This window comes from Zingiber officinale, chromosome 3A (assembly GCF_018446385.1).
Source record: "Zingiber officinale cultivar Zhangliang chromosome 3A, Zo_v1.1, whole genome shotgun sequence".
Taxonomy (NCBI): domain Eukaryota; kingdom Viridiplantae; phylum Streptophyta; class Magnoliopsida; order Zingiberales; family Zingiberaceae; genus Zingiber; species Zingiber officinale.
Genome location: NC_055990.1, coordinates 146844257 through 146916345, shown reverse-complemented (window position 1 = coordinate 146916345; position 72089 = coordinate 146844257). Strand labels below are relative to the sequence as shown.

The 72089-nt window shown below is 44.1% G+C and overlaps 2 protein-coding genes, 1 non-coding gene and 1 pseudogene across 5 annotated transcripts; 2 read left to right on the top strand and 2 right to left on the bottom strand.

Moving 5' to 3' along the window:
- The first annotated feature begins 25273 nt into the window (after positions 1–25273).
- On the top strand, positions 25274–25345 carry TRNAD-GUC. Its single transcript has one exon. It is a non-coding gene; the product is annotated as a tRNA-Asp (tRNA).
- Positions 25346–25827: 482 nt separating this feature from the next.
- Positions 25828–37269, bottom strand: LOC122050757 (annotated as a pseudogene).
- An 11150-nt stretch (positions 37270–48419) lies between these two features.
- Positions 48420–52747, bottom strand: LOC122052702 (triacylglycerol lipase 1-like). 2 transcript variants are annotated; one of them, XM_042614374.1, is made up of 9 exons: positions 52460–52747; positions 50854–50964; positions 50525–50665; positions 50225–50335; positions 49969–50112; positions 49845–49885; positions 49679–49755; positions 49038–49133; positions 48420–48900 (listed from the first exon to the last, which is right to left on the bottom strand). In XM_042614374.1, exons 1-9 carry the CDS (start codon positions 52631–52633, stop codon positions 48578–48580), a joined length of 1218 nt encoding a protein of 405 aa, XP_042470308.1. In that variant the 5' UTR covers positions 52634–52747; the 3' UTR covers positions 48420–48577. The 2 variants fall into 2 exon arrangements, with proteins under 2 accessions (XP_042470308.1, XP_042470309.1); XM_042614375.1 differs by having other exon boundaries at positions 50854–51074; positions 52460–52595.
- A 128-nt stretch (positions 52748–52875) lies between these two features.
- On the top strand, positions 52876–71176 carry LOC122052701 (cytochrome c1-2, heme protein, mitochondrial-like). 2 transcript variants are annotated; one of them, XM_042614372.1, is made up of 8 exons: positions 52876–52973; positions 53721–53818; positions 55488–55699; positions 69658–69937; positions 70006–70077; positions 70270–70386; positions 70475–70540; positions 70928–71176. In XM_042614372.1, the coding sequence occupies exons 2-8, from the start codon at positions 53759–53761 to the stop codon at positions 71042–71044; spliced, it is 924 nt and encodes a 307-aa protein (XP_042470306.1). In that variant the 5' UTR covers positions 52876–52973; positions 53721–53758; the 3' UTR covers positions 71045–71176. The 2 variants fall into 2 exon arrangements, with proteins under 2 accessions (XP_042470306.1, XP_042470307.1); XM_042614373.1 differs by lacking the exon at positions 53721–53818 and having other exon boundaries at positions 52890–52973.
- Positions 71177–72089: the final 913 nt, after the last annotated feature.

Below are 72089 nucleotides of genomic sequence, written 5' to 3'. Positions count from 1 at the left end.
TCGAAGTAACCTGCTACGGGTGCAATCAGAAGGGGCACATCAAGGCAAATTGCCCGAACCAAAAGGATCCAAAGAAACCAAGGAGGAAGAAGGCCTTGAAAGCAACGTGGGACGAGTCTTCCTCCGAGGAATCCGACGAAGAACTCGAGCAGACGAATTTTCTCGCGTTGACAGCCCGGGACTACACCAACAAATCCGGAAGCGAGGACGAATCGGAAGCCGAGTCCGAAAGAAGCCACGGATCCGCATCCGTTTCCGAAGGGCCAAACCCCTCTGTAAGTACAAACCGCTTATATAGCTTAATTAATTATTTAATGCATAAAGTAGCTAAGTCAAAAATTCTAATCAAGTCGCTTCTAAAGGAAGTAACACTCCTTAAAGAAACGACTAATAACGAATCCTTGACTGATTCAGCTCAGACTGGAACCTCAACTCAAGTTCAAAGACTTGAGGAAGAGAATTCCAACCTGAAAAATCAAGTCAAGGATTTGAAGACAACCCTAGAACGATTTTCCCTGGGATCCAAGAATCTTGACTTGATTCTTGGAACACAAAGGGCAATCTACAATAGAACTGGACTAGGATACAAATCGAAAAAGAAATATAAGTCATACTTATCTCTCATACAAAGAACAAATAGAAAAACGGTCCAAGCATGGGTTGCCAAGTCCAACCTAATCAATCAAGTTGGACTGGGACAGTATTGGATTCCCAAGGATCAAATACATTACCTCGATAGACCATATCGAAGCTATAATCCAGGGGGAGCTAAAACGATTAAAATTAAAAATTAAAACCAAAAATTAAAAATCAAAAATTAAATTAAAAATTCGAAATTAAAATAAAAAATTAAGACCAAAAATTAAATTAAAAATCAAAAAATTAAATTAAAAATCAAAAAATTAAATTAAAAATCAAAAAATTAAATTAAAAATTAAAAATTAAATTAACAATTCGAAATTAAACTAAACATTCTAAATTTAATTGAAAATAGAAGGAGGCTCCAGAATAGCTGGCACCCGCATCTAAACTACTCGACTGGGTAACCAAACTTAATCTACCCGAAATGGGTAAACAAGAATAGTCTACCCGGCAGGGTAATTAAGGTTATATAAAATAGACTAGGTTTAATTTGAGCCACGGTACTGGTGAAGTTTTTGGATGATAGTACGTTAGGGAAGCTTGGGCATCACATGTCTAGGAAGATATGGATTCGACCTGGTGCATTTGGCCAAGCGAAACTGACCGAAGCTACCCTTAAATGGTTAGACCAAGGTTTAGTATTAAGTTCAATGGGTAGGACTATTTGGAAAACCTCGAAGGCATGGTTACTTTAATGAGTTCCTTGTGACTCACCATAGCCCAGAAGTTTATCCAAAGAATGCTTACTTGTTAAACCCAAAACTAAACCTGAATCTAACATAAAGTTAAACATACTCCTAAAATTGAATCTCAATTCATCTCACAAAAATTATAGGAGTCCCTGATTGAAAATTTAGATCGGGTGAGATGACTAAGGAATTAAAAAATAACTTAAATATTTTTCAAATAAAAAATAACTTAAATATTTTACAAATTAAAAATTAACCTAAATATTTTTCAAATTAAAATTAACTATTTTTCAAAATTAAAAAATTAACTTAAAATATTTTTCAAACTTAAACATTTTTCAAAAAAATTCTTCAATAGAATTAACTAATTATTAACTCAGATTGGGTAGGATGCAAAATTAAGGACTTACTTCAATCAAACTGTCTTTTAATCCATCAACTACTTTATGTGTAGGAATTGGATCAATGGGTGTTGGACAGTGGATGCTCCAGACATATGACTGGAGATAGGTTGAAGTTCACTAAGCTAAAACTAAAGAACCTAGGATCAGTTGCATTCGGCAACGATGGAAAACTGAAAGTAATTGGAAAAGGTAATATCGAACTTAACTCCGATTTTATTATTCGAAAAGTGTTATTAATTGAAAATTTTAATTTTAATTTATTAAGTATAAGCCAATTATGCGATACTGGTTACTCAGTTAATTTTACCAAGTCCGAATGTATAGTCAAACATATTGATAATCCAAAAATCATACTTAAGGGCACAAGGAAAGATAATGTCTACACAATTTATCTACCAACACCCTCGATAAAGTGTTTTCTAACACAACAAGAGGAAACTGAGTTGTGGCACAGGAGATTGGGTCACACTCACACAAGACTCATTTCAAAAATGAGTCAAAATAGACTAGTCAGAGGATTGCCCAAATTAAAAGTTATTGAAAATTCAATCTGTAATGTGTGTCAACAAGGAAAACAAACCAAGTCAACCCACAAGTCAATTAATCTAGGTAGAACTACTTGTTTACTTGAGCTCCTTCACCTAGACCTTTTCGATTCACACGGAGCCAAGTCACTAAGCAAGAACCAGTATTGCTTAGTTATAATAGATGATTTCTCCAGGTTCACCTGGGTAAAATTTCTAAAAACAAAAGATGAAACCTTTGAAATATTTAGTAATTTTTGTAAATTAACAGAAATGAAAAAGACACTAAAATTAAAAGAATAAGAAGTGACCATGGAGGAGAATTTGAGAATCACAACTTTACTGAATTTTGTGAAATAAATGGATACAAACATGAATACTCCTGCCCTAGGACCCCTCAACAAAATGGTTTAGTAGAACGTAAAAACAGAACCTTACAAGAAGTTGCTAGAACCATGTTAAACGAATATAAACTATCTAATCAATTCTGGGCTGAAGCAGTTAGTACAGCATGTTACATTCAAAATAGGATTTTAATTAACAAAATTCAAAATAAAACACCCTATGAAATTTATTATAATAAAATTCCCAACTTAAACTATTTAAAAGTATTTGGGTGTAAAGTCTTCATTTTGAACACTAAAGACTACTTAGGGAAATTTACATCAAAAACAACCTCGGGAATATTTTTAGGATATTCAAAAACTAGTAGAGCATATAGAGTGTATAACAAAAATACCTTAAAAGTAGAAGAAACAATAAATATAATATTTGATGAAGAAAATAAGTTACCCAACACAATAAATGAAACTGAAAATACAGAAAATATTAACCCAATAAACAGAGAAGATGACGAAATTCAACCTGAACCTATTGAATCTGAAGAACAAATCACTAACTCAAATGATATACGACCAACTAGAACAAGCACAAATCACCCATCTGACCAAATTTTGGGTGACCCAACTGTAGGAGTCAGAACTAGATCATCTTATAGAAACCAGAGCCAAATAGCCTTGATTTCAAAAATCGAACCCAAAACCATAGAAGAAGCCCTACCAGACCCAGATTGGACTTTAGCAATGCAAGAAGAATTGGCCCAATTTGAAAGAAATCAGGTCTGGGAATTAGTGCCGAAACCCGTTAACAAATCCATAATTGACACTAAATGGGTTTTTAGAAACAAATTAAACGATCAAGGTGAAATAGTTAGAAACAAAGCTAGGTTAGTAGCTAAAGGATTCAGTCAAGTAGAAGGGTTAGATTATGACGAGACCTATGCTCCAGTAGCAAGACTTGAATCCATTAGGATGTTGCTAGCCTATGCAGCACACAAAGGATTCAAGCTATTTCAAATGGACGTAAAATCCGCATTTTTAAACGGACTTATTAAAGAAGAAGTGTATGTAGGGCAACCCCCAGGATTTAAAGATTTAGAACAATCAAATTATGTCTTTAAATTAAAAAAGGCCCTATATAGACTAAAACAAGCACCTAGGGCTTGGTATGAACGTTTGTCCAATTACTTAATATCAAAAGGATTTAAATAAGGTTAAATAGACACAACCCTTTTCGTAAAAACCTTAGAAAATGACATTTTTATAGCCCAAATTTACGTTGACGATATTATTTTCGGTTCCACAAACTCTAAATTTCTAAAAGAATTCACCAAACTTATGGAAAATGAATTCGAAATGAGTCTGGTAGGAGAACTTAATTTCTTCTTAGGTTTACAAATTAAGCAAACTAAAGATGGAATTTACATTTATCAAACTAAATATGCTAAGGAATTAATTAGAAAATTTGGCATGGAAAACTCAAAAATAATCAATACACAAATGGCGACAAATGCTAAAATTGACTCAGACTTAGAAGGTAAATCAGTAGACTTGAAATACTATCGGAGTGCGATAGGAAGTCTACTGTACCTAACTGCAAGTCGACCAGACATTATTTTTGCAGTAGGTATGTGTGCACGATACCAATCTTGTGCAAAAGAGTCTCACTTAACCCTTGTCAAAAGAATCCTTAGGTATGTTAAGGGAACCCTAAATGTAGGATGATCCGGTAGTAAGAACAGGGGACCCCACCCTGTGGAGTCAACGCCACGTAGAAGTCACAGTGGCAGTTGTCCATCCGGAGAGGGCCGGGTCCGACCGGACGGTAGGGCCGGGTCCGACCGGGCGGCAGGCCGGCCGTCCGGTGGAATCAAACGTCCCGAGCGGACGATAGTCGGCTGATGGTTAAAAGGCACCCTGTCGAAATCAGGGTTCCGGCGCTCAGTGGAAAAGGTCGTGGTGCCGAGCGGACCTCACGCTCGGCCAAAGCCATAAGGTAACACTGCTAATAGTCTCCACAAAGTATATGATGGAAAATCTCCCCAAGTAAACCACCACATATGTCCGGCCGGATGTTGAGGTTGCTGTCCGCCCGGACGCCAGATCTGGAGCAATGGGAAAAAGGACAGGGGACGTCTTTTTCTGACAGCAGGTATGTTTCACGTGTAGGCCATGCTCCAAATCCTGTGACAGGGGATTTCGCTGTCCCATCGAGGATATGCCGAGACTGTAGCAGTATGGGTTAGGGAAGCTCACTGACAAGTCCTTACTGGGGTATGGGCCATGGACACGTGTACACCTCGGCAGGTGTACACTCACTTCTTCGCTGCCCTATATAAAGGCCCTCATTCTTCGCCGGAGGTATGCATTCTACGCGTTTTGAAGCCATTATTTATTCCTTGAGCTTCGCCTGACTTGAGCGTCGGAGGGTCGCCGCCGGGAACCCCTTCCCTGCCCGACTTCTGTGCAGGTTCGCCGGAGCTTAGTGCCACCAGTCGAAGATCCACGATAGCAGCCAGGAAGCGCCACGTGTCCAGCGTCCGTTGATTCAGTGTTCGGACAGGATCAATTTGGCGCCGTCTGTGGGAACGTTCCTGTATCCGAGCGGAAACAAGGGACGAGGCTAGACGACAACACCTGGTGACGCTTTCGAACGAGGAACTCGACGCTCTGATCGAGATAAGGGCCGCCAAGCTTGTGGAGCAAAAACAGAAGGCAACAGCCGAGCGGCCAGAACAGCAAGTCACGTCAGCATCGGGTGGCCAAGCGGAAGCACCGACTGCCACAGTCTCATTTCCCTCAAAAGCAGATACTTCATCTCCCGAATTCAACTTATAGCAAGCCCCTCCTTTTGGAACCTCAAGAGCGGGAGTTTGATGTCAGGCGATGGATCGACCGCATACGAGGGGGTTGGGTGGACGAGCTGCCGAGTGGATGAAGATGGATTGACACTTGGATCAACCACGAAGCGCAAATTATCTCCAGCCTATCCGGGGCAGGGTGAAAGGTGTACCAATAGGATATGTGCTGTATATTTTCCGTTTGGTTGTATATTTAAAATGTAGAAGGCAAAATGTTATAATGTGCGCAATTGGCGTTATCGGCCGAGCGGCCTATCTTCATGGTGTATAAGATCCGAGCCAAGCGCTCGACGAAGAAGGCCCCGAGTCGTTCGGCCGGAGGTATAAGATCCGAGCCAAGCGCTCGACGAAGAAGGCCCCGAGCCGCTCGGCCGGAGGTAATAGTATCTGAGCCAATCGCTCGATGTCGAAGGCCCCGAGCCGTTCGGCCGGAGGTATAATATCCGAGCCAAGCGCTCAACGAAGAAGGCCCCGAGCCGCTCGGCCGGAGGTAATAGTATCTGAGCCGATCGCTCGATGTCGAAGGCCTCAAGCCGTTCGGCCGGAGGTATAATATCCGAGCCAAGCGCTCGATGAAGAAGGCCCCGAGCCGCTCGGCCGGAGGTAATAGTATCTGAGCCAATCGCTCGATGTCGAAGGCCTCAAGCCGTTCGGCCGGAGGTATAATATTCGAGCCAGACGCTTGACGAGGAAGACCCTGCGCCGTTCGGCAAGGAGTACAGTATCTGAGCCAAGCGCTCGACGAAGAAGACCTCGAGCCGTTCGGCCGGGAGTATGTTGTGGCCAATGGGTTTGCCGAGCAGCGGTGTTAAAGTTAGCCTTAAATAGGCCGTCGAGCTCCGACGTTAAATATCGAGAGACGAGCCGGCGTCTATAAATCATCCGAGCGGAAGACCGTCGAGCTCCGACGTTAAATATCGAGAGACGAGCCGGCGTCTATAAATCATCCGAGCGGAAGACCGTCGAGCTCCGACGTTAAATAGACGAGCAGGCGTCTATAAATCATCCGGCGGAAGACCGTCGAGCTCAGACGTTAAATACGGGCCGGCGTCTATAAATCATCAAGCGGAAGACCGTCGAGCTCCGGCGTTAAATATCGAGAGACGGCGTCTATAAATCATCCGGCGGAAGACCGCCGAGCTCCGGCGTTAAATATCGAGAGAGCGGCGTCTATAAATCATCCGGCGGAAGACCGCCGAGCTCCGACGTTAAATATCGAGAGGCAGCGGCGTCTATAACATCCTGGCGGAAGACCGTCGAGCTCAGACGTTAAATATCGAGAGACGTCTATAAATCATCAGCGAAGGCCGTCGAGCTCCGGCGTTAAATATCGAGAGACGAGCGTCTATAAATCATCCGAGCGGAAGACCGCCGAGCTCCGGCGTTAAATATCGAGGCGAGCGGCGTCATAAATCATCCGGCGGAAGACCGTCGAGCTCGATGTTAAATATCGAGGCAGGCGTCTATAAATCATCTGCGAAGGCCGTCGAGCTCGGCGTTAAATATCGAGGCGAGTCTATAAATCATCCGGCGGAAGGTCGTCGAGCTCGGCGTTAAATATCGAGAGCGAGGCGTATAAATCATCCGGCGGAAGACCGTCGAGCTCCGGCGTTAAATATCGAGAGGCGAGCTGGCAATCATCCGGGCGGAAGATCGTCGAGCTCCGGCGTTAAATATCGAGAGCCGATCCGGCGTCTATAAATCGTCCGGGCGGAAGACCGCCGAGCTCAGACGTTAGACGCGCCGGCGTCTATAAATCATCCGGCGGAAGACCGTCGAGCTCCGGCGTTAAATATCGAGATGAGCGTCTATAAGCGTCCGGCGGAAGACCGTCCGAGCTCGGCGTTAAATATCGAGGCAGTCGGCGTCTATAAACGTCCGAGCGGAAGACCGTCGAGCTCCGACGTTAAATATCGAGAGACGAGTCGACGTCTATAAATCATCCGAGCGGAAGACCGTCGAGCTCCGACGTTAAATATCGAGAGACGAGCCGGCGTCTATAAATCATCTGAGCAGAAGACCGTCGAGCTCCGACGTTAAATATCGAGAGACGAGTCGGCATCTATAAATCATCCGAGCGGAAGATAGCTGGCATCTATAAACCCACCGAGTGGATTAAAGCATCTAATGTCCCGAGACCCGCGATTTCGATGCCGTTCGATCGTCTATACACGCTTCGAGCGGCCCAGTGTCCAAAACTACTTGGCATTTGGTAAATGAGCTATGCCCGCAAAGAACGCGGTGTATTTTGTCGAGCGAGGAGATCACGGCGATCACTTTGTTATGATCCCTTATGGGGGAGCGCACGAAATAATTATGGGCGAGCGGATAAACACACATCTCGGTTATGAAAGGAGACAGCAAATACAAGGAAAACATTGCATTAAAGTTAGAGTTTTAAGCCGAGCGACCCAATTACACAAAAAAAAAAGAAGAAAAAGAAAAAGATGATATCCTGGCGAGTGGCCGAAACACAGACAGCTACTCAATATAATCGTAAAGGTCCCTGGGAATGTTATTCAGGAGCGCCACCTGATCGCCGGCCGGAATAGCAGCAGACTCCGGAAGAAGACCCTTCGACTTTAGATAAGTGGTGGTGGCGGTCATAGCCAAGTCGAAGGCTGTGTACATCCGCTCGCATATCTTCTCTGAGAATTCGGGCGAGCGGATGTAGCTCTGTCTTAAGGCCGCGACTCGACTCGGCTCGGCATCTTGATATTCTTTGAACGCCGCCTGGGAGCCAGTAAGAGCCTCATTCAGATTCTGAATCTTAGCCGCGTCGGCCGAGCGGCCGGCCTTCTCCCGGTCGAGCTGCTCTGTCAATTCCTTTATCTTCAGCTCCAGGCCCCGAGCCTCAACGTTCTTCTTCTCCAGATCGGAGATAGCAGTATTCTTCCGAGTGGTGGCCAGAGTTATTTTTGTTTCAAGCGACTTGACTTGCCGCTCGGACTCGGCCAGGGCATGGGCCTGGTCGGCTGTCTTCTTCTCCTCGACCGCCAGAAGAGTTTGAGCTTTCTTCAGCTCCTTTTGCAGCTCGGAATAGGAAGGGCCCTGAAGGCCGGACGGACCAACTGCGGCCTTCAGTTGTCGCAGCTCTTCATCCACCAAGGCCAAGCGGTTGGAAACCGCAATTTCCTCCACCCATCTCTGAAACGAAAATTATAATTATTATCGGCCGATCGGAAGGAATGCATACAAAGCTTAGAAGCATAAATTTACCCCAGTGGCCTCCCGCATGTGGCTATTGGCTAAATTTCCGAGGGGTATCAGTGCTGTGCGTGCCCGAGCATCGGCCCACATCTCAGCCAGGGGCCCTTTCAAGGTGATGGTGTTCTCGGGCGCAGATGGACGGTCGGCTTCTGGAAGCAGCTCTTCGGTCGGTAGATGAAGAGTGACCCGAATCGTGCGGCCATGACCGGGGGTCGTCTGGCCGGCAGTCGGAAGGGGATCAGAAGCCGGCGTAGAAAACTGGGAATGAATGGTCGAGCGCTGGGCTGAATGACGAGTGGGCGGAAGGGTGCTGATTGGAATAGCCTCCACTGGAGCAGCTGGCTCGTCCCAATCCGAAGGCGTCCGGTCGGACGAGATAGTTTCGGTCTCTGGCGCCTTGCCCCGAGAAGTTGCAGTGACCCGTCGGAGGGTTGGACAGCTGAGGTAGCCGAGCATAGGGGAGTCTCCACTCGGCGCCTCTTTTGTAAGGGTTGCTCCTCCTCCCGAGCGGAACCTTTCTCGGGGGCAGTTTGTTCTCTTGAGGGGGTGGCGCCGCTAGCCACATTTTGTTGGGAAGCTTGAGCGGCTGACTCAGCTTGAGTTCCGCTCTCTCCTTCATGTGATCCGACCGGCTGGATACCCAGTGCTTCCATCTCCTTGGCGGTCGCGGCCTCTAGCGCCGTCGCCTTTCTCTTCAAAACACCGGCCATGACCGAATCCATGACGATGTCCGCTGTAGGAGAAAGAAAAGAAATCAGTTAGCAATTAAAGCAAATGCCCAAGCAAAGTCCTTACCGAAGCCGGTCGGAAGAGGAGTCCGTATAGGACTCAGCCCGAAGATATACATCACTCCCTTGTGGAGAAGTTTGTTGATGTCAAGTCGCAGACCGGCCAGTATATTTGCAGCGTGGAGATAGTCCGGTCAGGTCTTGAACTTCTTCAACTCGGGAGTGGGGGGTAGGCTGACTTGCCATTGGGTCGGGAAGTTGGCCCGAGCGGGCATGCGGATGTAGAAAAAATAATCCTTCCAATGTTTATTGGAAGTAGGAAGCTTGTTGAAGAAAACCAAGCCGGGTCGAGCTTGGAACATGAAGGTGCCCGGCTCGGCTTGCTTAGGGTAGTAGAAATAAAAAAAGACCTCCGGTCGGAGGGGGATGTTGTGAATCTTAAACAAAACAACTACGCCGCAAAGGAGACGGAAGGTGTTGGGTACTAAACTGCCGAGCGGCACACCAAAATAATTACAAACATCTATGATGTAGAGATGACCCTCCATGCTCAAAATGGAGGAAGACCTGAGAAAGCTCAGGTCTGTGAAGGCTGAATCCTCTTTAACATCACTTATGATAGTACTGAAGTCCTTGCTGTTCGAATCGGGACTGCATAGTGGTGTACCATGGGCCGAGCGACTGATCTTCGGGATTGGAAGAACTAGCCATAGGCCGATCGGAAGGAGTCAAAAGGCAAGAAGGCAGAAGAAAAACACCAGAAAATGAAAGGAAGTTTCAAGGATCGAAACCGAGGAAGAAATGCGGAGGAAACACCGGAAAGGAGGAAGGAAAGATATAAAACCTTGCTGCGAGGAAAGGGATCAAGGGAAAGGCGCCGGAGAGCGTCGGAGAGCAGAAACAGGATCGCCGGAGCTCTAAAGCGCAGGGGGCAGTGGTCGAGATCGCGGAGGCAAGTGAGGGGATAGAAGAGAACGAAGAATTTATAGGGTGAAGGCCGGGCGGCCTCCACCGTTGGATCCAGGTCACGGGAATCCAAGCATGCATCGAGCCGTCTATTTTGAATCGCGTCGATCACATCAAAACACCATGCCACCGCCGTCGTACGCCGATGGCATTGCTCCACGTGGCATTCAATCATTCGGAGCATTTAATGAAAGCATGCTCGACCTTAATGTCGAAGATTGGCGCAGAACACGAGGAGATCCGGTGAACGCCATTGTTGATTCGCTCAAGGCTACCTTTATGGTCGGCCGAGCGGGAGATACAAGCACGGAGGGACCGCTCGGCTAGATTCTTAGTCCAGTCAGTCGGACTGTTCGCCTCCTTCGACTAGACTTGAAGGGAAGGCAAGTGATCCGGTAGTAAGAACAGGGGACCCCACCCTGTGGAGTCAACGCCACGTAGAAGTCACAGTGGCAGTTGTCCATCCGGAGAGGGCCGGGTCCGACCGGACGGTAGGGCCGGGTCCGACCGGGCGGCAGGCCGGCCGTCCGGTGGAATCAAACGTCCCGAGCGGACGATAGTCGGCTGATGGTTAAAAGGCACCCTGTCGAAATCAGGGTTCCGGCGCTCAGTGGAAAAGGTCGTGGTGCCGAGCGGACCTCACGCTCGGCCAAAGCCATAAGGTAACACTGCTAATAGTCTCCACAAAGTATATGATGGAAAATCTCCCCAAGTAAACCACCACATATGTCCGGCCGGATGTTGAGGTTGCTGTCCGCCCGGACGCCAGATCTAGAGCAATGGGAAAAAGGACAGGGGACGTCTTTTTCTGACAGCAGGTATGTTTCACGTGTAGGCCATGCTCCAAATCCTGTGACAGGGGATTTCGCTGTCCCATCGAGGACATGCCGAGACTGTAGCAGTATGGGTTAGGGAAGCTCACTGACAAGTCCTTACTGGGGTATGGGCCATGGACACGTGTACACCTCGGCAGGTGTACACTCACTTCTTCGCTGCCCTATATAAAGGCCCTCATTCTTCGCCGGAGGTATGCATTCTACGCGTTTTGAAGCCATTATTTATTCCTTGAGCTTCGCCTGACTTGAGCGTCGGAGGGTCGCCGCCGGGAACCCCTTCCCGTCCCACTTCTGTGCAGGTTCGCCGGAGCTTAGTGCCACCAGTCGAAGATCCACGATAGCAGCCAGGAAGCGCCACGTGCCCAGCGTCCGTTGATTCAGTGTTCGGACAGGATCATAGGACTATGGTACCCTAGATCTGGCTCCCTTAACCTAAACGGCTACTCTGACTCAGACTATGCCGGATGCAAGCTAGATAGAAAAAGCACAAGTGGTAGCTGTCAATTTATAGGACAATGCCTAGTAAGTTGGTCAAGTAGAAAGCAACACTGTGTTGCTTTATCTACCACTGAAGCTGAATATATAGCCTTAGGTGAATGCACATCTCAGTTGCTGTGGATGATGCATACCCTTAAAGACTATCAACTGGAGTATCATAAAACTAAAATCTCAATTGATAATATAAGCTCAATAAATCTAACAAAAAACTCAATTCATCACTCAAGGACTAAACATATAAAAGTGAAACACCACTTTGTAAGGGATCACGTAGCTAAGGGTGATATTGAACTCAACTATGTTGAGTCAAAATCAAACCTAGCTGACATCTTCACAAAGCCCTTACCTGAACTTGAGTTCAGCTCACTTAGAAGGCAAATAGGAATGTGCTGGGTAGAATAGATATTAATTTTTCAAAACTCACTGTCTTACTTCAAAACTCGTTCTTTTATTCTTTTCAAAATCTAGGAAAAATAATGATTTTAAAATCTCATTTTCTTAGAATTTTCAAAAATATGACTTAGCCTAGGATCTACCCTAGAAATCTTGTTCCCCTAGATTTAAGCCAGAGCATCTCACAAACACCTAGGTATACCTTGCTTGTGTTTGTAAAACATAGAATGGTGTGAGATGCATAGGGTACAGCCTGGACTCAAGAATGCTTATTACTGTGCATCAATATGAGTCTGAGCGTTATATACTTTATTAATAGTAATTAAGTCAAGTCTTCCAGCCTTAGTCAAATCTAACTGGACTAAATGACTTTACTTGACTAACCAAGTGAAAGCTGTTGCCCTCTAGGCAATCAGCAAGTAGCTAACGGTTAGACAGTTGGTGAAGGAAATATTAAGCTTAAGCTTGCTTACACTTTAGGGCTCTGATACCTGATCAAAAAATTTAAATAATTTAACAATTATTTAACGTGACTCATGCTTGGACTATAAGACCCTAAGAATTTATTAAGACATTAATCAAGGGGGAGTGAATTTTTCTTTTCAAGCTAGTTTTCCTTAAAATAAAAATTATCTTTGACTTGGTTTAAAAAAAATATATATTTTTGATTTGACTTAAAATAAAAAATTATGATAGATGTGATATTGAATTAACATTGTTTTTAAAAGCTTGGATTTTCATATAATCATTTTTCAAAACTAAGCACTAAAATTAGCCAAATCCTTTACTAAGTTTTTTTTGCAAGAAACAGTCTCTCAAAGCTAAGTACTTAAGTTAAGCTTTTATGAAAATCCTTTTAAAGTTAAATACTCAAGCAAAGTTTCTTTTATACCTTTAAGTGTTTTGTCAAAATCACTTAAAGATTAAGTCTTTTATATAACTCATTTTTTTTAAAACAACAATTAGTTTCAAAAGATTAAGTTTAGCTAATCTTTGTTGAAAATGAGTTAAGTATTTTCAAAACCATTTCAAATTGAGCTAAGTGTTTTTCAAAAGACTTGTTAAAATTTAGCTAAAACTTCTTTTCAAATTTAGCTAAGTGACTTCTATAGCGTTTTTCAAAATTGACTAAGTTAACTATTTTTTTCACGAAAGGCTTTTCAAATTTAGCTAAGTGTTTACCAAAGTAATGATTTTCAATTGCTAAACACTAAGTATTTTCCAAGGTATTTTCTAATTCGTTTTGAAACACTAAGACATTAAATAAAGGGCTACTCTTCAGGGGGAGCTTAAACTAATTATTCTTTTCTCTTCCTGATATTCTTTTTGATTTATGTCAAAGGGGGAGAGAAAAGTCAAAGTTAAAGAACTTAAGAATTAAGAATTTAAACATAAAGAGGAGCATAAGTTTTACAAATTTTTATACATTCATTCTCAGGTTTAAATTTCTTAATGATTTCATATTTTAATTTTGTCATACTTTTACTTAACTTTGAACTGTGTTGTCATAATAAAAAAGTGGGAGATTGTTGGTGTGGGAAGTATTCGACGATTGAACCGGTGTTTTGATTATGTCAAAGGGTTCAAGTTAAGATGTTTTGTTATCTAATGAGCTTAAACAAGTGTGCAGGGAAGTCCTAACTGCGGTTAGGCAGGTGCAAATCCTAGGGGGTGGTAACCCTAGGTAGAGGAAAACCCTAAGGGGCGGTAACCTTAGGTCCTAGGGGGTGGTAACCCTAGGTGGAGGAAAACCCTAAGGGGCGGTAACCTTAGGTCCTAGGGGGTGGTAACCCTAGGTGGAGAAAAACCCTAGGGGGCGGTAACCCTAAGTCCTAGGGGGTGGTAACCCTAGGTGGAGGAAAACCCTAAGGGGCGGTAACCTTAGGTGGAGAAAAACCCTAGGGGCGGTAACCCTAAGTCCTAGGGGGTGGTAACCCTAGGCGGAAAGTCCAGTCGGTCTGGAGGACCGGACTGACATTAGGTAAATCTCCTGAGTGGAGTAGGTGAGGACGCGTTCCCCGTAGAGGGAACAGTAGGCGTCGAGTCGACCTAGGGTTTCCGGTCGGAAACCCGAAGTCAGACCCGGACAGTCCGAAGGCTGTCAATTCATTTGTTTATTATCTTTTGTGTTCTAACTCTGTTTTGCAGGAAACTAAAACTTTTGTGCAGGGTTAGTACTGACCGGGATCGGTCGACCGAACCTTGGGATCGGTCGACCGAACCTTCAAGCTACCAGATCAGATCTCCAGAAGTTGGACCGGGTTCGACCAGGGATCGGTTGACCGGACCTCGGGATCGGTCGACCGAACCTGGGATAGGTGTCGACTGGATCAAGCCGAGGTGTGCGGGTCAGAGGAGACTGATCGGTCGACCGAACCTTGGGATCGGTCGACCGATCCCAGGGATAAAGTTTGACCAGATCGAAGCGGAGCGACGGATGGACGGATCATATGCGGTGGAGATCATCTGATCGGTCGACCGAACGTGAGGATCGGTCGACCGATCCGCTTCGGGTCAAAACTGATCCCGAGACTTGGGGATCAGGATCAGCGTCTACAGAGCTATAAAAGGGAGCCTTGGGGAGCAGCTTCGACAATCAATCACAGAAGCGAACCTTCTACTTCCTGCTGCTAACAAGGCGATCTCGAAGTGATGTTTCATCATCCCGACGACCCGGAGCTCAGTTCTTCCATCGTTCATTGTCGTTGGTATATTTTATTGTTATTAATTACTGTACTTCAAATTGTAATCATTTAACGAGCCTATAGTTGTTGCCCACCGTAAGCGATCAAGGATCGCGGGCCTTCGAGTAGGAGTCGCCATAGACTCCGAACGAAATAAAACACTTGTGTCTTCTGTGTGTTTGCATTTACTTTCCGCTGCGTTTCTACTGTGTGTTTTAAATCGCGAAAAATAGCCACGAGCACTATTCACCCCCCCCCCCCCCCTCTAGCGCTTTCGATCCATCAGCCTAAAGGTAAGGGTAAGACCCAAGCCAAAGGAAAAGGCAAGACTCATGCATTGAAATCCAAAGGTGGGATTGTTAAGGAATGGAACCTACTTCCATTGTGGTGAGACCGGACACTCGAAGAGGAACTGAAAAGGAAGAGAAGTGAGACTTCTGCCTCAGGTATATATATGTCATAGAAGTCAATCTGTCTATTTCTTCTTCATGAGTATTAGATACCGAGTGTACATCTCACATTTGTACTAATGTGAAGGGGCTGAGAAATAGTAGATCATTGACAAAGGGCAAAATGGATCTACAAGTAGGCAATGACACAAGAGTTGTTGCTATAGCTGTAGGAGAATATTCCTTATCTTTGCCCACTGGGCATGTTTTAGAACTTGAAGAGTGTTGTTCTGTGCCTACCTTAACTAAGAATATTTACTCTGTTTCTTGTTTGAACAAGAAAGGTTTTTCATTTGTAATAAAGGGCAAATGTTGTTTTGTTTATTTCAATGAATGTTCTATTGTAGTGTACGTCTTATGAATGGACTCTATATTCTAGACTATGACAACCCAATGTATAACATAAATACCAAATGGTTTAAGTCTAATGATTTGAATTAAATATATCTTTAGTATTATTGCTTAGTTCACATAAATGAGAGTAGCATATCTCAACTCCATAAGGATGGACTTTTGGACTCATTTGATTTTGAATTATATGAGGTATGTGAATCTTGTCTTCAAGGCAAGATGATTAAGACTTCATTTAGTGAACACAGTGAAAGGGCTAATGATCTGTTAGGACTCATACATATTGATGTATGTAGCCCTTTCAGAATAGCAGCTAGAAGGAGGCTAACATTACTTCATTACTTTTACTGATGATTTTAGTGGATATGACTATGTGTATCTGATGAGACACAAGTCAGAATCCTTTGAAAAGTTCAAAGAATTCAAGAATTAAGTACAAAACTAACTTGGTAAGAGTATTAAGATGCTTCAATCAGATCGAGGTGAGGAATAACTTAACCAAGAGTTTCATGACCATCTTGTTGAGTGTGAGATCATATCTCAACTCACTCCACCTGGAACACCACAATGGAATGTTATATCAGAAAGGAGGAACCGTACTTTATTAGATATGGTACGATCGATGATGAGTCATACAGATCTTCCTACTTCCTTCTGGGGGCATGCTCTACAGACAACCGCTTTCACACTTAACCGAATTCCATCCAAAGCTGTCATAAAGACATCACATATGATATGGATAGGGAAGAGTCCTAAGATATCTTTTATGAAGATTTGGGGTTGTGAGACTTACGTTCGACGATAAATCTCAGATAAACTAGGACCCAAATCAGATAAGTACTACTTTGTTGGATATCTCAAGGAAACAAAGGCATATTACTTCTATAATCCCACCCAAGGCAAGGTGTTTGTTGCTAAAATTGGTGTCTTTCTAGAAAGGGAATTTATTTCTAGAAAAACTAGTGGGAGTGAAGTCGATCTTAAAGAAATTCAAGATACACAAACTAGCACTGACACCATGATGGAAATTGAACATGTACCACAAGATGTTGTGGATTGGGATTTTGTTACACCACAAGAAGTTGTGGAACAACAACCTGTTCAAGTAGCACAAGTTCTATGCAGATCTAATAGGACCCGTCGTCAATCTGAGAGATATTCTTTTCGCTTGTCTGACCACGGTGATGTGGTCTCAATGAGCCCACATCTTATCAGGAAGATGTAGAGGGCCCAGATTCTGAGAAATGGCTAGAGGCCATGAGATCTGAAATGAAATTCATGTACACTAACCAAGTATGGACTTTGGTTGATCTACTTGAAGGGATCAAACCTATTGGGTGTAAGTGGGTCTTCAAGGTGAAGACTGATATGGAAAGGCATATACTTATAAAGGTAGATTGGTAGCTAAAAGATTCAAATAAATTCATAGTATAAACTATGATGAAACCTTTTCACCAGTTATGATGCTCAAGTCTATTCAGATCATGCTTGCAATTGCAGCTTACTATGATTATGAGATATGGCAGATGGATGTCAAAATCGTATTTCTTAATGAAAATCTACTCGAGGATGTGTACATGACACAACCTGAGGGTTTTGTCGATCCAGAGCATGCCTGAAAGGTGTGTAAATTGCAACAATCCATTTATGGATTAAAGCAAGCTTCTAAAAGCTGGAATCTTCGATTCGATGATGCAATCAAAATGTTTGATTTCATTAAGAATGAAGATGAACCTTATGTCTACAAGAAGGTTAGTGGGAGCACAGCCATTTTTTTCATAATGTATGTAGATGACATACTTCTCATTGGAAATGATATCCCTACTCTTCAGTCAGTGAAGATTTGGCTTGGGAATTATTTTTCAATGAAGGATTTAGGTGAAGCAACCTATATTTTAGGCATCAAGATCTATAGAGATAGATCTAGGAGATGGCTTGGTCTAAGCCATAGTACATATATTGACAAGGTTCTTAAATGTTTTGTCATGCAGAATTCCAAGAAGGGATTCCTACCGATGTCACATGGTGTGATTCTTTCGAAGACTTAATGCCCTTCTTCTAAGGTAGAAAGAGACCGCATGTATTAGATTCCTTATACATCTACTATAGGATTTATCATGCACGCCATATTTTGTACTCATCCAGATGCCTCGTATGCACTAAGCATGATGAGAAGATACTAGTCAGATCCAGGTGAAGGTCACTGGACAACAGTCAAGAATATTCTTAAGTACTTGAGAAGAACTCAAGATTATTTATTAATCTTTGGAGGCAATGAAAAGCTTGCTGTAAAAGGTTACAGTGGTGTAAGCTTCTAAATTGACAAGGATAATTCTAGATCGTAGTCAGGGCATGTTTTTACATAAATGGTGGTCTTGGGTATTGGATACTACAATGATTCGAGGGATCATCGATATATGAGCTATGATGATATGCAGAGAACCAAGCAATGCTAACATTACTGATCCTTTGACCAAAGCTTTGGCACCAAGGAAGCATGATGGTCACACTAGGTCAATAGATATTAGATATTTTAGTGATTGACACTAGCGACATAAGGAGATTGTTAGTGTAAGCCCTAATAGGCAATCAAGAGTTGATTGACTTAGGACATTTTGTATCATATTTCGTTATTTCATAATAAGGCAAATGTTATGGTTATTATATTTACTTCAGTTCAGTACCGAATGAATAAGTATAATAATGTCCTAGAGTAGAAGTTTCTAATCTACAATATATCAATTGGTTGAATTAATAGTGAGATATTGTAGAGAACGCTACTTTAAACTATTCCTAGTCGAGCATTAATATACAAGGACAATATTAATGCGTTAAGACTAGCATGTAGGTCAACGGATGACTTAATCTCACAAGTCATGGATATGAGATATCAGGTTGACACATGATATATATTAGAGAATATGTGCTGAATTGACCCGCCATGAGATGTTTCATGGATCGTTATATGAGTGTCATAAACATTCTCATGTGACTATTGGTATGAATAGTCCTTAGACCTGAAGTCACTACGGTTCCCTACATAAGGAGTTGTGTACTTTGGTATCATCAAACGTCACCCGTAACAGGGTGGACTATCAAGTCGATCACTGGGTATGCAATAAATTATGCGGAGGGATATGAGTGATGTAGATAGGATCTATCCCTTCCATATAACGGAAGTGATATCTATGGACCCCCTTGATTAATAGGACACAGGAATGTATGGTCATACTCAGATGAGTCAATATGAGATATTGAGCTTATTTGTATAGTGTGTCTACTTACAGATCAAGAAACACAAAGATTGATAAGAAGATAACACAGTCTATACCCCATTGATCAATTTAGATATCAAGGATAGAGGGACCAAGTCATACAAGATAATAGCCATGGACAGGTTAGGTCAGATCTCGACTTTCTTGTCACTTGGGTAGCAATGATGCATTGCTAGATGTCACTCATTGTTTATGTATCACAAATGTTGATTTGGATACATTGCCGACGTTATGAGAGTCTATAGGGTCACACACAAGGAACATATTAGTTTGGAGATGGATATTTTAATTTGACTAAAATACTAATGATATTAAGAATAATGGGTAAATCCAAAGTGTTGGTGTCATCTTAATGGTGATTGACACTAGTGTTAGTGGGAGATTGTTAATAATTAGTCCTAAGAGCCAATCATGAGATGATTAGGCCTTTTGGGTTACTCATTGAGTTAGACTCAAATGAACCCACTCATTGGATTGAGTCCAATCCAAATTAGACACATTGGATTAATGGGTTAGACTCAATGGGTTAGACTTATTGGGTTATTGGATTAATGGTTAATTCAATATAATAAATCCAACTCATTAAGAGGAATACAAAGAGACAAAAGACCCTTAGTATTCATGGGATGAATATAGATAGTCTTTTGTAATGAATTTTTCATAAGTGTTGATAAGTGAAGAGAATGGTGACTCTTCATCTCCCTCTTCTTCCTCTTCCTTCCATGGCCGAATCTTCCTCCTTGGTCAAACCATGTTTCTTGCTAGCACAAGAAGATGGTTCTTCTCCGAAGGATTCGTTCGTACGACGAACAAAGGATATGTTCGTGTGGATACCGTAGAGACACGGACGCTTGAACATGTTGAGATCTAGATCCAAAGAAAAAGTTGTTGTCGGGATTGCGAAGGGCACGCAACAAAGGTATACCGCTCATGTAAAACTTAGTATATGATTATTTTTCTCCTTCGCATGAATTTTCTGGAGAGGATCTAGTTAATTTTTCTGTTGAGCTTAAGCGTATTTAGCACTCTAGATCCCTACAGAGGAGGAAAAATGAGAGACAAAAGCCTGCATTAGGTTCTTGACAGAAGTACATGCAAAGTTCGTAAGATAACACCCACAAATATTCCTCACTATCAAAGTTAAAGTTGACTCCCTCCCTCCAGAGGAGCTTCCTTCCATAGTTGAAATTATTCTACATTCATTAGACTATTGTAAATGATACTCTATTTATCACAAAGCATATTCAATAAAGTGAGTAGACTAAATGAAACACATTTCCAGAAAACTAGTGCAATTCTTCTTCCTAACCCAAAATTCATATTTATCAAAGGTTCATTTGGTAGTCTATGCAATAACTAATTAAACACCAAAAGATAATTTGTTAGAAAGGAAATAGATGAATACCAACCATAGATAATTAAATTTCGTGTAGCTACATTATATGTAGTCCCTTTGTTTGTCATGTGTGAGCACTCTTGATTTTGAGGAAGAATATAATTTTAATTTCATCACTTGGTTTTTCCTTGAGGCTATTCCTGAACTAAATATCTGTTGCATATTGGTTATAGAAGAAATATGCATCTTCTAGAGATGAGAATTTCATTCCATTTTTTGACTTTCGATCATCTGCAACTTGGTAAATGAATTCCTGATCACTCTATTTTCTTCCATTTCTGGACGCCCTTGTATTATATTTGACAATAGATAAATAAATAAAAACTATTCCAATTAACTTGACAGAGACAATAAACTCTAAAAATAACGGAATAAAAATAATAGTTTTCTAAAACAAAATAACAAAAGAAAATTAATCTATTTTTCTACCGATATAAAATAGAAGCGATTCTGATAAACAGAAACAAATTCTCAGGAAAGAAACAGTAAAATAATGCATAAGGCTATGTTCAAACATCTAAAAGTTAACAAATTACAGATCGAAGAGGCTGCAGGGCCACTTGAATTCGATGTTCAGAAGAAAAAATACAAGGCTTGTTCTACAAGAAAAGAAATTGATTCACACAATTTCTCATTGTTCTCTATGCTTGTTTAGATGAGGCTAGAAAATATAAAAGTAGGAAGGAAGGGAAATCTCAAAGTTGCAACTGAGGTCACTCTAAAGAAACATCATTTTTACCTGAGTATACGAGCTTTTACCAGTGAAGGAGTTTGTCGGCGGAGAGAGGTTGCAACGAGAGAAACCCTAGCTCTAGCGAGAGAGAGCTCACCGCAGGAGAGCTCAAGGAGAGAGAGGCGTGCTTGCGGCGAGAGGGGTGCTTTGGCTAGAGAGAGAGAGAGTTGTAGATCCTAGCTTCGGCGAGAGAGGGATGGGCGATGGGTGATTTGGAGACATCACGGCTAGGGAGAGCTCGCGGTAGAAAAGGGTTCACTGTGAGAGAGAGTCGGAGGTCCGGTCCCGTAGCTTCAGCGAGAAAGGCGCATTTGCGGCGAGAGGGGCGCTTCAGCGATTCGGAGAGGGAGGTGCGTTCGGCGATTCGGAGAGGGAGTGGCTAGGTTTCGTGGAGAAGAATCGTGAGGAGAGGTTTGACGCGATTCTGCTTTTGTTGCGTTATCAACTTCTCACGCGGATGACGTGGAACTCGCCACATAAGCGTGACGCACAAAACCGCAGGACTTTCACCGCAACGGATGAATTCTATATATATATATATAATTCTGATATGCTGCGTGACGCTATAGTGCGCGACTGTGCGCGTCGCGCAGGATATCCGCTTTCTCGTTTTTTTTAATTAATCATTTTTTAATTATTTTTTTTTATGATTTTGAATTTAAAAAATTTAACATTTCCTTATATAAATAGATATATCCTCTAAACATATTACAATATTCCATAAATACTTAAATTTATTTCATTTAAAATTTTTCTTTTAACTAAATATTATAATCCAATTGGGAAGCCTAAATCCTAGAAGTAAAATTCTTCTAAATCCTAGAGATAAAATTTTTAAAAAATAATAGCTTAAAAATTATAATCCAATTGAGAATCCTGAACCTATAAATAAAATCTAAAAAAATATTTTAATTAATCTTTTAATTCAAAAAATAAAAAAAAACAATATCTATTATTTTTTTAGATTTTAAATTAAAAAAAAATCAACATTTCCTTATATAAATCGCTAATACATTAGTATATCCCCTAAACATAATATAATACTCCATAAATACTTAAATTTATTTCATTTAAAATTTTTCTTTTAACTAAACACTATAATCTAATTGGTAAGTCTAAACTCTAGAGATAAAATCTAAAAAAAATTAACTTAAAAATTATAACCCAATTAGAAGCTTAACCCTACAAATAAAATCTAAAAAAAAATATATTTTAATATATAGAGAAAAGGTGGAAGATTGACTTGCGCATCACATACTGTAGCGTCGCACACAACACACACACACACATATATATATATATATAGAGAGAGAGAGAGAGAGAGAGAAGGTATTATAAGTTTCAAAATATATTGGTTAGTTTATATTAATTAATATGCATTGATAATATGAATAAATACATAGGGAGAGATCCTCTCTCACGCGTGGGTGTGCAAATCTAGGGCTCGAATTTGTCTAAGTGGAACAATCAACATTTCACTGTTGTATCATGAGAAACAGACGACATGAGGAAATCTCAAATCACAGCCAGAGATGAGATGAATTTGTTTCAAGGAAATTGCGACCCTCGCAAACTTTGGTCCGTTCGCTCGGCCTTTTCTTCCGGTCGACACGCCCGTTCACTCGCCTAGTTCACTTGGTCGCTTGGTTGTTCGCTTGCTTGTTGACCGCTCGCTAGACTGCACGCCCTTCTGACCGTTTGCTCGTTCGATCACTCTGCCCGATCTGCTACACAACACAGTCGACCTCTCTATCTATTCGACCAATCTGCGCTCAGTGTTTAACAGAAATCAGTTTATGTTGACCGTCTAAAATTATCTGATCAGGTCATCTTGATAGATAAATTAAATTAAATTTAATATATTTAAATCCAATTAATTCCTAATCTCTCATAATATATTGATTTCTCCACCCCTAATAATAATAATAATAATAATAATATATTAATTTCCTTTTTCTTTATAAAAGAAACTCTCTGTATTAGAGCGTCATTTTTGGGAGGTTTGTGAAAAAATAAATAAATAAAAAAGCTCGAACCATGTGATCTGATCTATTTATTTTAAAAGTAGTAGCAAAATTTTAAATCTATTTTTTTCTCTTACACTATTAATATATGCTAAGATGTGAATTTATATAGTAAAGTATATACAAAATTCACTGCCAACATTACCGGAGGGGACAAAATTAAACAAAATCCCAAGATAAAAAGTAGTATTCTGCCTAATATAAACCCGCCTTAGTTTTTTTTATAGAAATATTTTTTTAAAAAAATTACCTTTCAAAAACATACACTGATTTATCTTCAACCGTGATAGTTTTCCAAAATTCCGAAACGTAAATAATAATGTGCCAACTATAAACTCATCATACCTTTTTTTAGATATAAATTCCAAAAAAAAACTATCTTTTAATAAAATCACAATTTCTCATGTTCTATTTCCTATAAATTGATCTGTGCCATTGTGTTTCCCTTCAACTGTCTCAATTCAATTGGCTTCAAATTAAACCATGGCTTTGTTCAATCTTTTGGCTTTCTTTCTCATCCTTTTCTTTCAAGGTATATTATTTAATTTCTTAAACCATTAATTTTTTTTCGAGGAATTAATTATTTCCCCGCTGAAAATCATTTATTTAATTAATTAATTTTCAGGCTGTTCGGCGATGACGTTCACGTTCACCAATAACTGCGCGTACACGGTGTGGCCCGCGGCGGCGCCGAGCTCCAGCGCCGGTGAGATCCCGACGACGGGGTTCGTGCTGGAGGCCGGCGAGTCGCGGCGTCTGGAGGCGCCGGCCGGCTGGTCGGGCAGCCTGTGGGGTCGCACGCTCTGCGGCGCCGACTCCGGCGGGCGCTTCGCTTGCGCGACAGGGGACTGCGGAGGGTCGGCCGGCGCCGTGGAGTGCTCCGGCGGAGGAGCCTGGCATACGCCGACCACGCCCCTGGAGTTCACCCCCAGCGACGCCGGAGGCGGCGCCGTCACGTTCTGCCACACCGCCGCCTCAGGGTATGGCAATACTTTCATTTAATTTCAGCTAAATTCGAAGGAATCATTTAGTTTTAAATCTCTTGAACAGTGAAAAATATAACACCACCGAGCGACTCATCTTATGGATTTACACTGGGCGCGATCACGGCTTGGCTTCGCCGAGAATGGCGCGGGACAACTTGATGGCCGGCGTTTCCCTTTTACTCATTGGCGTAGCGACGATGCTCGTTTAATCTGCACGAAGGATGGTGATCTTTTGATATTGCAATTATCTTGTTTTTGAGTGTAGATCTCTGTATAAGTTAGATTTCTACCTCTTTTTGAAAGTTGTTTTTTTTCATGAGATATATAATAAACATGTGCGTTGAAAGGATTTACTAATTAAGTGATTCATTTAATTATATATGTTATTTATATATATTGACCATATAAATTATAATTAATATTTAACGCTGAACATTATAACTATTGTCTTATTAATGAAAAAAGAAAAGATTGATGAGAATAAACTTTTATTAAAATTCGAGGATTAATCTCAATATCGTATACTCTTATATATTCTATAGATCACAACCTAAATTCAAATAATGTTACAATTAAAAGATCTTAATTGTAATCTTTAAAGAAAGAAAATAGATTTTTATCTGAAAATAAAAATAATTAACTTAACGATCTTAATCAAGACAAATCTTCTCTAAAAAAAATACTAGAAATATAAAAATTATCTTAAATAAAAAAAAATAAAAAATACAAAAATAGTTGAAAATTTGACGGAGATAGCCCGTTTGAAATTTAAATGCTCATATAGGACTCCAATATGGATTATACCTGCATCAATATTAGTTGATAAATAATTATTGTTTAAAATTAAATTGTCATGTAATTAGATTTGGAAGATCGCATGTTGGTCGAAGCATTTAGAGGGTAATCTAGAATATATTACAACTGTTTTAGCATTTAGAAATTTATATAGATCATTCTAACTTATTTTAATATGTAATTTATTTGCCATCAAGTTTAGTATTAAATAAGGGATTATCTATGTTCATTGTGTAAAACATAGCCTATTCATGTCTCTTTATTAGTTTAGTTAAAAAACTAACTGTGACCTATTTCTACACTATTTAAAAGAAATTATACAGTATAAAACAAACTTTGACCTATTCTACATTATTTGAAATAATAAAATAATATCTCTGGTTAATTTTAAATTTTAAAACAAGAAAAAAGAATAATGTTTAAATTATGATTTCCGATATTATATTTATTTAAAAGCATTAAATGAATATTTTAAAATCTTCGACAACAAAGTCGTTGTAGTATAGTGGTGAGTATTCCCACCTGTCACGCGGGTGACCCGGGTTCGATCCCCGGCAACGGCGTTCAAATAAAGTTTTATTTTTCGTTTGTTTTTGGAAATAGCCCACTTCGCCTTGTCTCCAGCATGCTGCGTTTGGGCCGCAACTGTTTGCCACATCCCCCTCCTGCCTAGCGCTCGATGCTCATGGATTCTCCCTCCAGAGGCGGATTCTAGGTTTCCCCTCTTTGGCATCCTGGCGGAACTCACGCCAGGACTCAGGATCATCATACGGGCCCTCCCGGATGTTTCCCATCTCCGTCCTGAGCCCAGAGACGGCAACCCGGAGAGGTGCGAGCGAAAAAAGCCTGCGGCTGGGGACGAGTTATCGGTGGTCATGTGGCATCTATGCAGCTGGTGGCTCAGGGAGGAGCTAGGGTTCTGCTTCTGGAGAAGTATGTCATGCCTGTGGGTTGCTTTGGGTTATACACTACAATTTGATGCTAACTTTGTTAAATCGATGAGCAACTTTTTTAAATTGAGAAAGAAAGAAATTATACACAAGAATTAGCTCAATGCACCATAAACAAAGCTCTTTACTGATACATCATATATGGAACTCAGCACCAACAACAAGAGACCAAGAGTGATGCTCGGAACATTTGCCGATTGACCGCTCGGTGAAGTTGTCGGAGGAGCAACTGATGATACCTGGGAGAGATTGGTCACCGGTGGTAGTGGTGGATCTTGAATGTCAGCAACTTGGAGAGGAGGGGCGGGGGCTTCGGCCGGGGGCAGTGCCTCTGGAGGAGCCAAGTCCAGGAGAGAGCCAGGCTCTATCGGCAAGATTGAGTAGTCCAGCTTGGCATTCGGGTCTGAGCATGGACTTCCTGCAAAAGATTTGAAGATGTTGAACTAAATTGAAAGTGAATATTCCCTTGGCGCAATAATAAGTTGATTTAGGAGATGCAAATAGATGACGTGCACTGAACAAGTACTTACTGAAATATGCTGCTGCAGTTGCTGGAAACTCAGTGACCATACCATCAACTTCAACACTGGCAACAAACGTAGCGAGCTCAACCATGGGGTCCGAGAAGTAGTCGAACGCTATTGCCATGAACTCATTCCTGAGAACAGAGACATGAACAGACATGTTTGCGGTGTGCATCTGCTTGACGATGTCAGTGAAGCCATTAATAAAGGAACCTGAGACAGTGACAATGGATGATCTGGGAAGGTCAACCACATCTGCAGATTGTTTGATCTCATGGATGGTTGGCTTCGGGGCGTCACTTATGGTCTCCTTGATAGTAAGACTCGAACGTAGCTAGGATTTTTCTTGAATACAGAGAGGACTTGAATGTCCTCAGACTGGATGAAGATTTGCTTACTTGGTTGTTGGTCATAACTAGCATTTGAGAGAGCGGTGGAGATTGCATCTACTATTCCAAGGCCTCTCTTTGAAGCAAGATAAGCAGCATTCTGCATGAGAACATTTGATTGGTTAGTTGAAGGTAGGACTCGAAATATAGATATCAATGACCCCTCATTGGCAAGGTCGTTTGACCATAGGCAACCCTAACATCGGCCCTCATCCACGAGTTGCCCGACTTGGGCCTCCTTGGAGATACTAAATCACCAGCCCTTTGTTCGCGGACAGCCCCAGTGCCAGTCTCTCATTTTCACTAGATGCCTTGACATCAGCCCTCTTAGCAAGCAGCCGACAATGTAAACAAACAAACAAGGAGGGAACATCAATCTCAGATTCATGGAAGGAATAGAAGGATGGAACAATAGTTTGTCAAACAAAGAACATAATCAATGTTCCTTATAAAGTTTTCCTCGAAAATAGTTTTCACTCTCACTTTATTTTCTGTAAAACAAACATACACTAACAAAATTAGAAGTTCCACTTGTACCTCTATGTTGATCAAAATTCCTGGAACAGTGCTGTTTTTTGCAAAATTAAGGAAGTCCTCCAGTATCATAAATTTGCCAGCATTTTTTGCTGCAGGATTCCTTGCCATGCCAGATTGAGATATGGGGCTTGTCAATTCAGCTGAAGGAAAATAATAGTTAAAAAAGAGAGATCAGGAATGCTTTAATATTGTCATAATTTCTAATATTTCCACAAATTATCCTTAGATTATTCTGTGTTCTTGAGATACATGTGTATGATTTAAATACTGGAAGATACTAAATGGAAAAGTAACACGAGAGCAATATAATAAGATCCTAAGAGCTTTTGGTGGGATAAAAATCCCACACGATCAAGAGGAGTTTAACTTTGTTGCTCAGCCCCAAATGGGAAATATTGTTACATATCCCCAAAAAGAGTTGTCGCCAATAGAAATTGATTTTGTTGTTTCCGTAAAAAATAGCAATATCTATAAGACTCTGGAATGCCTCCGAGATATACAAAATTATGCACGAATTGATAAGGAACTTCCAATATAAGAAACACTGTTAATATTTGTTTGAAATTTCACAAGTAACTAATCTAAACTGCAAATATCATTTTGAAAGAACTGAAATTAAGCTGAAAAAAAGGAGAAAAAAGTATCCTTCTTTGATTAGAGCATCAACCGAAAAAAGCACCAGTAACAGCAGTAGCTAAAAATGCTCAAATTAAGAATATTTAGGGCATCTTTTAATTGAGGAACAAACTGTTCATGCAGCGGGGCGGGCAAGAGGGGGGTGAATTGCCTACAATCAAAGAGTATACCCTCCTCAAAGAACTTCAACTCAAAAATAAAAGCAACAAGAGTAATTAAATTAAATAACAGAAACAAAGAGAGACGACTCAACTATTTGACTTGGTTACAACCGAGACGGTTGTTAATTCAAGGTGGTTGGAAAGCGCATTACAAACGTCTCCTTCTCTGAAGGCGGAGAAGCCTTTTACACTTTGAGAGCACAGAAGTTGCTAAGAGTGAAAGTACATAGTTATTTCGTTTAGCTGTTCGAGACCCTTTTATATAGGGGTTCCAACACTCATCCAGATCACCTGATCTTCGAGATCAGGCTTTGACTCGAGAGGGATCGGTCGACCGATCTCCAGGTTCGGTCGACCGAACCTAATGAACTTTCCCAGTTTTCTGTCTGGATGCAGGCTCTGTGGATCGAGCTTAGGTTCGGTCGACCGATCCTTATATTCGGTCGACCGATCAGCCAACGATCTCTACTCGATCTGACCCGATCAAATCACTCGACCAAGTCTCTGATTATCTTCGGTTCGGTCGACCGATCAGAAGGTTCGGTCGACCGATCACTTCACCAACGGCTGGCTGCTTGTCGTGGCTTCTGACATGTCACCAACAGCTGGCTTTCTGATGATAGGGGTTCGGTCGACTGATAAGGGCGTTCGATCGACCGAACACTTGTCAAGTCAACGCCCCGGTGACTTGCTCTGGTTCTGCTCACTTGGGTGATTTCGGCCATCCGGAATAAGGCTCACCTGAATCCAGTTCCCGACCTTCTCCTCGAGTAGTCTTCCGTCCTGGCTTTACGTCCCTCAAACGCCACGCACGTTCTTCTCGCCCACCGGTGTACTCTTTCGCAGCTCTCTCATCCTTCGGACGCACCGAGCCCGTCGACTCCCTTCCCGTGCCATCCTTCTCGCTAGCTGCGTCTTCCGCTCAACTTCCTGCGCTCCTAAGCTCTTGCACACTTAGACACAGGGATTAGACATACAGGACCTAACCTAAACTTGGTTGATCACATCAAAACAACCACGGGGTCCAACAATCTCCCCCTTTTTGATGTGCATCAACCCAAGTTTAAGTTAGGGTAAAACAAACAAATAGTAATTTAAAGAAAATTACTAGATTAACGTTATAAGCATAAATTTGCAATTAGTATAAATCGCAACAGTAAATTTTATTGCCAATTGTTTAAAAAAAATTCAAACATAATTTAAAAAATATCCCTAACTCCCCCTTAACATGACATGTGTTATCTCTCCCCCTTTGATCACAGCAAAAACGGGGTACAAAAACATTTAAAAAATATTTTCTAAGTGTTGTTGAGAGAAATTTTCTAAGTAAAATCTAAAATTTTTTAAGTTAAGAAGAGATTTTAACTTAGGAAAAACAAAAAAATTTGAAAGAAAATTTTCTAAGTACAAAGAAATATTTTTCACAATCCAAGTGCAGCATTTTCAAAAATGATTTTTAAAATATTTAAGTAACTTTTTAAAGCATTATGTTATTCTGATTTTAATGTTTTTTATCAGAAAGTTAATTAAACATTTTATTTCGATACTTCGGCTTCCAGGTAGTGGCGAGGCACTAGGCCTTCTTGGTTATTGGAGCAACAACCACTTCCTTAGACAAAGCTTCCATAAAGAAATTCATTGTTTAATTTTCTCACTGTAAGCTTTTAAAAGAAAAATTTTAACTAGCAAAGATTTTGGAACCCAGTAAAGGTTCCTTCCTACAGGGTTGGTCAAAAACTTAGGAGGTACATATCCTTTAGGTATTCTTCTAAGTTGACCCTGATGTTTTCTTATATACCAGTTTAATTTTCTATAAACATTAATTTTTGTTTTTCGAAAAGCATTAGTTTTTAAACATGCATTTTCAGTTTTCAATTTTTCAATTTCCAAATTTAATTTCTCATTTTCTAAATTCAAATTTTCTAACATTGTTTTTAAATTGACAATTTCTTTTTTTTTTATTTGACTAAGTCTTTAGTAAATACTTTGATAAATTTAAAAGACTGAGAAGGAGTGAGATCACGTACCTTACTTACCTCACTTGGTGATGCTCCCCCTTCATCGTAGCTTTCTTCTTCTGATTCTCCCCCTTGATCAATGCTCATCTCTGAGTTCGAGTCATCTTCAAAGAGATGGTTGGCCACCAGTGCTAGTCCCGAGAAAGCTTTGGCTTCTGACTCGGAGGATGAAGAATCATCCCATGTAGCCTTCAGGTTCTTGCGTGTAGAGGACGTCGGTTTTTGAGGCTTCTCCTTGTTCTTTTTCTTCAGTTTGGGGCAGCCATCCTTGATGTGCCCTTCCTCATTGCAGTTGTAGCATCGGATCGTCCTTTTGTTACGTTAATGCTTCCTCGACTGTGATTTAAATTTATTAGATTTAAGAAATTTATTAAAACGTCTTACTAGTAGGGCCGCTTCGGTTTCGTCGATCGATGCTTCGGAGTCGAGATCGTCCTTTTCAGTTTGTAGGGCAATGTTGAGGTTCGACTTTTCTACTTGTTTAGGCTCTGCAAGTTGAGACTCGTGAAGTTCGAAGGTAGAAAATAGACTTTCTAAACTACTTACCTCAAAGTCCTTAGAGATGTAGTAAGCATCTACTAAGGACACCCACTCTGGAGTTCTTGGGAAGGCGTTGAGTGCATACCGGATGGAATCTAGGTTTGCTACCGTTTCGTCGAGATTTGTTAGTTACGTTATCAGCTCCTTGATCTTCGCTTGGAGTTGCGCAACCTTCTCGCCGTTGTTCATCCGAAGATTTGTTAGTTGTGTCCGGAGGACGTCGCGCCTTGCTAGCTTCGCTTCTGAGGTGCCCTCGTGGAGCTCCAGGAATTTATCCTAGAGGTCTTTGGTGGAGTCGTAGCTTCCGATCCGACTTACTGGGGCGGCAGAACACTGAGCAGGTGAAATTCGGTCTTTCCATTGGCCACGCAATCAGCCTGCTCCTTCTTCATCTAGTTGCACTCTTCTTTATCTTTTGGCGCTGCATATCCATACTTCATTATTAAAAGTATATCGAATTTAGTTTTAAAAAATACCTCCATTTTCGCTTCCATGTAGCAAAATCTCCATCGAACTTTGGGGGATGAATGTTCGCGCCAGCCATTGTCCTAATCTTTGTGCTTCAGACGGCGGTTAGTCCTTCTGAGGCTGTTGGGCTCTGATATCACTTGTTGATGCAGCGGGGCCGGCAAGAGGGGGGTGAATTGCCTGCAATTAAAGAGTATACCCTCCTCAAAGAACTTCAACTCAAAAATAAAAGCAACAAGAGTAATTAAATTAAATAACAGAAACAAAGAGAGACGACTCAGCTATTTGACTTGGTTACAACCGAGACGGTTGTTAATCCAAGGCGGTTGGAAAGCACACTACAAACATCTCCTTCTCTGAAGGCGGAGAAGCCTTTTACACTTTGAGAGCACAAAAGTTGCTAAGAGTGAAAGTACAGAGTTGTTTCGTTTAGCTGTTCGAGACCCCTTTATATAGGGGTTCCAACACTCATCCAGATCACCTGATCTTCGAGATCAGGCTTTGACTCAAGAGGGATCGGTCGACCGATCCCCAGATTCGGTCGACTGAACCAGATGAACTTTCCCAGTTTTCTGTCTGGATGCAGGCTCTGTGGATCGAGCTTAGGTTCGGTCGACCGATCTTTGTGTTCGGTCGATCGATCAGCCAACGGTCTCTACTCGATCTGACTCGATCAAATCGCTCGACCAAGTCTCTGATTATCTTCGGTTCGGTTGACCGATCAGAAGGTTCGGTCAACCGATCACTTCACCAACGGCTGGCTGCTTGTCGTGGCTTCTGACGTGTCATCAACAGCTGACTTTCTGATGATAGGGGTTCGGTCGACCGATAAGGGCGTTCGGTCGACCGAACACTTGTCAAGTCAACGTCCCGACTCCCGGTTGACTTGCTCTGGTTCTGCTCACTTGGGTGATTTCGGCCATCCGGAATAGGGCCCACCCGAACCCAGTTCTCGGCCTTCTCCTCGAGCAGTCTTCCGTCCCGGCTTTACGTCCCTCGAACGCCGCGCACGTCCTTCTCGCCCACCGGTGTACTCTTCCGTAGCTCTCTCGTCCTTCGAACGCACCGAGCCCGTCGGCTCTCTTCCCGTGCCGTCCTTCTCGCTAGCTACGTCTTTCGCTCGACTTCCTGCACTCCTAAGCTCCTGCACACTTAGACACAAGGATCAGACATACAGGACCTAACCTAAACTTGGTTGATCACATCAAAACAATCACGGGGTCCAACACAAACGATTAGTCACTTCTCATCTTTGGTACACAATTGCTACTTGTAAGATAGGTGCAAGTAATAACACAGCAGCGGCCTTATCATCTTCATGTACTTAACACTACTCGTGCCAAAATATGTTTCCTTGAGCAAAAACACAGGAGAAAGGAAACATGTTTGGGGAAAGATTCTCCTTGGCCATCTTCCCTCCATTTCTACCCAAAGAAAACAAAGACAGGAAGGAAGAAGCTAGGGAAATCCTTCCCCAGCTTCTTCAAATTCGGCTTCTACCTAAATCAGCCAGTAAAATTCATAGAAAACCCAAACATAGACCTATCCTTTCCTTGAGAAACTATCTCATTTCTTTCCCTAGCCATTTTGCCCCTTGTACGGAACATTGAATCTCATCAGAAAATAAAGAGAATAAAGTAAGTTGCTTACGCTTCAAGCTTTGGATATCACTCCATGATAGATCAAATGAGAAGATTCCATTATTGCTTTGTATCTCAGGAACTGTTGTTGCTTGCAACATAAATGTCTGTACTGCTGTTGTGTGTCCCATAAGATCTGGAGATTCCAAACAAAAGGCTACTCCATCTTTTGACATCTGAACTGAACAGTCAATTATATCAGCTCCATCTGCTACTGCTTGTTGATATGCAAGATCAGTTGATCCAGCAAAGACTCCGCTTGCACCATTGTGTGTTATAATCAATGGTCTCCCTGCATCAACATCATGGTGAAGAAAAATAATTATAAGCATTAACCAAAAAGACTATAAAAAGCTAAAAAGAGTCCACTGACACAATAATTATTTACCTTTATTAAGAACAACATTCTTTCTGCTGTGTGCCAGGCAAGCTGCATCAAACAAAAAGAGAAAAAACATGACGTTATGTACACCCATAAAACAAGTTTTAGTGTTTTCTGTTATCCAACTAGTAAATTTGTTTATTTTAACATATAATCAAATATTTACATAAAATATGTTAGAGGAAAGTAAGTTACTACTTGCTTTAATGAAATGGTAATCTTTTTACCTTTTTGAAGAAAAAAATTAACGTAAATGGTTTTTCGATCTTAAAACATACAAACTAGAAATATGGTAGAGAATGGAGGTCATTTCACATGCTAACATGTTAAGAAGAAACTCCATATGGTGGTTAGTAAAGTATTCTTACCTATGGCTTCTGATGCTGTCGAAGGGAAATCTGTAATCACACCATCTACTGAGAAGTTGGAGTTATCAATGAATTGTAGATACTCCGTTGTTGGATCAAAACTATAGTTGTAACTTGCAGGCATATCATTTGCAAAGTTGAATGCATAAACTTCAAGGCCTAGGGCATGAGCATCAGTCACCAAAGAGGTGTGGGTCTCTAGATATTGATCTTCATTGACTGGCCATATGTAGCTTTTTGGAACAAGAATTCCAGAAGCAAATGACTTGATGGTAGCAAGATCAGTTAGAAGGGCCTTATATGTTTTGTTTGAGGAAGGCTCCACATCATCCACTTCCAAGAACTTAAAAATGACCTTTGTCTTGGCCCTTCCAAGTTTTCCTTTCAGACTTCTTAAGAAATCTATTTCTGGAGAAGAGATAAAATCTATAACTACTTGTCCTGAAACTGATGTAATGTAGTCCACAGCATCCAGATTGTGAGCCTTGAAAAAGTAGTTGCACTACAGCAAGTTGAAAGACATCATAGAGTCAACGAGTATAAATCTTAGATAGCCATGGCATTTATCCATTTCATGGAAATAAATGGCATTTTAGTGACAGTTCTGTAGTATGCAAATTAATTTATAAAACTTCCTCGACTATCCTTTGGAGTTCAAATATTTCACAAGAAAAGATAAATGAACAACTAGGAAGGCTATTTATTAATATATGTATCAATTTGAATATATGTTAATACATTATATAAAGCTAAAATTCTCCTAAAAACTTTATAAAGATGATACAATGAGAATTTTGATGCTCTTACATGAAGATTTATCCAAAATTGAGAAGGGTGGAGTCCTGTAACATCTTCCACCATGGATATCGGCAAACTAGCATCAAATATGCTTGGTCGAGAAAATATATTTTGAATCACTTCCCAGGGAAAAAAAATGAAAAAGAGAAAATTTAGATGATTTATTATCTTAAGAAGATAAGAACAATTAGTCATTATGTGAACTATTTAGAATACTGCATATATTAAAAACAAAATCAATACTGTTATATATTCATCCTATTTATTAGATTTATATAGTATCTCCTTTATCAACAAGAATAGGAGTAAAATCTTTCCTTCCATATCTGAGAAAGCATTTAAGAATAGTAGTGCTAACAAAATCAGTGTGTTATTATGTAAACAAAGTATGTCAAGCCTTGGCCTTTCTCGTCACACACACACATATGGTCAATGTCCTCATAAAATTAAACTTATCCCACTATGATCATCAGGATTGCTCCTATTTCATGTGTCCTAGAGGTTTCGGGTCTACCATCCTACTATATCGTCGATGCATTCCTAATAAGACCACAGGTTTGTACTTAATAGTGAAGGACAATAGACATTGACATGACGGTAAACTATGAAAACTTGTTGTTTTGACCATATTCATGAACCATGTCACTTATGCCTCCAAAAAAGGAATCCTCACAAGATAAGGACACACATTCAAGGAAAAAAAAGAAATAAGGTATGATACTTTTGAAGAGTAAAATTAAATTCACTATAAGATTATGGCACACAACATGCAGTCTACTAAGGGACATTTCTACCAACTAATATTTAATATAAAAGGACAACAGACATTGACATGATGGTAAACTATGAAATCTTGTTGTTTTGACCATATTCATGAACCATGTCACTTATGCCTCGAAAAAAGTAATCCTCACAAGATAAGGACACTCATTCAAGGAAAAAAAAGAAATAATGTATGATACTTTTGAAGAGTAAAATTAAATTCACTATAAGATTATGACACACAACATGCAGTTTACTAAGGGACATTTCTACCAACTAATATTTAATATAAAAGGACAACCTAGTGCATGAAGCTCTACCAATATGGGTCTCAGTGAAGGGTCTATTGTACGCAACTTCATCTTGTATTGCAAGAGGCTATTTTTGCAATTCGAACTTGTGACCTGGTGGCAACTTTATCATTATGTCAAAGCTCCCCTTCACCAACTAATATTTAATATAACAAACACTTATTCTACTTTTAGCATATGCCCATTGAGAAATCTCTACATGTCCACTATAAGATCATGGCACACAAGCAGGCTACTAAGGGACATTTCTACCACTAATATTTAATATAACAAGCACTTATTTCACTTTAGTTTAAGAAACATATTTAACTATCACTTCCTTAAAAATTAAATTGCATGTGGAAATTTCTCAGTGAAAATATTTCCAGAACTAAAAGTCACTTAGTCTAGGTTCCCATTGCCACTTAAAGATAACATAAAAGTTCTTCACAACAGGTATAAGCATTGATATACTCACATGAGACATTGTTATATAATTGTTCTGAAGTGAAATCAACTGCAAACCATCCTTGAACTTGTTGTCCATTGATAGTATAAGTTTTCTGGTCTTTTGGGAAGGCAGATGAAATAGTTGTGGAATTATCAAGCCTATAATCTGTATGACAGATTCCAGCTCCATCTTTTGTTAATTGAAGATTACAATATAAAACAACATTTTTCAGACTATTTGCCTGTGCAAACTGGTAAGCATATTGGCTGGAATCTGGGAAAACTCCAGAGAAGCCACCACGCGCTATAACCAAAGGAGCAGCACCTGCAAAAGGATATGAAGGCCAATTGCTACAGTGATTGATATAACATCAACTTGCATATAGAATTAGCAACTTCTTGCTGCATTAGTTGGATCATAGGTTTAACATACACAACTGTTTTCCAATAACCTTATAGACAAATATCTGAAATAACACAAGGTTCTACTGGTAAACTGCAGCATCAAGCACAACACCAGAGACAAGTTGTATTATTATCAATTAGTACTGTTGAAATCCAACCTGTCTCAAAATAAAAGAAATGTACCTCTAACTCTGAATCATGATGGATTGAGGGGGTGCTATGAATGAATAAAGGATCTATACCCATAATTCTACACCAAAAATTTATAGGTAAGAAGAAAAAAATCCCTTGCGGTCAATATTTACCAATATGCCTTTGTAACCCCTCAAATTACATTAACTCTCTCCTATCTAGAGATGCGCATGCCCTACAATCGACATTATTGACTATTGCTTTATTATCTATGATTTTGGGCTAGCATAATATAGTGTAGTAGGAAAAATTAATCAATTCTTGATACAACAAATTGCGAAAATACCTGGTATATAAAAAACATAAGGTCGCCGTCAAAAAGGGTTGTTTTTCTTTTGAGCATGTACAATCAACAAAAATCAATCCCTTTATTGAGAGCATAGCAGAGATATAACAAAACCAGAATCATACCATTCAAGGTCTGCCATTTTGCAGGAAGATTTGCAGCTGCAGCCTCATGAAGAAGAAGGACCAAAAGAGTTATTCTAAGCAACATATCCTAAATTCCTAATGCAAGCCCTGCAACTCGTACACTAGAATTCTTATCAAAATGAAGAGATACTTGCTTTTATCAACCAAGATAAAATCAAAAGTATCGAAGAACGGCAACCTCAAAACAAGAAAGTTAATTATTACACAGATCCAAAAATAATGATTTCTGATCTCTCGTCCCAGGAAACCTAAAAAAGGAGCAAACCCATAGAAAGCAATAGAACTCGTGGAACAGAGATGTGCCTAAAGAGTAAAAAAAAATATAGAAGTAACCGAAGAGCTTAAATCCCTCACGGCATTTGTTGTAACCTCCATTCCGGCAAACGTTCGTCCTCCTCGCTGCGAATGGATAATTAGAAGAACCAGTTTTGACCACATCTTGCCACGATTCCACCTTCTCTCATTTCCACCGCCGCCTCCTTGCAATCGAACGGCCATCGCAGTCGCAGGCGACGAAGGTGGCGGGGGACCGGAGCGCAATATCTTGCTTCACATCGAGCCATGGTGATGTTTCAAGTATATAGTTTATGCGAAATTACATTTTAACCCTCCAATATACCTGCGTTTCTAAAGCACCCTCAGAGTAAAAAAGGAACATCAATAAGTAAATAAAAACCGACCATACCTGAACATCAACAACGAAAAAAAATTAAAATGGTAAAAAATATATATACTTTCAAATAATTTAATTTAGTAACCTTGTAAAATTATCTTTAAAATATAATTCAATTTATAAGATAAGTAATACATTAATATAGAAATATTACTTAGAAAATATTGATATTATAAAGAAATATCCTTATTTTATAAATTTTTATTATCATTTTATTAATTCACTTAGTAATGTTTTTATTATAAATTTACTGACAAATATTTATTTTATTTACAGGCTTCTTTGTGAACAATTGCCCTTATAATATCTGATCCAGTGGTAAAGGAGGGGTTCTACCGTACAGTGGTCAACGACACGTAAAAGTCAAAGTCAAGATGGGCAGACCAATGTTCTGGCCGAGCGGGGAGGTCACCTCACCGATCGCCTGTGATAGCGCTCAGGACGGCATGAAGACAGCTCAATCGCAGGTCGAGTTTTCAATGCTCAGGGGTCCTCGTATAAAAGAGTCGATGCGTCGAGCGACATGTCCGCTCGACCGAGCTACCGAACAACTAAGGTTGCATGCCCGTCCGAGTACGCGACCGAGCGGCTCTCCCGCTCGGCCTAGTAACGGACAAGAGACAGAAGAGGACAAAATGGGCAGCTGGCGATATCCTTCTCGAGACATGCGCCGCGCGACAGGCAGCATGGTCGACGACCAGACCGAATAGAAGATCGTACGGTGGAAGTTTCCACTGTCATGTCAGAGATATGCTCGGACGGTTGCGGTATGGCATCAGACGCACTTTTCTGACACGCCTATTTTGAGGTATGCTTGGGGGAGCGGGCACGCCTCGACGAGCGGGCACGCCTCGACGAGCGTGCACTCACCTCCCCGAGATCCTATATAAGGACCCCTAAACTTCGACGGAGGTATGTGATATCTTTCACTGTAGCTACAGTCTCATTACTCTATTTTTGCTTCATCTCGCCGTTGCCTGACTTGAGTGTCGGAGGGTCGTCGCCGGGAATCCCTTCCCGGCCCGGTTTTGTTGTAGGTTTGTCGGAAGTCCACATCATCTGGGAGGTCATCCGAGGACGGCATAGAGCGCCACGTCCCCAGCGTCCGTCGACCCGATTCTCGGACATGATCAAATTGGCGTCGTCTGTGGGAACGCACCTAAATCCGAACCGAGATGATGGAGGAAGGTGGACGTTCACACACCGTGACACTCTCTCCAGAAGAACTCGACGCGCTCATCCAGGCGCGAGCGGCAAAGATAGTGGAGCAGCAACAGAAGGCGCAAGCCGAACAGATTGCGCAACAAGCCACCTCGGCATCCGGCAACCAAGCGGCGTTAGAAGACCAACCAGAGCACTTTTCTACCTGGGCGCAGAATAAAGGGTAAACCGGCACGCCGGGAGAGGTGCCACCCGCTCCAATTCCATTTCATCGAGCCCTGTTCCAGACGCCTTCCGATCTCGCCCAAGCCAACCAGGGGTCATCCGATGAGGCTCCCGCACGGGACGTCAAAAAGGGTAAAGCGCCTCAAACTAAGTCATCCCCCGAACAGATCAATCGCCAGCTCTCCGAGGCGATTCTGCAGGATCCACTCTTGAGGCACTACGCCCCCCTGGCGATTGGGGAGTATAGCGGCACGACTGACCTGGACGACCATCTCGGTAAGTTCGATAACGCCGCTACTCTCCATCAATATACTAAGGGAGTTAAGTGATGGGTCTTCCTCACTACACTGTCCGGCTCGGCGTAACGATGGTTCCGGAGGTTACCGGACGGATCAATTCAGAGTTTTAAAGACTTTCGGACTGCGTTCCTCCACCACTTCGCAAGTAGCAGGCGATATCAGAAGACGAGCGTCAGCTTATTTTCCATGAAGCAAGGGCCAAGAGAGAGCCTCCGAGCCTACATCCAGCGTTTCAACCAGGCGGCCATGGATATCCCCACGGTCTCATCCGAGAAAATGATGCATGCCTTCACTCAGGGCTTAGTCGACGGGGATTTCTTCCGCTAGCTCATCCGAAAGTCGTCCCACGACTACGACCATATGTTGAAGAAGGCAAATGAATATATCAACGTGGAAGAAGCTCAGGCGGTCAGGAGGAAAGAAGCCTCGTCTGAGCCTTCAGCTCTGGCCGAGCGGAGGTCGCTGGCCATCCATCAGCCACCAAGAGGGCCTTGCGCTGAGGGAACGCACCCTCATCAGGAAATGAGGCCACACGCTATCCAACATGTCGCGGTCGATCGACCCAAGCAAAAAGAAAAGGTATGGACTCCCATGTTTTGTTCGTTTCACCAGTCAGCATCCCACAACACCCGGGATTGTCGGAGTCTCGGCCCGATTGCTCACCCGGCGCCAAGAAACTATCGACGCTGATCACCTTCGCCTGATCGACGCCATCGACACCAGAGTACCGGGCGATGGGTGGCTAGGGAGTCCCCCGAATGACAACATCATCATCAGCCAAGGGTCAATCCTCGAGTCTCGCAGGAGCGAATGAGATCATCCGCTCGGGAAGAAAAAAACAGGAGCAACACTGCTCGGGGCGAAATCAACATCATTACTGGTGGACCAACGTGCGGTGACTCAAACCGGGCCAGAAAGTCGTACGCTCGACAGCTAAGGATCCATGCAGTAGGCTGCAATCGGGAGCGGGCACAGGGCCCCGAGATCAACTTCGGGCCCAGAGACCTGGAAGGAGTTGAAGTGTCGCACGACGACGCACTCATCGTCCGAGTGGTAATAGCAAATTATACTATTCACCAAATATTCATTGATACAGGTAGTTCGGTCAATATTATTTTCAAGAAGGCGTTCGATCAACTGCAAATCGACCGGACTGAGTTACTACCCATGACAACCCCGTTGTATGGATTTACTGGCAAGGAGGTTCTCCTGGTCGGGCAAACCAGACTGGCCATCTCGCTAGGAGAGGAGCTGCTCCGACGGACGCGGACCACTAACTTTATCGTGGTCGATGCCCCCTCCGCCTACAATGTAATACTGGGACGACTGGCTCTCAACGAGTTTCGGGCGGTTGTCTCAACTTTCTGTCAGAAGGTCAAATTCCCCGTAGAGGACAAGGTGGGAGAAGTCTGCGGAGATCAGCTGGCCGCCCGGCGATGTTATGTCGAGATGATTCGAGCTGAATCGAAGTCCACTCGGAAAGCGCCGCGCCTTGAGGTAAACACCGTAACCGAAAAGCCCCCCACCTTAGTTTATGAAGAAAAAGGAGGAGGTGTAGATCCAGGATGGCCGACCGGAGGCCACCACATTCATTGCATCAGACCTGGAAGCGGGCCGGAAGGAGGAGCTGCTCAGGTGCCTACAGCGCAACCACGACGTCTTCGCGTGGTCAACGCACGAGCTACTAAGCATCTCGCCGACCGTCGCGCAACATGAGCTCCATGTCCGGCCGGATGCTCGACCCGTCAAGCAGAGGAAACTGGATTTCAGTGCAGAACAAAACGTCATCATCCGAGTGGAAGTCGAGAAACTCCTAGAGGCCGACCACGTAAGGGAGGTGCAGTTCCCAAGCTGGCTCGCGAATGTAGTGTTGGTCTCCAAGCGGGGCAATAAGTGGAGGGTCTGTATCAACTTCCGGGATCTGAATAAGGCGTGCCCAAAAGACTTTTACCCTCAGCCCCGAATTGACCAGATGGTAGACTCGACCGCTGGATGCGAGTTGATATGCATGCTGGATGCTTATCAGGGTTACCACCAAGTGCCGCTCGCCCGGGAAGACCACGAGAAAGTGAGCTTCATTACAGCGGATGACACCTACTGCTACAACGTGATGCCGTTCGGACTAAAGAACGTCGGTGCCACATACCAGCGGCTCATAAACAAGGTGTTCCGGAAGCAGATCGAGGCAAAACCTGGAGGTATATATGGATGACATACTTATGAAATCAATCCGAGCGACCAACCTTTGTGTAGATATAGAGGACACCTTCCAGATGCTGAGGACGTACGGAGTCAAGCTAAATCCCCAGAAGTGTCTGTTTGGAGCAAAGAGCAGTCATTTTCTGGGGTATATTGTTACCGAGCGGGGCATAGAGGCGAATCCCAACAAAGTGAAGGCACTGCAAGACATGCCGCCTCCCAGAAACTTGAGGGAAGTGCAACGCCTTACCGGTCGGATAACGGCCTTGTCTCGGTTCATCTCCAAAACGGCTGATCGGAGCTTGCCTTTCTTCAAGATTCTACGTCGAGCAACCAAATTCCAGTGGGACGGAGAATGCGACCTAGCGTTTGAGGAATTAAAGGTTTATCTAAACTCTTTGCCTGTATTAGCTAAGCCTAGCATTGGCAAGCTGCTCCGCATCTACTTATCCTCGACTGAGCATGCTATAGGCTCGCCGTTAGTACGACAGGACGACGAAAAACAACCCGTGTATTTCCTGAGTCACATTCTAAAGGATGCTGAGTCACGCTACACCGGTCTCGAAAAGCTTGCCTTCGCACTAGTCCTCGCCGCTCGGAGGCTTCGACCATATTTCCTCGCATACATGATAATCGTCATGACGAACAACACTCTAGGGAGAGTTCTCCTCAACCCGGAAGCATCTGGGCGGCTGATTAAGTAGACAACCGAGCTTAGTGAATTCGATATCTAGTACCAACCCCGCACGACCATTGAGGCACAATCACTGGCGGATTTCGTCACCAAAGTGCAGAATCCCGAGCCTGAAGCTTTATGGAGAGTATATGTGGATGGGTCGTCCACTCGGCTCGGGAGCGGTATTGGTATTCTATTGGTCTCCGCTCAAGAAGAGCAGATGCATCTGTCCGTCCGACTGGACTGTCGGGCAACCAATAATGAAGAAGAATATGAAACCCTCATAGCTGGATTGCAGGCTGCTCGGCATGTGGGAGCGAGCCGGGTAATGATCTACTCAGACTTTCAACTTGCCGCTCAGAAGCTCTTAGGATCCTTCGAGATAAACAACCTCAGACTCAGGCTCTACGCGGAGGCCTTCGAAAGGCTCAAAACTAACTTCTGCGAGGTTGTCATATAGAAGATCCCTTGAACGGAGAACCAGACGGCAGATGAATTGGCCAAACTCGCAAGTTCAATAACGCCGATCGTCATCCAACAAACGATTGAGCATGTAGCCTTAGTGGCTCACATTGACAGGATGGAGGGTCTCACGTTCCCCAGCGATTGGAGGACGACCTTAATGGAATTTTTACGATCAGGGGCTACGCCATTCGATTGGGAAGAGGCCCAGTTGCTGAGAAGGAAAGCCGGTCGGTTTACCCTCATCAGGGATCAGCTCTACAAGAAGGCTTTTTCCCGACCATTTCTAAAATGCGTCAGCTCGGAGGACGCGGAATATATACTAGAAGAAGTACATCAAGTGTCTTGTGGAGGACACTCGGGCGGTCGTTTGTTGGCGAGGAAGATTTTGCTAGCCGGGTACTTTTGGGCGACCCTCTAGGAAGATGCCGCTCGGACCATCGCTACTTGCCTTTCCTGTCAAAAATATCACAACTCCACCCACCGACCCACTGAGGAGATGAAGGCGTCTACAGTGTCCTGCCCGTTCGACCAGTGGGGCATGGATATTGTCGGACCTTTCCCTATGGCGACTGAGCAGCGGAAGTTTTTACTTGTAGCGGTTGACTACTTCTCCAAATGGGTCGAGACCGAGCCATTGGCGAAAATAATTGAGCAAATGGTCAAGAAGTTCATCTGGCAGCACATAATATGTCGGTTCGGCATTCCACGTCGGCTCGTGTCCGACAATGGGTGGCAGTTCGTCGGACAGCAGCTCCGAGAATGGTGCGAGGGTACAACATTCAGCAACACTTCACCTCTGTAGCCTATCCACAAAGCAACGGGCAGGGGCGAGGTCGCCAATTGGGAGATCCTTCGGATTCTTCGAGTTCGGCTCGACCATGTCGGTGGCAGCTAGGTAGATGAGCTACCAGACGCGTTATGGGCGATTCACACTACCCCTAAGGAAGGAACGGGGGTCACGTCTTTCCACTTGGTATACGGAGGAGAGGCTGTCGTTCCCGTGGAGGTTAGAATAGGATCCGATCGAGTGCAACAGTATGACACAAGTAACACCGAGCGGAGGCAACTAGAGCTGGATTTGATAGACGAGGCGCGAGCCAAAGCAACTGTCCGGCTAATGGCTTACCGGCAAAATGAAACAGAATTACAATAGGCGAGTGATTCCCAGGGCATTCCAGGTCGGCGACTTTGTATGAAAGAATGTGAAGCCGGTCGGCGATGTGAGCAAGTTGGAGGCGCCCTGGGCTGGGCCCTTCAAGGTCATTGAGAAGCTCCGATCGGACACCTATTGCCTCGAGGATGTAGACGGACGACAGTTAGAACGATCATGGAGCGCTAACCATCTTCAACCGTACCAAGCTGGGTGAAAGGTGCGCCAATGTAATTCATTATATGTACTCTCCATTTTCGGCTCCTTTTGAATGCAGGAATGAAATCAAAAAACAAAGCATGCGCCGAACGACCAGGCTCTATGAAAACCGTCGAGCGGCGATGTTAGACCCTAGAGTCGGACCGGCGACTATAAACCCCCTGGCCTGAAGACCGTCGAGTGGCGACGTTAAACTATAGAGTCGGACCGGCGACTATAAACCCTCCGGCCTAAAGACCGTCGAGCGACGACATTAAACTCTAGAGTCGGACCGACGACTATAAACCCTCGGGCCTGAGGACCGTTGAGTGGTGACGTTAAACTCTAGAGTCGGACCGGCGACTATAAACCCCCCGGTCCGAGGATCGTCGAGCGGCGACGTTAAACTCTAGAGTCGGACCGACGACTATAAACCCCCCTCGCCTGAAGACCGTCGAGCGACGACGTTAAACTCTAGAGTCGGACCGGCGACTATAAACCCCCCGGCCTGAAGACCGTCGAGCGGCGACGTTAAATGCCAGAGTCGGACCGACGGCTATAAACCCCCCGGCCTGAAAATCGTCGAGCGGCAACATTAAACGCCAAAGTCGAACGGCTACTATAAAACTCTGCCTTGGCATCGTTTCAATCTGACAGGTCCTACGGAAAAGATGGGGTCTTGTACTGGATTGTCGAGCAACGGCTCGGACATCAAAAGACGAGGCTCTCATGAGTTCAATAGCGATCAGGGGAACAGATAACTCGCTCGGATATACACAACGATAGAACAAGCAAACAGTGAAAGACCCAAAATTCATTAACTAAAATAGGTCGAACGACGAGTATATGCAGGGAAAGAGGCCGAACGACCAGTACATATCCACGACTTCACGCTAGATAATTAAAAATATCATCTGGAATCGTGGTAAGCAGCTCGGCATGGTCGCGGACGGGGATGGTGAAATCCTCAGGGAGCCGACCCTTTGTCTTCAGATAGTCAGCTGTGGCAGTGATGACCAACTCGAACGCATGGACGAGCCGAGCGCAAACTTTCTCAACAAATTTCTCCGAGCGGATAAAGTTCTGTTGCATGACAGTAAATCGACTAGGCTCGACCTCCTGATATTCTTTGAGGGCAGCTCGGGAAGCCTTCAGTGCGTCTTGAAAGGTCTTCAGGTCAACCTGGAGAGCGATCACCTCCGCCGAGCGGCCAGCCTTCTCGGCGGTAAATAGATCAGTCAACTCCTTGACCTTCAGCTTGAGCCTCGACATTCTTCGCCTCCAGGTCGGTGACGACCCTATTCTTCCTGGAGGTAGCCAAGTCTATCTTTTTGTCATAAGTCTTCACTTGGGCCTCGAGCCGATCCACCATAGTTTGCAGGCCCGAAGATTTGTGCTGCTCGACCTCCAGCAGTTTCTTGGTCTTGTCCAGATCCGCCTTCAGCTCGGGTAAGAGGGGCCCTGAGGGGGAGCCCCACCAGAAACTTTGAGTTTCTTGAACTCCTCTTCTAAAGACGCCAGGCGGTTGCATACCGCTATGCTCTCCACCCAGTACTGCAACCAGGTCATAAGGGAAAAAGTCAGTACCGAATGGAGAGGAAAAAATGAAGGTTACGGTAAGAGTTACCCTGGTGGCTTGTTGCAGATGGTTGTTGTCGAGCAGCCCCGGGGGCATCAGGGCAATACGCGCTCGAGCGTCCTCCCATACCTTCGCCAGCGGTCCCCGGATGGTTATTTGGTGCTTGGGGCTCATCGACCGTTCGGTCGCTTGCAGATATTTAGGTGGAGTATGACCTTGATCGTCCTGCGCCCGCCCGGTGCAGACTGAGTAGACGCTGAAGGGGCAGAGGACTGGCTGATCGGCTCGGAGCGAATGAGAGATCGCTTGCTTGTCCGTTGAGCAGGAGGAAGTGAGCTGAGAGGCTGAGCCGCGATGGGGTCGGAAGGCCAATCGCCTTGAGATGGGGTCCAGTCAGAAGATAGCGCTTCCATAGGCGCCGGAGCCAATAGAGGGGGATCGTCCATCTGCCCGGACAAATGTACGACTGAGGTGGCCGAGCGGGTGGGTGTGCCCGTTCGGCGGCGTTTGCGTCCAATCAATGGAAGTTCGTCACTGGAAGACCCCGCTTCCTCGGGCCGAGTGGTCGGTTGAGTACCCGAAGGAGCGGTCTCTCCTGCTGCCTCAGTAGTGGCGGTCCCGGTTCGAGCGACAGACGCATCGCCCGTCGTCTGCACCTCTTCGCTCTCATCTTCATGAGAGCCAACCGGGGTGATGCCGAGTCTCTCCGCTTCCTGCACTGTAGCCGCCTCTATCTCGGCAGCCTTGCGTTTTAGCATGTCGAGCACCACCGATTTCATCATGGTCGTAGCTGCAAGAAAGAGAAAAAAAATCAGTTAGACCCAAAGAAAAGAAGAGAAGGTTATTTCTTACCAGGGTCGTTCGGAAGTCGCGTTCGGATCGGGTTTAAGCCAAACAGATACAACATCCTTTCGGGCAACAACTTGTGGATGTCCAGCTTCAGCCCGGCCAACAAGTTAGCCGCGTGTAGAAAAGTGGACTCGGTCCTATACCTTTTCAGGTCGGGGGGAGGTGGCAGAGCAGTTTGCCATTGGGTTCAGAAAAGGTGGCGGCTCGGGAAAACTCAAAAAGAAAAAATAGTCCTTCCAGTGCTTGTTGGAGGTAGGCATTTTATCAAAGAAAACTAAGCCGATCCGAGATTGAAACAAGAAGGTGTCCTGCTCGGACTGCTTGGGATAGTAAAAATAATGAAAAATCTGAGGCTTAAGGGGGATGTTGTGCACCCGAAAGAGCACAACTACGCCACACAACAGCCTAAAGGAGTTAGGCACAAGCTGGCCGAGCGGAATGCGAAAGTAGTTGCACACTTCTATGATGAATGGGTGGATGGGAAACCTAAGGCCAGTTATGAATTGGTCGCGGAAGAAAGTAACAGTGCCGACCGGCGGGTCATAGGGTCGGTCAGATGGCTCGACCAGGGTAAGCTTGTGGTCGACAGGAATATCATAAGCATTAATCAGATTACAGACATCGCCCGAGTTAAACCGACTCTCCATGGCTTGGTACCAGAGGCTAGGAGAGAGGTCGAAAGAACTGACCATGATCGGAAAATGAAAACACAGAAGGTTCGGCGGAAAGATTGACGGAAAGAGAAACGAGAAAGGCGACACACGGGAAAGCAAAGAAGCAAATGCGAAAGCGCGCGAAGGGGATCAAAGAGCTTACAAAAGGAAACCTAGGAGGAGGATAGAGGATCGTCGAAACGTTGGGGGCCGAGGAAGACGATGGAGCACGCGGAGGTAGTAACGATGGAATAGAAGTCGGCACCGATGCTTTATAAACATAGGGCTCGGTCAACCTCAGCCGTCCGATCTAGGTCACAGGGATCGAAGTTGACATTCGACCGTTGAATTCAAACCACCGCCTGTCCCATCGGAGCTAACGCCCTCGCCGTACGATGACTGCGGTGGCGCCACGTGGTTACAGGGCGGCATTTAATGAACGCCATTATGCGAGCATGGGCGCATGCTCGACCTTAATGGCAGGGATTTGCACGAATTCCGAGGAGATCCTGAAGACGTCAGGGTTAATCGCCCTCGGGTCGATAAGGCACTCAGCGGCAAGCAAAACTTTTCAAGGCCCAGCGGGTAGGCCGCCGAGCGGTTGCCTGGAACCCTCACAGTGCCCGAACAGAGAAGCACTTACCTCAATGGCCGAGCGGTTGCTACACCACTAAACTAGTAGTCCAGTCAGTCGGGCTTTCAGTCTCCTTCGACTAGACTTGAGGGGAAGACACGTGATCCGGTGGTGAAGGAGGGGGCCCTGCCATACAGTGGTCAACGACACGTGGAAGTCAAAGTCAAGATGGGCAGGGCAATGTTCTGGCCGAGTGGGGAGGTCACCTCGCCGATCGGCCGTGATAGCCCCCAGTCCGGCACGAAGACAACTCGATCGCAGGTCGGGTTTCCGATGCTCAGGGGTCCTCGTATAAAAGAGTCGATGCGCCGAGCGACATATCCGCTTGACCGAGCTATTGAACAACTAAAGCTGCATGCCCGTCCGAGTACGCGACCGAGCGGCTCTCCCGCTCGGTCTAGTAACGGACAAGAGTCAGAAGAGGACAAAATGGACAGCTGGCGATATCCTTCTCGATACATGCACCGCCGACAGGCAGCATGGTTGACGACCAGACCAAATAAAAGATCGTACGGTGAAAGTTTCCACTGTCATGTCAGAGATATGCTCGGACGGTTGCGGTACGACATCATACGCATTTTTCTGACACGCCCATTTTGAGGTATGCTTGGGGGGGCGAGCACGCTTCGACAAACGTGCACTCACCTCCCTGGGATCCTATATAAGGACCCCTAGACTTCGATGGAGATATGCGATATCCTTCAATGTAGCTATAGTCTCGTTACTCTGTTTATACTTCATCTTGCCGTTGCCTGACTTGAGTGTCGGAGGATCGTCGCCGGGAACCCCTTCCCGGCCCGACTTTATTGCAAGTTTATCGGAAGTCCACATCATCTAGAAGGTCATCCGAGGACGACATAGAACGCCACATCCCCAACGTCTATCGATTCGATTCTTGAACAGGATCAATATCATTTTTATATAAGAAAAAACCTATACAAATGCATCTCATATCATCCATTTATCGTAGTAAAATTACAAATAACTACCCACTAATTTGACTAACCTGATACACCACGCAAGTTTACATACATATTAACACAATTACTTGAGATTTTTTCTTTTTTGTCACCATATATCATCCATTGCATTTCAATAACTGCTATAAAGTTCTCTGGATTTTAAGAATCTTATGAGTTCTCTGTAAACATCATCTTCTGCCTTCACACTTAGAATGAAGTCGATGTGTCCATAGTTGTCGATATATAGCAGCTCTGGCTTGGATTTCAACCCTGCGATAGTTCGTTCGACATCAGTAATATCGGCTAATGCATCATGACCTCCATATCCCATCCATATTGGCAAAGAGTCAGGGATGTCTGATAGATCGAATGAAGGAGGATGAACGCGGTGATAGTGCTTGAGGTTACCCCAATATCCATAGTCATATTTTGCAAAGGTGCCCTTTCGTATCACTGAAACGTATGCACATACATGTCAGCTGATAGTTCAATAACTACCGGTATCAACAGATCAAAGACTGAAAAGATATCCTCAATAAGGAGACGAAAAAGGAATAGATAATCGCTGAATAGTAGGGTAAGAAACTTACTTTGAAAAAGATGGTGTAGATTTTTAGTTGAAGATGGATGAGGTTCAAATTTCAAGTAATAGTCCATGCGGGACAAGTTGAAGCAGCAATTATCGCCTGCAAAATAGGAGAAGTTTAACCATTAACACGAAAAAGAGGACATCTCAAGTCATATCTTCATCGCCTTGTATTTGTATACAGTTCTTCCATAGCTTGAACAAATTGAACAAAACTGAGAACATAAAAGACCGCATTCTACAGGCAGTGGCATCGCCAAAATAACCTGGGGTTGTTTGACCCCTTTGAAAAGTTTGGTATAAATGGCAAAGAAATAGACTTTTGAACCCACTGTATTCCTATATTTGATATTATAAGTTGTAAGCCAAATGAGATATCTACAATGAACTTGCAAACCAACTATACATAGTTTAGAATTACTTATCGACGATGTATTCAAATACTTGATGCTGGAACAGAAAAGGTTGACTACAGCCACAATTTTCCAAGTTCTGCAACCAAAGAATTCGCACAATCTATATAATTCCTATTAGGCGCATAAATAAATTTGGCCTGGCCTCTCAAATGATCGAATAAAAAAAGCAAATGAGTCAGTGAATTTTCAGACATTTAAAAACGAATTGGATATATGATAAGTAGCTAACCTGTTATCGAAGCCAGCAAATTGTTGCAATCCATGTGACCATCACAAATTGAGTCCAATATCTGAATGCCCGTATCACTGTATGATATTTGTTCTCCATGACTAAGTATGATATGGTGAGACAACTTATTTTTCAATCCAAAATAATCCGGCAAATTAAACCGTACCTTCGGAAATTTAGTTCATGAATGCCCAAGCTCAGAAGCATCTACGATGGAGAAACAACAAAACAATTCAAATTCAATGCATCGGATGCTCCTCCCAAAACAACTCTGCATTCACAAAGGTTACCTGATCGAGATGAAGAGCTACTGCTCTAAGGACAAAAGTTGAAGTGATATGATCTAAATATGAAATAGGACAAAGAAGAGCAGCAGCGTCAACCATCTCAACAATATCTGGCATGGTGAAGGCAGCTAAACCCATAATAGTTCCCTGTCAATTGTAGAACAAAAGCAATTTACACAGATCATTAATTCTATCCTCAACCAATAAACATCGAAACATCCTAATGGAAGAAATAAATGGTTAATGGGATGAAACATGCCTGGGAATGGCCTACGTAGAAAATTTTGGAATTTGTAACAGAGTATACATAACTTATCATAGCTTGCAAGTCATACTGCGCCAATTCCTGCCAACTCCAATCCCAAAATGCCTGGAAAAAAATTAGTCAAAGGATTAAAGTTAGAAACTAAACTAGTACATAAAATATAAGGAACCAAAGATCAATTAGAAGAGCAAGTATGAAACACAAGAACTAACATTATGACCAAAATACACTGAAATAAAGAGTACAAGAAAACACAACTATGTATTCATAAGGTAATGAAATAAAAAGGCGAACCTTCTCATGAATAGATAATCTGGTATGATCATGGCTCCATCTTGTGCCGCGTACATTTCCAACCCAAACATCAAAACCATTATCTGCAAGGATGAAACCTAGTGACTGCTCAAATGAATTCGCGAACCATGTATCACCACCCTGTTCGCATGAGAAGACAAAAGAAAAGGAATATGAACATAATATGAACAATGTTCAAATTTGGGAGACAACCACATCATCAAACACACAGCAAATGAGAAACAGGTTGATAATAAATGTATGCAGCCAGAATAAAATGCTTTAACAACTGAGGAATCACAAAAAAAAATGATCCTCTGAGTTAATACCTGAAATAGGCCATGCTGGAGGAAAACCGAAGGATGAGGCATTCCTCCCAAAGTTTTTTTTCCATGTTGAACACGTTGAATAGACAAAAGATAACCGTCTTTAGTCTCAACCTGCAATTTTCACTTGTCCATCAACAGTTGGAGTTGTGTTTCAAAAAAACTGAAGAGAAGCTTTTTGTTTGCTGACCCATCAAGCTCAGTAATATCATCAAAAGAATCACCTAATTTTATGCTAACAAATTAGATGCACATAAGTAGAATGAAAAAAAAAACTAAAAACACAATAATGCTTTTCAGCTAACAAATCTGAAAAAGATCAACATAGGTGTAGCAGCCTTGTATATACTGATGTAATTCTTCAAGTAAATGCATGAGAGAAACACAGCAAACTGATTTGCCATCTCACTAAGCACAATATCAATAGCTAGAGGTATCAGCCAAAAGGATATTATCCAGTAAAACTGAGTTACTTGTATTTACGACCATGCAACCATTAAGCAACTTCAAGATAATTGATTCAATGATTACACAAGATATTAAGTAAAGACAAGATAGACAAAAAGAAATCTAGTTCAGTGGTTATCTAATACTCACAAATAAGACAAAACTCATATTTTGTAATCAAAGTACTCATAGATAATGAAATGGACCCAAATTACCAAGTTCTATAACAAACTGTATAAAAGCAATCATAGCCGTCCTTAAGGAGTTTGATGCATAGGATTACCAGAAAGTGACAATTTTCCAGTTAACCATGGTATCTCTCTTAGTGTACACACAAAATAAGACAAAACTCACATTTTTAATAGAAAATATTGATAGACAACAAAATGGACCACTTGCCAAATCTTAGATGTTTTAAAACCAACTTTATAAGGCAATCATAGTGGTTTGTATGGGGGAGCTTGATGCATAGGATTACAAGAATGCCACCACTTCCCAGTCCAGAATTATAAATAACCATTGTATCCCTCTCAATAAACATTTTTGCTGAGATATTTACACGATAATGTCGAATTTGGATAAAAACCCAATTTATTCTTTTTCACCCTTGTTTCTATTCCTTCCTCATCTTAGAAAAACCGTCTTACACTGACAATGTCTCAACTTTTCAATCTAAAATACTTCCCCAAAGTTAAAAGTGCCCCTAAGAAACAACCACTCTGTTCATTTTCATTTCCTTATATGTTTAAATATGAGTTCCTAAGATCCTTAAGTTTCTGACAGATATTGTCAGTGGCTCAATTCATACATTGAACTAAGCTTGGCGTGGGAGGAGAAGAAGGGCTGTTTGGAATCAGGTAATAGTCATTGTTCCCTGGTTATAGACAATGCAAGCAGAAGCATACAATCAATAACAGTTGCCTAAATATCAACAAAATATAATCAATCAAGTCTGCAAGCAGCCAAGCACTAATCCAGAGTTTTCTCAGTCCCCCAATCTGTGTGCGATGCTCAACAAATCCCATAACCCCCAGAATACTCGCACCATACTTTTTGTGAACAAGCAATTTTCGCAAAAGATCGGTCACCGAACAATCATCCTCCAACGAGTCGAGGTTTTCGCCAGTTATTAACAAATCAAAGAGCAAGAGAGATTCAGCACCGTGTGTTCAGAGCAGGGGTAGCCGGAAGGGCGGATGAGCGCAGCGCAGAGGCCATCGGTAGCGGGCGGCGGCGAGGTCCCGCCGAGGGTCGCCTCGAGTGAACAGCTGACCCTCCCGATGATGAAGAGAAGGAAAGGCAAGAGATTCGAGGCAGGAGACCGCGCTCTCTCCATGAGCAACCACCGTCGGCGGAGGACGACTCCCCCCAATCTCCCGTAGCCTTCTCGCGTGGATCGTGAACCGACGTCGTCGAGCCGATCCAGTCTCGGAGCTCGATGGACGATGGGCGTGGCAAATGGCTTCCTTCTAGTTCTCGCCGCATTTGATCGTGAACCGGAAGGATTGAACCGGACCGGTACGGTTAGTGGGACACGGCCCCCTGGTTCAATAATTGCGGCTTTCCTTCTCCTTCCTAACAAAATTGTAAAAACAAATATCTATAGCAAGAGGAGAAGGGGCGACGCGGTCTTGTGCACCACCACCAAATCACTGCGCCGATCCACTCTTCGCCAGGTTCGCTCTTCGATCCTTTGCTGCACCTTTCCTGCTCGATCTCACTCCAGATCTTGTCGCTGTTATATCGTATTTTGTTCCTATGATTGCCCGGTTCTTGGTCATGGATGTTTTGTGCAGACTTAGACTGTGATTTACTTGACATACATGTCACTTGGCTTCAGGATTTAGGCTACCTCTTGTTTTTTACTTGGTTTTAGTAGTAATTTTGGACCTAAATATGCTGCAGTCATACTCGTTTTTCTCTCGGTTCTTAGCTTTGTTGAGCCGTTTGATATCGAAGCGCAATAGGTCGTACATTACTGGAAGTTCGGAACGTTGTCCTTTTTTTTCTTTTGGAAAGTTTTACTATGAATAATTATTTTAGTTACGCAATCTCTTGTCACTTGCACTTCGCCGAAACTGCTTGTGGATATATGGGAGATGAGATTTTTTATGCAAAAATTTAGAGATTCTGAATGGGAGTTCTATTGGAACCAGGATTCGCAATCTGTAGATAGAATCACTATAGTTCCCATTTAGAATTAGCAGTCATTTTGATGCATTTTTTTTTATATCATGTTCCTGCTCCATTTACTCTTTGTTATTATTTCTTTTCACTAGTAAATATTAATGCATATGGTTCTGTTTGATTGCGAGTTGCATTCTACTGTTTCAGATATGTACTTGTATATTGTTGTTTAATAATGATAAGGCCTTTCATAGATACCATGTAGCTGTTTTAAATTGTAAATCTTTGCTTCCCAGTGGAATTGTTAGCGTCCTTTTGGCAAAGAATTGACTAAATGGCTGCTGGAAGAGGCATCAATCAGTTTCTGCGAAAGAGATTTCAGTTCCAATCTTCAGTAATTCTTCTTGACTTGTTCTATCTTTGTTGGTTTGCATCTCTAGTTCCATTTCTTGTTCATCTTTGGTACATGACACTCATTCTTTTGCGAGCTTTCAATAGAACACCAAAACAGTTTTATGGAATAACGACTTTGGTGGACTGGAGTTAGATCACCTGTCAATTTTCATATGCTGATAACCTTATAGATTGAAGTCACTGAAAGATTTTCAGTTGTCACCTCCCTCATTATGAAATACCTTCATTTAACCTTCGTTGTGGCCAGTGATATTCAATTGGTTATCTCTGCAGCATATGATCATTGTATGCTTATCTGACTGCATTTAGATAGAGTGGATTCTTCAGACTATATGGTTGACAGCACAAACTAGTTTTAGGATTATGTTTATACTGGCTTAGTTGAGGGTTATTAAATTTTGTTTCATTGAATCATGTGACTTGATGACAGCCACCTCTATAAGAAGAAATGATTCATGAGTATCACTTTTTTGTGTTCGCTAGTTTTGAAGTTAAACATGTTGACACGATAGTGATCAATGCTGTCTCTAATCTGCTTTGCTTGTGTTATTAATTTCATCTTTTGTGAATCTCTTGTTCATGATTAAGTGAATATTCCAACTTCCATCAAATATAATGATGTGATCTCCATTGATTTTCCTATTAGAAATTGCATATCTCTGTAGACTGGTGTATAAGGAAATACATTATTATGCTTTTTTTCCTTAATTTTTCATTTTATTGGTCAGCATTCAACAATTTTTGGTAGCTTTTGTGGTTGATTGCTACTTCACAAATTCACTGTGGCAATTGATCAAAAGTGGTGGTAGGCAGGGCCAATTAAATTGGTTTTCTTTTGTCTGTAGGTTGAGTCGGCCAGCTCAATTTATTTCCTGATTTGATCAATGTATTATTTTGAGAGAAAAAATACTTCTCAATAGAGAGTTCATCATTTTCATAATGAGCACACCTCAATTTTCTGTCATAGTCATAATCTGATTACCATTTCTGACCATGCTTTCAGTGGTTGCCTACTCGTTTTGGGGAATTTCCTACATGGATTATTTTCCCTTTCTAATTTGGCAGATATTACTGTCAAGTGAGAGATGGTATTGGAAGATTTGTCGTGTCATCTTAAATTACATATGAAATTGTACACTTGGCCTTTCTATAAAAAGCTTAATGTCTACTGCTGATGATTAACATCTGGGCATGTCTTGAAGGTTCTCTAATATCTACATTTCAAACTGGGGAGTCTCCCAGTCTTATTTTGCATAATGGGTAGACAACCTTTGTCAGCCTTCTAAAATGATCAGTACCAAAAGAGGAGTAGCCTTGTTTGAATTTCCGTTGTTATGATGGGCTGCTACAACTTCATATGTTGTACCATCTCTTTCTCTGAGCTACACCTGCAATCTCACTTGTGATCGTTGCCAACTGGGTTTGATTGTTGATTATTAGTAAATATCTGTGGTGATAAAATACCAGATTTATAAGTAACTAGTGAGAGATTGCACTTGAATTTTTTTTCTACATAATTGTATATTCTTAACTTGGACATCTTGTTCATTTGCTTTTTTCGTTTTATATTGTCTGAAGAAGCCGAGGTTCTCTGTGTATCTTTTTGGATTGAAAAGTAATGGTGTTTCAATTTGTTCCTTTGTATGCAGACTCCATCTTTCTTTTCAACATTAAAGCAGGATGCTGCTGCTGGTTCATCTAGCATGATGTCACTGAGGGCATTAGCGCTAATTGGAGCTAGTATTTCTGGTATTCTCAGCTTTGGTGCTATTACATCAGCAGATGAAGCAGAACATGGCTTGCCAGCGCCTAAGTATCCGTGGCCTCACAAAGGCATTCTTAGTTCTTATGACCATGCATCGTGAGTTGAACAATCTCAAATTTCACCTGTCGTGTTTTGCACTTTGTTTTCTTTTTCATAATGAGATCTTTCTCTGCTTATGTATGAAATAATTGATGCACTCTTTGAATCTGCTTATAGTTTGACGAATAAGAACTTTGAAGAGTTACATTTTAATATATTGGTGGAAGCTAGCAAATGCCATTTCATGCTCTATTCTTTGTCTATTTGGAGGATTTGTGATTGAGGAAAGGGGGATGGGAATGGAAAATTCCATCTATATTCCTCTTCAACTTCTCCATTCCAAGTTGGAAAGATGGTTGGCGGTGGTCCAACATAGGTTTGGTAGCAACTGGAAATTGTTTGACGATGATCTTGCTGGCGGTTTAATGATGCCCAGAGATGGTTTAGTGGCCTGTTGATGCATGGCTAATGGCCAGAGGGTATAATGATATTTATTGCTTCACTCTCTCTCCCCTTCCGATCTGTCGCATTTGAAAAAATCAGTTTTGGTCAAAAGGAGAGTGTGAGTGTTCCTTTATTTCCTTGTTTCATCAATTCACCCAAGTAAAAAATTCTCATTCTCCTATTGCCTCCACCTCCATTTTGGTTCCATACCATCCAAGTAAACACGGCCTTAATGATTAATTGTTTTTCTTTTGCGCCTTATGGTTTTAATATTCAACTACCTACAATCATCTTTGAAACAGAACCTAGCATTGATGCAATTTATCCATCTTATGCAAACAAAACCTGGTAGAAATTCTAGTACATCTTATATGATCCACTCATAATGAAATAAATGTTGGTTGCTACTCGGAATATCGTACTGGTTCCTGTACAAAAATTTTGTACAAGTCCCGAACATTTCCTAATAACCTATTGTGTTCTTTAGAAATTAAATTTGGAATCGCAAACAGAACTTAACATTATTGATTCCAAATTCAACTTATCTGTTCCTAGAGGTTTTGACTTGGATCGCAAATGATGCTTAACATTATTGATCCAAATACATCCATGTTACAAAGTTGATTAAATATTTATTTCAAAGATCGGCTTCCAGGTTAAACATGGTGAGACACTAGACCTTCTTGGGTATGTGATCATCCACCACTTCCTAGACAAAGTCTTTCAATGAAATTCAATATTTAATCTTCTTATAGTAACCCTAGGTTTAACCATTAAGAACAATCGAATCACAAGATCGAAAAACAAAAGAAACACAAAATCGAAACATAAATTCGATTGCCTAGAATCGTTAGCCTCTTGTGTTTGGTAATTCAAAATCCGTACAAAGAAAACTAGTATGATGCGGAACAAGACAATTAGTTATACCTTTTTTTGTTAACAAAAGCCTCTTGATCTTCTATTGTATTCCTCTCCTTCTCTTGGACGTTGTATTCCTTGCTTTCAAGTTTCGGCCACCACCACAATGCTCCAAGGGATGCTAGAAAACAATGTCTCCTTTCTCTACTTCTTCACCTCCAAGCAACCGACCACCAAGAGCTCCACAAGAGATGATACCGCCGGCCATAAAGAAGAAGAGAAAGAGAAGAGGAAGGGCCGACCACCAAGGATGGAAGAGAGAAACAATAGAATAGGTTGTGTGTCTCATGAAGGCACCCCCTCCTTCTCTTTTATAATCCTTGGTGAATCCAAAAAAAGGAAAGTTTTATAACAAAAAATAAAACTTCCTTTTATTCCTCTCTATGGCCGGCCACACCATGTTTAAACAAACAAGGAAAGATTTTAAACAAAAATTAAAATCTTTCTTTTAAAAATCCCTTTTGTGGTTAGCTATAAAAGGAATGTTTTATCAATTAAAATCTTTCTCTTTTAAATCCTTTTATGGATATCTATAAAAGATAAGATTTAAAAATAAAACTCCTTTTATATCATGGTTACAAAAAAGGAAAGTTTTCTTAAAAATTAAAATCTTTCTCTTAATATTATAGATATCTACAAATAAGGAAAGATATCTAATCTCTCTTTTAATCCTTTGTAGAAAATCTATAAAAGGAAAGATCTTAAAATTAAAAACTCTCTTTTAAAACCATGTGGATAAAAATATAAAAGGAAAGATTTTATCAAAATTTTATTTTTAATAAAATCCCTCTTCCCTTTCACACTTGGCCGACCCCTTGCTTGGGCACCAAGCAAGGCTTGGCCGGCCCTAGCCTTAACTCCAAGCTTGGCTTAGCCGACCCCTTGCTTGGGCTCCAAGCAAGGATAGGGGTCGGCCCCTAGCATGGGCTAAGAGGCTAGGCTTTCGGTGGATATAAGACTTTATATAAGAGGCTACAATAGGGATCGAGAGGAAGAATTGGTTATGGTCTCCCTATGAACTTGAGCTTCCCGTGTTCGCCCCAAACACCCAACTCAAGTTCATCAATAATAACTCATACCACTTGATCCCGTCCGAATCGCCGAACCAAAGGACGCTGGGCACGTGGCGCACTCCTAGTCGAGGGTGTAGGCCTCCGTCTGGTCGCACGAATCTCCGGCGAACCTGCACAGAAGTCGGGCCGGGAAGGGGTTCCCGGCGGCGACCCTCCGACGCTCAAGTCGTGGCAAAAGCTTCTAGAATGCGTACCTCCGGCGAAGTAAGAGGCTCTTTATATAGAGCGGTGAAAGAACTAATGCACGTCCACCGAGGCGCATACGTGTCCGCAGCCCATACCTCGGTATGTACCTGTCAGAGAGCTTACCTGACACCATACTGCTACAGTTCAATCACGTCTTCGATGGGACAACATAACACTTTGTTGTCAGACTTAGAGTATGACCTAGCCATAGGACTTGACGGCTGTCAGAAGTTCCTATCCTTCATCCACCGCCCGGCCAGGATGTCCGTCCGGACGGCCGACGCGAAGAGCGTCGTCCGGACGGCCGACGCGAATAGCGTCGTCCGGACGGCTTTAATTCCCTGCGCCGGCCGGCCGGAGCGCCCATATGTCCTGCCTTCTCTTAGGCCTTCCGCTCGGTCATTATTTACTATTTCATTGAGCGTCGGAACCCCGACCCCTGTCAGGGCGTCTTTCACTATCAGACGTTTACGGGCAGGCCGATCGGCCTGCCCTTTTTTCATGCGTCCGGTCGGCTCACCCTTCTTCGACGGACCACCTGGCTCTCTGACCTCCACGTGGCATTGACCCCTTGTTAGGGGGTCCCGGGCTCTTACCACCGGATCACTTGCCTCCCCCTCGAGTCTAGTCGAAGGAGGCGAAGTCCGACTGACTGGACTGCCGATCTGACTGAGCAATGATTGTTGCATTGGGCCGCTCGGCCAGGCATAAGGATGCTCATCCGTTCGGCGGTATCTTGCCCATGCCTTGTGTTTTCTTGGAATCCATGTCCGATGCTCTCCCCTACTACCCATCACGTGCGCTGCGCACGGTAAGGGGAGCTCATTAAATGCAGCCAATATCCTGCTGACACGTGGCGATCGTGCGTTTGTCAGCGTATGGCGGTGGCGTCACTTCCGATGGGACAGCCGCCGTTTGAAATGAACGACTGGATGATGACCTCGTTATCAACGACCTGGATCGGACGGCGGAGGTTGCTCCCGGGCGGCGATATAAAGCCCACGACTCCGTTTCCGCCGCATTGTTGCTTCCTCCTCCTCCGGCGCTCCTCTGCCCGTTTTTTTCTCCGGCGACCTTGCCCCTCAACTCTTCGGCAACCCTAGGCCCCTGTCGATCATCTTTCTTGCTCGTAAGACCCTCTTTCTCGTTCCCAACGTTTTCTTCTTGCTGTTAATCGTTTCCTTCAGTCGGTTTTCCTCCATTCCTTGCTTGAACCTTCCCCTTTTGTCCCGCATTCCTGTCTTTCGATCATGACTAGTACTTCGCAGTCAACCGGCGGTGCTCCGGGTCTTTGGTATTCGACCATGGAAAGTCGTTTTGACGAGGAGGACGCGTTGCGTCTCGCTCGGACTTACGACATTCCTTCCGACCACCAAATAGTATTAGCCACACCAGCCGATCGGCCTCATGAACCGCCGATCGGCACAGTTATTTTTTTCCGAGACCAATTTCTGCCGGACTACGCTTCCTACCCCATGAATTTTTCCTGCAAGTCTACAATTACTTCCGCATTCCGCTCGGCTAGGTAGTTCCCAACTCTATCAGGCTGCTGAGCGGAGTAATAGTTTTGTTCAAACTGAACGACATCCCCTTAGACCCAAAAATTTTCCACTACTTCTACTATCCCAAGCAGGTCGAGTGGGGAACTTTTGTTTTTCAATCTAGGATAGGTTTCGTCCTCTTCGACGGCATGCCAAGCTCAACAAACATTGGAAGGAGCATTTTTCTATATCGTTTCCCAAGCAACCAACTTTCGTACCAAGTGGCAGACGGCGATGTCATGCAACCGGAGCTCAGCAAATTTAGAGGCGACGCTACTTACCTTCACGCAATTTAACGGTTGGTCGGTCACATCATATCGATGTCATTTGCTCCTTCCGGAGTAATGCATATTTGGCTTGTCCTCTGCACCCGAGCCGATCCGCCTGTGAGTAAGTTCTCTTATCTTCCCGTTTGTTTTGTTCTAACTGATTTATTTTTTGCTTCTGCAGCTGAAGTCATGTGGCGCGCCAAGGCGACTGAGAAGCTCAAGTTGAAAGCCGCTCAGATTGAGGCGATGACGAACAAAGAGGTCGCCGAGCGGGGCCTTGGTGATCCGACCGGCGAAGCAAGTGAGGGGACTCAGAATGCCCCTGAAGCCGTAGCAGCTACTGCCTCCCTCGAGGAGGCAGCGGGTGACACCGAACCTCCTACCCAAGCCGAGGTGGAGAGCCGTTCGGCCGACGATGTTCCGCTAGTCACTCGGAAGCGCCGCCGACCGGAATCTGTGTCTGCCTCCACTCCACTTGATGAGCCACCGCCCGAGCGGGGCACGGATGCTCCGATGTTGTCCGGGACGGTTTCCCTCGAGAGTACTCCGACCCCACATGGCCCTCTGAGGTGCCGCCATCCAGCCCTTCTAGAACTCTGCGCCGTATCAGGCGTTTGGGCGACCTTCCCTCCTCGTCCACCGGTAAGGCCGATGCCTCTCAGAGCGAGCCGAGCGGCTCGAATTTAATTAAGACCGTTCTGCGCCTCCCCTCAGAGGCATACATGGCTGTTGCTGATCGGCCAGTGGTCCCCGAGCAGCAGATCACCTTGACGGGCCCTCTTGCAAAAGCTTGGCGCCGCATAAAAGTGATGACTCCTGGGCAGCTCGGCGACAGCAACCTCCAACAGGCCACCGGGGTATGCTCTTCTTCTTTATTCGTGTAGTTGAATTAAGTTTTTAACCTATTCACCTTTGCTCGTAGAACTGGGTGGAGCAGATTGCCATTAGCAATCGGTTGGCCGAGCTGGAGGACGAACTGAGAAAACTTAAAGCCGCCGGGGACAACCAACAATCGACGGCCGCTCTGGAGAAGGCCAAAAAATCACTGGAAGCCGAACGGAAAAGGGCTTCCGATCTGGCGAGCAAGGTCGTTCCGATGATCAAGCAACGAGATAAGGAGATCAAGACGGCGACCACCCGGAAGCTCCAGGCCATCGATGATATGGACCGGATGAAGGTGGAGATCCGAGGGCTGGAGCAACGCATCAAGGATCTGGATGCTCTGCTGGCTACCGAGAAGGAGAGCCGCTCGGCCGATCTCCAAAGATTTGATGGAGACTTGAAGGATCTCTAGGCCGCTGACGCTGCCCACGCCGCTCCAAAGAATATCAAGAGGGGAGTCGCTCGACGGTGAGGAAGGCGTATCTCGCCTAAGATTTCGAGAGAAGTTTACTGACAAGATATCCTCACTTTGAAGAAGCGATCAGGCGGCGTGGATTACACAAGACCAAGGGCCACCCGCCGTGCCATCCCCTCGAGGACCTCGCGGCCGTGATGGGCGCCATCCCACTCTTTTTGACTTTGACGCGTGATAAGCGTTTTTACGTGTATGAACTTTTGTATTCCAAATTGCTCGCCCAACTTTTTAGTTCACCGATGTATAATAGATAATCTCTTACTTCCTTCAACTTCGTTTGGCAAGAAATTTTTCTCGTCCACGACCAAGTGTTCTTTAAAACTCTTCCGCTCGGCACCACGCTCGGCACCAAGCTCTACCCGACAAGTCGATTGTTTTAATGTCTTTTATCATGCGATGAGCAGCCGCTCGGCGTTCTATCGGCCGCTCGGCGTTTACACGCTAATATCTTTAACTTTTTTGCTCTGTGCCTTACCCCCAAAGGGGTTTTCCGTACACATTAGATAAGCGAGCCGCTCAGCCGTATGTTGGTCTTAACGACCGGTGTCGTTGATCGTGTCATGTGAATGGCTATCCGCCGGACGCTTATAGACGCCTCATCTCGATAGTTAACGCCTCGACGGTCTTCCGCCGGACGTTTATAGGCCGCCTCTCGATATTTAACGTTGGTGTTCGATTGTCTTCCGCTCGGACGTTTATAGACACCGGCTCGTCTCGATATTTAACGCCTGAGCTCGACGGCTTCCGCCGGACGCTTTATAACGCCGCCTCTCGATATTTAACGCCGAGCTCGACGGCCTTCGCCGGACGTTTATGACGCCGCCTGCCTCGATAGTTAACGTGGAGCTCGACGACCTTCCGCTCGGACGCTTATAGACGCCGGCATCTCGATATTTAACGCCTGAGCTCGACGGCCTTCCGACGCTTATGACGCCGCTCGTCTCGATATTTAACGCGTCGAGCTCGGCGGTCTTCCGCCGAACGCTTTATAAACGCCGGCTCGTCTCGATATTTAACGCCGGAGCTCGGCGGCCTTCCGCTCGGACGTTTATAGACGCCGGCTCGATATTTAACGTCGGAGCTCGACGGTCTTCCGCTGGACGTTTATAGACGCCGCCTCTCGATATTTAACGTCGAGCTCGACGGTCTTCCGCCGGACGCTTATAGACGCCGCCTGCCTCGATATTTAACGCCGAGCTCGACGGCTTCCGCTGACGCGTTTATGACGGCTCGTCTCGATATTTAACGCCGGAGCTCGACGGTCTTCCGCCTGACGCTTTATGACGCCTCGCCTCGATATTTAACGCCTCGAGCTCGGCGGCCTTCCGCCGGACGCTTATGACGCCTGGCTCGTCTCGATATTTAACGTCGAGCTCGACGGTCTTCCGCCGGACGCGTTTATAGACGCCTCGCTCTCGATATTTAACGCCTGAGCTCGACGGTCTTCCGCCCGGGCGCTTATAGCCTCGCCTCTCGATATTTAACGCCGGAGCTCGACGGTCTTCCGCTTCGGACGTTTATAGACGCGGCTCGCCTCGATATTTAACGCCTCGAGCTCGGCGGTTTCCAGTGTTAATTTTGATCGCCGATCGCGAATCCATCGCCATCCTTTGCATTAATTTTGCTTCCTGCATTACAAGGACATGGGCGACTAACATATACAAAAATGATTTACATTCGTGCACCTTTCACCCCGCTCGATAAGGCTGGAGATGATTCGCACTCCACGGTCGATCCAGCTGCCGCCCGTCTTCAACCTCCAAATAATATGCTCCCGATCGGAGCTTCTCAATAACCTTGAAGGGGCCTGCCCAGGGAGCTTCTAACTTGCCGACATTGCCGACCGGCTTGACTTTCTTCCAGACAAGATCGCCGACCTGGAATGATCTGAGGATTACACGGCGGTTGTAATTTTGCTTCATACGCTGCCGGTACGCCATCAGCCGAACGGACGTCTTGGCTCGCTCCTCGTCAACCAAATCCAGCTCCATGTTCCTCCGTTCGGCGTTGCCATCATCATAACTCTGAATCCGGACGGACTCGACGTCGACTTCAACCGGAATAACTGTCTCGCCACCATACACCAAATGGAATGGTGTGACGTCCGTCCCTTCCTTCGGAGTCGTCCGGATGGCCCACAAGACGCCCGGCACTTCATCCGGCCAACTTCCTCCTAAATGGTCGAGCCGAGCGCGCAGAATACGAAGAATTTCCCGATTGGCTACTTCGGCTTGACCGTTGCTTTGGGGATAAGCCACGGACGTGAAGTGTTGCTCGATGCCGTAGCTCTTGCACCAATCCTCCAGCACCTTCCCTGTGAATTGCCGTCCGTTGTCGGAAATCAGTCGGCGAGGGATGCCGAACCGACAAATGATGTGTTGCCATATGAACTTTTTGACCATTTGTTCGGTGATCCTGGCTAGCGGCTCGGCCTCCACCCACTTGGAAAAATAATCTACCGCCACTAGTAGAAATTTCCGCTGTCCGGTCGCCATAAGAAATGGACCAACGATATCCATTCCCCACTGGTCGAACGGATACGAGACTGTAGATGCCTTCATTTCCTCTGCCGGTCGATGGTTGAAGTTATGGTACTTCTGGCATGAAAGGCACGTCGACACGGTCCGAGCGGCGTCTGCTTGTAAAGTCGGCCAAAAGTACCCGGCCAGGAGGATCTTCTTGGCCAACGATCGTCCGCCCGGATGCCCTCCGCAGGATCCTTGATGTACTTCTTGGAGGATGTAAGCCGAGTCCTCCGGGCTCACGCATTTCAACAACGGGCGTGAGAAAGCCTTTTTGTAAAGCTGATCGTCGATGAGTGTGAACCGACCGGCTCTTCTCCTTAGCAGCTGAGCTTCATACTCATTGGATGGTGTGACGCCCGAGCGGAGGAACTCTATGATGAGTGTTCTCCAGTCGTTCGGAATCGTGAGGCCTGCCATCCGGTCGACATGCGCCACCAACAATACTTTTTCAATTGGCTGCTGAATGGCGACCGGCGTTATCGAGCTCGCGAGTTTGGCTAACTCATCAGCTGCTTGATTTTCTGCTCTGGGTATCTTCTGGACAGTAACTTCTCTAAAATCAGCTTTGAGCTTCTCGAAGGCTTCAGCGTAGAGCTTGAGCCGAGCACTATTGATTTCGAAGGTACCAGAGAGCTGCTGAGCGGCTAACTGCGAATCCGAGTGAAGTGTTACCCGACCGGCTCCCACATGCCGAGCTGCCTGCAAGCCAGCTATGAGGGCCTCATACTCTGCTTCATTGTTGGTAGCTTTATAATCCAGCCGGACGGATAAGGCATCTTCTCTTCTTGAGGGGAGAGTAACAATATTCCAATCCCGCTTCCGAGCCGAGTGGACGACCCATCCACATATATTCTCCACATAGCTTCCGGCTCTGGCCTTTGCACCTCAGTCATAGCGCTTTGATCGCCGAGCGGGCTGGTATTGATATCAAATTCACTTAACTCCGTCGTCCGTTTGATGAGCCGTCCGGATGCCTCCGGGTTTAGTACTGCCACCGAGCGGACTATTGGTTTCGACAATGATGGTATCGCGAAAATATGGACGGAAAGCGTAGCGGCGAGGACCAGAGCGAAGGCTAGCTTTTCGAGCCCAGTGTAGATCAGCATCTTTAAAATGTGATGAGGAAATACACAGGCTCTTCTCCACTCGCCTCACTAAAGCCGAGCCGATTGCATGCTCGGTTGAAGACAAGTACATGTACGATGGCTCGCCTGCATCGGCTTGGCAACACGGAGAGAGTTGGTATGCCTTTAAATTTTGAACGCGGTCGCATTCTTCGTCCGTGAAATTTCAGTAGCCTTGCAAGATCTTGAAAAGCAGGAGGTCCGATCGGCGGTTTTGAGATGAACACAGGAGGCGGTGATCCGACCGGCCAAACGCACTTCCTTGTATTTCTTGGGCGGCGTATCTTATAGAGCTTTCACCTTGCTGGGTTGCTTGATTCCCCGCTCGGTCACTATGTACCTGAGCCTCCTTTTGCTCGACAGGCACTGGGGATTTAGCTTGACTCCGTATTTGCGCGCTCGGAAGGTTTCTTCCATATCCTTGAAGAGATCGGCCGCTCGGACGGACTTAATGAGAATGTCGTCCACATAAACTTCTAGATTCCGTCCGCTCTCTGAATACTTTATTCATCAAGCGATGATATGTGGCCCCCGCATTCTTCGAACGACATCACATTATAGCAATAAGTGCCGTCGGCCGAAGGTGACTTTTCTTGATCTTCAGGCGGCAAGACCTATCGAGCTTTCCTGCCAAGTGTTAGTCATCAAATTACCGTAGAGTCCACCGGTGATCTATCCAGAGGATAAAAATCTTCTGAAGCTTTGTTGAGATCCCGAAAGTCTATGCACACTCTCCACTTGTTTGGCTGGAGACTAATACTACGTTAGCCAACCACTGAACCGTGCACCTCAGCGTGGCCGGCCTCAGAAGTTTTTCCACCTCCGCTCGGATGATGGAATCTCGCCTAAACAAGTCCCTTTTCTTTGCTTTCTTGGCCGTGCGTCCGGTCCGGACATGTAGCTCAGGTCGCGCTTATGCTCGCAAAATTCGGGCAGCTCATGTGTAACCGAAGACATCATGATTTCTTCGGAGGCATTGGATCAGTTCTCCTTTCTGCTTCTCCTCCAGATCGGACGCTATAAAGGTCGTGGCCTCCGATCGGGTTGGGTGAATCTGCACTTCCTCTTTTTTTTCATAAACTAAAGAGGGTGACTTTTCGGTGATGGCATTTACCTCGATCCGGGGCGCCTTCCGAGCGGAATTGGCCTCTGCTCGGACCATCTCGATGTAGCATCGCCAAGCTGCTAGTTGATCTCCCCGTACTTCTCCCACTTTGTCCTCCACGGGGAACTTGATCTTCTGGTGGAAGGTTGAGACGACCGCTCGGAATTCGCTGAGCGCCGGTCGTCCCAAAATGACATTGTAGGAAGAGGGAGAGTCGACCACCACGAAGTTTGTTGTTCTTGTCCTCCTGAGCGGCTCTTCTCCCAGCGAGGTAGCCAGTCGAATCTGTCCGACCGGCTGAACTTCATTACCCGTAAACCCGTAGAGCGGGGTTGTCATGGGCAACAGCTCGGCTCGATCAATTTGCAGCTGATCGAACGCCTTCTTGAATATGATGTTGACTGAGCTCCCTGTGTCAACAAATACGCGGTGAATAGTGTAATTGACTATTACCGCTTTGATGAGCAGAGCATCGTCATGGGGTACTTCAACTCAGTCCCCGGGCCCGAAACTAATTTCGGGTCCTTCCGCTCGTTCTTGGCTACAGCCGACCGCAGAATCTGCCGGACGCTCGCCTTTCTAGCTCGGTTGGAGTCTCCTCGGTCGACCGCCAAGAATAACGTTGATCTCACCTCGGAAGTATTGCTTCTATTTTCCTCTTCTCGAGCGGATGGTCGAGACCGCTTCTCCTGGGCCTGGCGATTCTCCTTCCTTGGGGAACGACGCCGACGGAGTCTGTTCTTGCTGCGCCTATCATTCGCGTCCGATCGGCGTCATGAGTTCTCCGTTGCTGTCGACCGAGGGAGACCGTAGTCCCGTTCAGGCGCAGGATGAGCCACGAAGGGAAGACTTCGACAATCCCTTGTGTTGTGCGTATCCGTCCGGTGGAAGGAGCAAAACATCGGGGTCCATTTCTTCTTTGGCTTGGGCCGGGCGGTGGCTACCTCTTGTACGTGGGGCCTGGTATGGGGGGATCGGATTGCTTCGGCTCTGGGTCCTCTGGGTGGTTGATGTGTGGCGTGTGGTTTCCGCTCGGCTGGAGGAGCCCGCTCGGCTGGAGTTTCCTTTTTCCTTGCCGCTTGCGCTTCTTCCACGTTGATGTATTCGTTCGCCCGGTGTAGCATGTGATCATAGTCTCGGGGTGGCTTTCGGATGAGCGATCGGAAGAAATCCCCATCCACTAGGCCTTGTGTGAAGGCATTCATCATGGTTTCCGAGGTGGCCGTTGGAATGTCCATAGCCACTTGGTTGAACCGCTGGATGTAAGCTCGAAGCGATTCACGGGCTTCTTGCTTGATGGCGAACAGGCTCACGCTCGTTTTTTGATAGCGCCGACTACTTGCAAAATGATGGAGGAAGGCCGTTCGGAAGTCCTTGAAACTTGTAATGGATCCGTCCGGCAGCCTCCGGAACCACCGTTGAGCCGATCCCGAGAGAGTGGTAAGAAAAACTCGGCACTTTACTCCATCTGTGTATTGATGGAGAGTGGCTGTGTTATCGAACTTACCCAGATAATCATCCGGGTCGGCTGTCCCATTGTACTCGCCGATCGTCGGGGGCACGTAGTGCTTGGGCAGAGGGTCTTGTAGAATAGCCTCCGAAAATTGGCGATTGATCCGCTCGGGAGAGGCGTCCGCTCGGGGGGCTTTCCCTTTTCTGTTGTCTCGTCTCGGTATTTCATCCGAAGATGATCCCCGTTCTCGATTAGTTGCTACGGCTTCAGGAGTGCGGAAGAGAGCCCGATGGAATGGTACTTGGTGGTGCTTCGCTCGCCACCGAACGATGTTGCTTGTTGCTCCTACCGCCGCTTGCTGGCTCCACGAGCTTGGCCTCATCTCGATCGGAGCGTCAAGTTCCTCGTTCGAGAGCGTCACCGTGTTGTCGTCCGCCTCGTCCGGTTGCCGATCGGATCGCAGGCGTTCCCGACGGCGCCAAATCGATCTGTCCGAATCGCCGAACCAGGACCGGGCGTGGCGCACTCTGAGTCGGTGTAGGCCTCGTCAGTCGCACGAATCTCCGTGGCTGCGAAGTCGGGCGGAAGGGTTCCGTGGCGACCGGCCTTCAGTCGGTAAGGCAGGCAATGAGTGACTCCAAGCTTCTAGAATCGTACCTCCGCCAAGTAAGAGGCTCTTTATATGAGCGGTGAAAGAACTAATGCACGCCCACCGAGGCGATACGTGTCCGCATGCCCCATACCTCGGTATGTACTCCGAGAGCTTACGACACCATCCGCTACTGAATCACGTCTTGATGGACAACATAACACCTTGTTGTCGGACTTAAGTATGCTTAGCCATAGGACTTGACGGTCGAAGATGTTCTATCCTTCATCCACCGCCGGGATGTACATCGACGGCCGACGCGAAGAGCGTCGTCCGGACGGCTTTAATTCCCTGCGCCGGCCCGCTGGAGCGCCCATTATGTCCTGCCTTCTCTTAGGCCTTCCGCTCGGTCATTATTTACTATTTCATTGAGCGTCGGAACCCCGACCCTGTCAGGGCGTCTTTCACTATCAGACGTTTACGGGCAGGCCGATCGGCCTGCCCTTTTTTCATGCGTCTGGTCGGCTCACTCTTCTTCGACGGACCACCTGGCCCTCTGACCTCCACGTGGCATTGACCCCTCGTTAGGGGGTCCCGGGCTTTTACCACCGGATCACCACTAAAGAGCTATTATTGAACTACCGCATCAATCCCAAATTACATTTTGGGCTCCTTATTATGAGTGTGTTACTCTCCCTGTGTTTAAGATATCAAATGTCCATTAATTAAATGAGTTACTAACACTCACATAATTAACGTCTAATTCCAAGAGTAGTACCACTCAACCTTATTGTCATGTCGGACTAAGTCCACCTGCAGGGTTTACATGACAATCCTTATGAGCTCCTCTTGGGGGCATCATCAACTTAGATCACTAGGACACAGTTTCCTTCTATGATTAACAACACACACTATAAATAATATTATTTCTCAACTTATCGGGCCTATTGATTTATCGAGCTAAATCTCATCCACTGATAAATTAAAGAAATAAATACTAAATATATGTGCTTGTTATTATATCGGGATTAAGAGCACACACTTCCATAATAACAGAAGTCTTGTTCTTTTATGCAGTCAGTATAAAAAGAAACTACCTCAAATGGTCTTGCTCAATGCACTCAAAGTGTACTAGTGTAATTTTATAGTTAAGATAAACTAATACCAAATTACACTACGACTATTCCAATGGTTTGTTCCTATCCATCTTAGTCGTGAGCTACTATTTATAACTTATAAGGAACTGAAAACATGATCTTCTGTGTGTGACACCACACACTATGTTATCTACAATATAAATTAATTGAACAACTACACTTAGCATATAAATGTAGACATTTGATCAATGTGATTCTTTATTTCAAAATAAATGTTTACAAAAAGCTAGGCTTGTAGTATACACTCTAAAAATAAATTAATAATTACAATCAGGATTCGCCGTGGTCATCAAGTTTATCAGCAAGTTTGTGCTTCTTGCCATTCAATGTCTCTTGTTTCGTATCGAGATCTTGTGGGCGTGGCCTACACAGAAGAAGAGACAAAGGCAATGGCAGCTGAGATTGAGGTGGTTGACGGTCCTAATGATGAAGGAGAAATGTTTACTCGCCCTGGTAAATTAAGTGACCGCTTCCCGCAGCCATATCCAAATGAACAAGCAGCCAGATTTGTAAATGGAGGGGCATATCCTCCGGACCTTAGCCTGATCACCAAGGTAAAGTGCTTTGTCGAATTTGATCACCTTCTATTGAGGTTTTTTACCTCTACTTGTCTCTTTGCCAGGCACGACACAATGGCCAAAACTATGTGTTTGCTCTTCTTACTGGTTACCGTGATCCTCCAGCTGGTGTTGCGGTAAGGTTACAATAATTGCTCAATACAACTTCTAGGATGCAACAATGCACAGTTCATATATGATTTTCATGTCTAAATAATCAACAAACTTAGGACCTGACTTTAGTATATTCAATATCCCATGGTCCTTGTGCTTATCATGGATCTCGGGTTTCTTCATTGTATTTGATGACATCGTAATTGGAAATGTAGATTCGAGATGGGCTGCATTATAATCCATACTTCCCAGGTGGTGCAATAGCTATGCCCCAAATGCTCATCGATGGTGCTGTAGAATATGAAGATGGTACTCCTGCCACTGAATCCCAGGTAATATTTTTCAAAAGTTTCGGTCGATATTCTCCAGCTTTGACCTTTGCTTCTAATGTAAATCTTCTGTTGCTTGTTTTTATTCCAGATGGGAAAGGATGTTGTTACCTTCTTATCTTGGGCAGCAGAGCCAGAAATGGAAGAGAGAAAGCTGGTAATGGTTCTTTATACTAGTAACTATGAAGATCGATGACTAGGGGATAACAATTCGGTAGAAATTGATATTCCGAGTTCATTTTTATAACTAAACACATGAATAGTTATTCCATAATCAAACCCACCATGAAGAACACAGGATTTCTAGTTCCATCCACTTCTACCCAAGCTTCCTTTAGTTCTGTTGTATTAAATACTTGCTGATGTTTATTTTCCGACGCAAAAGCTTCAAGGATAATTTAGCGAAATGCCTTGAAAAATTAAGTTTCACTTCACTCACATGATCGGATCTTCTAATTCCCAAGAATTCGCTTCTATTACAGAATCGGATTTTGTTTTTTCCTTCTATAGTTTGATTCCAAGCAAAAGTGTTTTGTTGTTGCAGATGGGGTTCAAATGGATTTTCGTACTGTCACTTGCTCTTCTCCAAGCCGCCTATTATCGACGTTTGAAGTGGTCGGTCTTCAAGTCGCGAAAACTAGTGGTGGATGCTGTCAACTAATCTGCTTGTTTTAGTTGGAACAGCTTCCATTTGAGGACCAAATCGCAATAATGAGTGATGCAATGTTGTCAAACTACATCACAACCTGTTTTCTACACTTTTTTTTTAAATAATAATTTGGTGTTTTTTTAAGCTAAGGCTTAAAATTTATATAGCACTTCTACTAGTCTATGCCCCCCCTACTGTTATTGATTTTCTAAGTTTATCTAGGTTTGAATTTAACTTATTTTTTCTCTTTTTTTTGCAGTTCGAATCATGTTGCGAGCATGTTTGATCGGCAAGTGCAAGCTCGTGAATGCAGAGATCAACGTTACGGCCGTGGCTGAGTTAGAAAGCCGCGGCCTGCAGTTGGTCGGCTCCCACGAAGATTTGCTCGGTGAAGAGGAGGGAACACAAGTGTTGAGGAGCGGAGTTAGGGGAAGCCAGACAGCTGCAAGCGACGCGGTGGTTGCAACAACGGACCTTCCGCCCGAACGGTCGTCGATGGTTCTGATCCCAATCACTTTCGAGTCAGCCACCTCCGGTGAACCTCTGCAGCAATGCAAAAGGCGCCGAGCAGAAGGTTACTCCCGGTCTGCGACTTCTGCCCTGCAAACCTTGACATCGGTAGTCTCCCGACCCTACTCCGAGTGGGGTGAGACCTCCCTTCTGTCTCTTGAGCAGGGAGTCATGGAACTCCTTGCGCCCATATCATCCGACCGGACACCATCTCTGTTTGGGCTGCCTCAAGGGACGATTTGCGCGCCGCCGGTCGCATTCATGCCATCACCTTTGCCGGCGACACAAGTGTCTTCATCCGATCGGTTCTAGCGTCCTGGTCTTCCAGAAGGGCGACTTTTGACCCCTTTAGCCCGAGCAATTAGAGGCAAATAACGATAATCATTCATTTGCTGACGGACGAATAACGCAGCGCGGACGACCCAACGTCCCTCACCCCGAGCACCAAATATGAATCCAGGGGCCTCTTGCACAGATATGGGCCGATGCCCGAGCCCGTGCGACGATTATCGCTCCAGGAGAACTCGCCAACAATCACATCCAAATG

Coding starts and splice junctions, on each gene's coding strand:
- LOC122052702 (XM_042614374.1), bottom strand. CDS start 52,633: ATGGAGAGAGCGCGGTCTCCTGCCTCGAATCTCTTGCCTTTCCTTCTC. Junction 50,965..52,459: donor ACCCCTGCTCTGAACACACG/GTGCTGAATCTC, acceptor TGAAAATTGCAG/GTTGAGACTAAAGACGGTTA. Junction 49,134..49,678: donor TTTGCTGGCTTCGATAACAG/GTTAGCTACTTA, acceptor CCTATTTTGCAG/GCGATAATTGCTGCTTCAAC.
- LOC122052701 (XM_042614372.1), top strand. CDS start 53,759: ATGGCTGCTGGAAGAGGCATCAATCAGTTTCTGCGAAAGAGATTTCAG. Junction 53,819..55,487: donor GATTTCAGTTCCAATCTTCA/GTAATTCTTCTT, acceptor CTTTGTATGCAG/ACTCCATCTTTCTTTTCAAC. Junction 70,078..70,269: donor ATCCTCCAGCTGGTGTTGCG/GTAAGGTTACAA, acceptor TTGGAAATGTAG/ATTCGAGATGGGCTGCATTA.